This window comes from Onychomys torridus, chromosome 15 (assembly GCF_903995425.1).
Source record: "Onychomys torridus chromosome 15, mOncTor1.1, whole genome shotgun sequence".
Taxonomy (NCBI): domain Eukaryota; kingdom Metazoa; phylum Chordata; class Mammalia; order Rodentia; family Cricetidae; genus Onychomys; species Onychomys torridus.
Window position 1 is genome coordinate 77,675,453 of NC_050457.1, and position 71,419 is coordinate 77,746,871.

General features: G+C 45.4%; 2 protein-coding genes across 4 annotated transcripts in view; one reads left to right on the forward strand and one right to left on the reverse strand.

The window, feature by feature from the left end:
• The first annotated feature begins 432 nt into the window (after positions 1-432).
• Slc9a3 (solute carrier family 9 member A3) lies at positions 433-42,849 on the forward strand. Its single transcript, XM_036206698.1, has 16 exons — positions 433-721; positions 28,353-28,655; positions 30,704-30,864; positions 32,540-32,618; positions 33,174-33,351; positions 34,323-34,543; positions 34,906-35,108; positions 35,629-35,718; positions 35,799-35,869; positions 37,149-37,278; positions 39,318-39,433; positions 39,986-40,115; positions 40,319-40,495; positions 40,711-40,783; positions 41,480-41,587; positions 41,980-42,849. The coding sequence occupies exons 1-16, from the start codon at positions 526-528 to the stop codon at positions 42,231-42,233; spliced, it is 2,490 nt and encodes an 829-aa protein (XP_036062591.1). The 5' UTR covers positions 433-525; the 3' UTR covers positions 42,234-42,849.
• Positions 42,850-48,793: 5,944 nt separating this feature from the next.
• The window catches only part of Exoc3 (exocyst complex component 3), a 33,728-nt gene continuing 11,102 nt past the window's right edge, over positions 48,794-71,419 (reverse strand). For all 3 annotated transcript variants that reach the window (XM_036207096.1, XM_036207095.1, XM_036207094.1), the window contains 11 exons: positions 68,448-68,667; positions 63,764-64,445; positions 61,828-61,945; positions 60,942-61,067; positions 57,900-58,000; positions 56,180-56,290; positions 55,947-56,097; positions 54,206-54,328; positions 51,907-52,068; positions 51,150-51,277; positions 48,794-49,952 (listed from right to left, as the gene is read on the reverse strand). In XM_036207096.1, coding sequence (XP_036062989.1) covers positions 49,781-49,952; positions 51,150-51,277; positions 51,907-52,068; positions 54,206-54,328; positions 55,947-56,097; positions 56,180-56,290; positions 57,900-58,000; positions 60,942-61,067; positions 61,828-61,945; positions 63,764-64,445; positions 68,448-68,667 — 2,094 coding nt within the window. In that variant the 3' untranslated portion in view covers positions 48,794-49,780. The remainder of the gene's footprint in view (positions 49,953-51,149; positions 51,278-51,906; positions 52,069-54,205; positions 54,329-55,946; positions 56,098-56,179; positions 56,291-57,899; positions 58,001-60,941; positions 61,068-61,827; positions 61,946-63,763; positions 64,446-68,447; positions 68,668-71,419) is intronic.

Below are 71,419 nucleotides of genomic sequence, written 5' to 3' on the forward strand. Positions count from 1 at the left end.
ATAACAGGATGCAGCGAACAGCGAAACTAGCAAAACCATCGGGCTGTTGAGGGAGCCAATGTAGGAGAAGCAGGTCCCATTCATCAGGCAGAGTGGGCAGGGATCTGACTGGCCTCGCGCTGAGCCCTGCCGGGAGAAAAGCAGCTGTGAGTGGGCTGGGTGCCGCTCGACCTTGGGGACGAGCGACCTGGAGGACATCGAAATCCACAGGTCCTGGTTGCTAGCTCAGGAGTCCGCAGCACCCGGAGAGCCCAGACTTCCAGGCAGGGGCTCAACCAACTCGGTGGGTGTGAGCAGGGCTGGCGGGAGTGCCTCTAACGCTGCACTGTTTGCGTTCACGTGTGCGCAGCGGGGGCGGGAAAGCCCCGCCCTGCCGCGGGAGGGGGCAGCGGGATTAAAGGCCACCCAGCCGGGCCGGGGGACCCGACTGTTGCCAGCTCCGGGATCGCGCAGAGGGCTGCGACAGGGAACGCAGCAGGAACTCACTAGGGTATGCGTGTTGGCTCCCAGAGCTGAGCAGCCGCGATGTGGCACTGGGCTCTGGGACCAGGCTGGAAGCCGCTGCTGGTGCTGGCACTGACCAGCCTGCCAGGGGCGAGGGCTATTGAGGAAGAACCGAGCACAGATGGGACCTTCCAGGTGATTACCTTCAAATGGCACCACGTCCAGGATCCATACATCATTGCGCTTTGGATTCTCGTGGCAAGCTTGGCAAAAATCGGTAAGTGGCCCGGGGTTTTATGGATCATGGTATCTCATGACTGAGTCTTAGACATGCCCTTAGAGTCTGTACCACCTGCCTTTGCCCTCGAATTTATCCCTTTCTGGGGAAGGGGCACATCCAGAGAGAGCTGGTGCTGGTGTTGGTTGGAGAAGCACACCAGCTAACTGGAGGAATCACACTCCGGTTCTACAGGGTAAGCGTTGACCCCACAGTCGCAGGCTCGCAGGCTCATGGCCCTGTTCTGCCCCAATCCTTCTCTAGATGCTGCCCTATTGGGTACCTTGGGGCTTGGTATTGCACTGAGAGAACTTAGTTGTAAGCGGCACTGGCATGAAGTCTCAGTCCAGAGTAGTAAAAATAACTAAATAACTAGCCTTTGATTAAATCCAGGGAAACTCATGACCCTCAGTCTGAAGAGGAGGATGGTTCTCCTCTTTCAACTGGCTCAGTGAATCTGGGAAGTGGGACTGAAGGAGTTCCTGGAAAGGTGAGAGGAAGGTCAGACCTCTTAAAAATTTTAAGAAGATCAAATCTTCATTATCTTTCTGGAGGTGGTGAGGATATGGTCCCTGTGGAGTTCACTAGACCCCTTTGTGAGGAGAGCAAGAATAGATGTAGAGATCCCTAGCCTGCCAGTTTCCATTGGGGATCTGGAATAGAAGAGGCCTCCAGTGACCTGGGATGGAGCGTGCCTCTTTAGCAGGGCCGAGGGAGGGGTGAGCTATGGAGAGAATATTTAGAGAGCTCAGACTCAGAGCGCCTAGTTAATGAAGGCTGCTTCTCCTCCTCCTCCTCCTCCTCTTCCTCCTCCTCCTCCTCCTCCTCCTCCTCCTCCTCTTCTTCTTCTTTCCTCCTCCTTCTTCTTTCCTCCTCCTCCTCCTTCTTCTTTCCTCCTCTTCCTCCTCCTCCTCCTCCTCCTTCTTCTTCTTTCCTCCTCCTCCTCCTTGTCCTCTTTGATGCCTCCTTCCCTCATCTGTTTAGCCTGTGGGTCTGGTACTTCTCCTTACAAATGCTGTCTGATTGAGTTTTTCAGTAAGGTCTGCGCTGTCTGTTGCTGTGACTAGACAGTACTGACTTCTTTATACTGAGTGTTCAGGAAGGTCCAGAGAGGTTCCAAGGAGGCCCTTTCATCAAGCTCACTTGCTTCTCCATGGGCTGCAGCACCCCAATATGTTGAGTTGGTGTGTGCCTTCTGTGTTATCTAGGAATTACTTACTCTCTGTACCCCTGGAGTACAGATTTGAAGCTTAGTGTCTCAGTCAGCAGCAGCCAGGTTTATCTGCCATGCTTTGTATTGGATCAGCACACTGACTAACTAAGGGGTAGCTTGATCCCTAAGGGCTATAGCTCTGAGGGTCTCTAGGGGACTTGAACTTGCCCCCAGAAAAACTGGCCACCAGTGTTAGTCAAGAGGATCACCAGTGGACAGGCAGCTCTGCAGAAGGATATCTCTATTTTAAGTAGTCTAGTGGGCCCAGGTGTTCCCTGCCATTCAATTTTACCCCACTCCTGACTTATAGAACATACGGAGATGATCCTTCCCAGGTCCCCAAGGCCTCCTGGTGGCTGAGTGTGGCTCTTGCTGATCCTTCCAAGCACCCCCACCAGCCCCTGCTTTGTCTTCCAACATCCTTCCCTGCTTAAACCTGCAGGTGTTGGCCCTTGCTGGCCAACCCCTGCACTATACTGCAAGTCACCAGCATATTCAGTTAAGAACCTGGCACTGGGTCTTTTACCAAAGAGGTTCCTCAAATATAGCTGCATTCCAGGGAGCAGACATCTCCTCACCTTTCAGACTCCACCAGTCCACAAGACCCTCTCCTCTAAGGTCCAAAGCCTCTGTCCCCAAGTTCCATCTCTTTCAATCCCAACAATAGGCAGTTGCATCAAATCTTCACCAGTACTAGTTCTTGGGGCAGATTTACTCTAATCAGACCCCACCAGGCTACCCATCGTCCACCCTGGAGGTCCACTACAGAAGCAAGAAGGGGGAGAAGCTGAGAGAAACAGTCTGCAGGTTCAGCTCTACCCTGCCTGGCTTTAAGAACCAACTTCTTGGTAGCAGGGACTTCCATACCTAGCTCTTGCCTTACAACTCTTCCCTCAGCTGTGAACTCTGGATTTATTCAGATCCCTGCTGACTTTGACCTGTTCTTCAGAAGCCTCCCAGATTCCCTCTCTGTATAACCAGCCTCAGATGCCCCATCACAGACCCACACACACACAGCTCTGTCCCTAACATAGGCCCATAGCTGATACATGTATGAATTTGGGTAGTATAGCTAACTCCCCCACAGCTCCCAGACAAGGACATGGCTGTCACTGGTCAAATACTATGTACTTTAAAAATGTTCAGGACTGTCCACACTACTTCATCTTCAAGTTGTACAGGAACTACCTTCCTGGAGAGAATGGGAAGGTCTTATACTGATGGGATTTATGTTTTCTTCTGATTGTTTGTAACTCCCAGCCCAACCTTGTGGTTAGGAGGTCATAATTCTTCCAGCTGGTCTTGACCCAGCTGGGGGGTAAGATATGGACCGTAGAACACAGGTAGTGTGATTATTGCAGTAGGGGACTGAGGAAGGCCAAGGGCAGGGATGTCAAGGCCAAGGTGCCTGACTACAGCACAGGGGTGGTATACTGGGAAGGTCTGATTGTGGTGGAAGGCCAGAGTCCATCCTCAGTGGGTGAGGTGCTCCCTTCTCTGTCCACACACTCCCATTTGGGAGTCCCTAACCTATGGCCACAGTGTTGGGATTCAAGGCTGGGTAGATGCTATGCTACAAGGGTCCATGTCAGGACACAGGCAGCACTAGGTGTCAGACTCTACCTAGGGCGGGTTTAGGCAGCTTCAGGAGCATATAGTAGGAGGCTGTCCTGCAGGAAGAGAGAAAAGAGAGAAGTGGAGCAGTTAGGGACTAAAAGGAGTGTAGCAAAAGCAGGGGCAGGAGTCTGAAGGGATGCTAGGGGAGTTGGTGGAGAGATTGAAAGGAGACCGGAGGGAAAGGCTAGTGGGAGCTTGTGGAAAGGCTGAAGAGAGACTGAAAAGAAACAGAATAGGCCAAGACAGTGCTAGGGGAAGACAACCAACTTACCTGCAGGCTTTAGAGGACTTTGGTCCTTGCCGAGCTGTGTAGTGGGTGGGTCTCAGTCATGACTGGCCTCTCAGACCACTGCTTTGGTTGCAAGACAGAATGTAAGACCAAAGAGGTGGTGGGGAGAGCAATCAGAGCTTCTTCTGGGCTTCAGAGAGGTAAGGAGTTTGCCCAGACTCACTGAGAGGAGAGGCTACAGCAGGGTTGTCATCACACAGCTCTTGGGTCCTTGCTACTGTGCTGGGAGCAGTGCTGCCTCTGTCTAAAGCCAGAGAGGGAACTTCGGGTTAATGAAGAAAACTGAGAAAAGTATGGGAGGAAGTCATTGTATGGGAGCAAAAAGGACATCCCTTAGGTCCTCCAGAGGTGCTCAGTGAAGGAGATCCAGGCAGCAGGAGTGACCAACCCAGCTGAGTCCCATTAGTAAGGAATCGGGAGCCTCTCAGACCAGACCAGAATGGTGTGAGGGCTATGTCAGTGAGGCAGAGGCAGTGGGGGGATACAGTCTAGGGGCAGTCCTATGCAGAGTCATAGAGCAGAACTCATGTGGCTTAGGGGATTCTCTGGAATCTGCTGGAAGTCACTGGCAGTATAAAGTCTTATTTTGGGAACTGTCCTTCGATAGTTGCTTGAGCTGTGATAACATGCAGCGTTTGAAGCTGAAGCTTCCTGAGGAAAGAGGAAATGTAAGGACGTGCTGTAGCACTGCAGGGGTGTGCCCTGACTAGTCCTGCCTATGTGTATAGGTGACTATGCCACACTGCTCCTCCTGCTGCTACCTAGAGAGAACCATTAGGCCTTCTAGGACTCTTGTCCTGGAAACCCTCACTGTGGGGCACAAGCACCCTTCTAGCCCTCAACAAACTGCTCACTCTAACAAGCCAGGCTGCTACAATGCACCTCTGGGCCCAGATAATCTAACCATTCAGGTGGCTTCATGTCATGTCATGGCTGTGGGATTCTTCTCTATCCCTATGGTCTGTCATCTGTTGAGACTTTGCTTTAGGTGTCTTTGGGAACAAGGGTCTTAGCTTGGGGTACTTTAAAGTTAGGGTTCCCATGAATATGCATGTCCTGAGTCTTCCATGGGGTCCTCAATGTGTTTGGAATGAGTCTGCCAAGGTTAGGATCAGCTCAGCTGTCCTTTCTCCACCAAGCCCCAGGACTTGGAGCTTCCATTAGAAAAAGGCTTTTTGTTTGTTTGTTTTTTGTTTTTTGTTTTTTTCAGAGCTGAGGACCGAACAACCCAGGGCCTTGCGCTTGCTAGGCAAACGTTCTACCACTGACCTAAATCCCCAACCCCGAGAAAGGCTTTTTATCTTCTGTGTTGTAGGTTATAGAGGTCCCTGGGATCACTGTGCCATGGCTGGTAGGGTTCAGGGCAACATGTTTTAGGGTGCCACATCTCAAAGTTGAGGTAAGTGTGGCTTCTATGACCACTGTGGGCAGCTGGCAGTTCCTATCCATTCTCCTGGGTACCTCCTTACCATGAGGAGCTAAGAAGGCCCAGCTGCCTGCCTGAGCTGCCCCTTACCCTGCTGTCCCTCATGCCCCTAACCTCTTCCCCTGTCCTCTCCTCTCCCTTCTCCTTCTGCTCCTCAGGCCCCTAGCCAGGGATATAGATGGGCAAGTACTGGTGAGCTGAGAACATTACACAGCTCTTCTTAGCCTGGAAGTGGAATGCCATCATTGAGGGACAGGAGGGAATAAGGGGAAGGCTGCCAGTCAGTGTTTCATGGCTCTGAGCTGGGTGCAAGCTGAATTTCAGTTAAGTCTTTCTTCAGCTCCAGCTGGAGTACAGACTACCTCTCCCATTCCTAGCCTTATCTTTCCATGCCCGACTTCCTACTACCCCACCTCTTCCCAGCTTAGAAATCTGTAGGCTACTCCAGCTCTAGAGGAGGGTATTCCTCAAGAAGGTATTCCCTAACTCCAAGCTCTATTGACTCAAGCAAGTGTGCAGTTTTCTTCTTATTGAGTCTCTGGTGACTAATCTGTCTGTACCTAGCAAGGCTTCTGTAGGTCTGGGAGTGAATGCATGTGAGATTGAGCATAAACAACTGGTTGGGTACATGGATATGTTTATGCATAGATAAGTAAATGACATGCTGATGAACCTGGCTTCCTACCTTAAGCTCCCAGCACCCCTTTGGTTCTGAGTCCAAGGAAGAGATTCCTAAGTCATCAGTGAAATTCTTCCCCAAACTTCCACCCAATTTCCTGTGTATGGCATCCTTGATGACATGTTTTCAGGAATGGCAGGCAAGGGGCCATAAGTTTAGAGTAGTATGGGTGTCACATCTGAGTGTCAATCTAGCGTCTGGACAGGTGAGGTCTGTTAAGCGTGTGTACATTGGCTTTTGCTTCTAGATGGTTATTCCTCTTGTCCACATCTATCACTGGGTGTCATTTCTCTAAGAAGGATCTCCTATCTGTAGAAGAGCCCTCAGACTGCTGGCTACAGGGGACAGAGTTCAGACTGAGGGGCTGGAGAGCTGCTAGAAATTCAGAGGGAGTAGCTCATCTTGAACACAGTAAGAAGAGCTTCAGAGTAAAGGGATTGGACATGGGCTCAAGCCCTAGAGACCCAAGAAGTAGGGGCAGATGGTGTAAACTCTGAGAATATTAGGACCAGGATCATTGGGGCTGCATTGTTGATTGGAGGAGGTGTGGTCAGGCACAGATGGAGGCAGCTCATTGTTGGGTAAAGGGTGTGGACTTTGCCTGGGGCCCCCTGAAGAACACCTAGCCCCTGGGAAGGAGGCGTTTAGGAGCACTTGCCAGGCTCACTTCCCAGCCATATATCCTGGGAATCATGCAGCTCTGGGAGCTATCTCTAGATGAGGGCAAAACCAGCATCATTTCCAGGTCAGATTTTCAGGTTCTCCCTGAAGAGGGAAGTCTCCAATAAGGTGGAATGGCCTAGTCCTCTCTCCCCTCCTGGGCAAGTTGGGAAACCTGCAGGATTTACCACCTGCTGAGTTGATGTGCCAAAGTCCAGTTAGTTTTGTATTCTCTTCTGGGAAAGAGTTTCTTGCAAGGCAAAATGGGAACATTAAAAAGCCTGTTTTGGGGGACTTTTTGAAGAAAAGGAGGAATGGAAAAATCACTAGTTGCTGAAGGCTTTGTTCTTAGATTTGGCCCAGGCTTGTTCAGGGGACCCATAGCAGCTCTCCTGCTGTTTTAGGGCTGATTTGTGTCCTTCAACCTGAACCCATAGAAGTGAGACCAGCTTAGGCCTTTCTCCTAGCCCTCTCTGGGCCTCCTAAGACTACAACTTTTGGGTAGCTGCCCAAGAGACAGTGAGGCAGGAGAGTGAACACAAGTGAGGACCCTGGAGTTTTGGGGGGGGGGCAACTGCCAGGTGGAAGCAATGTGGCTTATTTCAGTCACATAAGAAAGACTGGGAGAACTGGGGAGGGAGGGTATAAGCTAGCCAGTGAGATGTGGATCCAGGAATCCATAGGCCTCTTAGGAAGTGTGCCTGTGTGTGAAAACAGCACAGACCCATTACTGATTATTCTGAGCATGTGAGTGCACACACAGCCACCTGTGTGTATGTAAGTGTGGGTGATTTTGTGTGTGCATATTCATACTGCTCACATTCTTGCCCCCACACTAGACTCTTGAAGGAGTGTACAAGCATACTTTGTCCAGGTAGTGCCATCTCTGGGCCCCATTTTATCACCTCATCTAAGATACCAGTGGTTCCCCATCCCTGTCAGTCCATGGAGGTGACTCCAACCTCTAGAATTAGAAATCCTGAGAGGAATATGAGACTTGGAGTAAAGTTCCAGGACTTCAGGGAGGGACAAATGGAGATAGATGGTATATTCTCCAAGGAGACACTGCATTCAGGGCTCCTGGAAACACAGGTGTCAGTGAAGTGCCTCCCACACCTGAACTTGGACACTGCTGGTTCCTACCTATATGTCACGGCATCTGAAAAGCACTCACGGCAGTCTGGTTAAACTGTCTGTACAGGGACAAGCTCTTCTCTCCTCGATGCTTTAGGCTCTTCACAGGACCACGAGCCAGCATCTACATCTCTCTATGGAGAAGTGGTAAGAAATGGACTCAACAGATGAGGTTCTTACAAGGTACCTGGTGTCTGAGAGGGTTTTAGAACATAATGGCCATCAATAAACAAAAATGCTGAGATAGACACACAGTAGATAGAAACGCCATTCCCAAGCTGGGCATCGTATGTATGTATGCTAAGGAATGTTTGTAGAGGCCAGAGAACAACTTGTAGGAGTCAGTCCTTTCCTTCGCTATGTGGGTCCTGGAGATTGAACTCAGGCCATTAGGCTTGACAGCAAGCACCTTTACCTGCTCACTAGCCCGGGTTTTAAAAAGACTGACCACCTGAGTTCCATTCCTGGGACCCAGATGGTAGAAGGCAAGAATTGACTTTTAGAAGTTATTTTTAGACCTCTACATGCATGTCCTAGTACACACATGTCCTAGTTTCTCTCTCTCTCTCTCTCTCTCTCTCTCTCTCTCTCTCTCTCTCTCTCTCTCTCTCTCTCTCTCTCTCTCTCTCTCACACACACACACACACACACACACACACACACACACACACATACACACACACTGAACAAATAGATGTAGTAAAAAGTATTTTTACTTTTAGGAGTTGGTTTTTTTTCCTTCTATTGTATGAGTCTCCAGAATAGAACTCAGGTTCTCAGGCTTTATTTGCTGAGCCATCTTGCCAACCCAACTTTCTGGGGTTTTTTTTTGTTTGTTTTTGTTTTGTTTTGTTTTGTTTTGTTTTGTTTTTGAGACAGGATTTCTCTGTGTAGTTTTGGTGCCTGTCCTGGATCTCGCTCTGTAGACCAGGCTGGCCTTGAACTCAAAGAGATCTGCCTGGCTCTGTCTTCCGAGTGCTGGGATTAAAGGCATCGGCCACTGCCATCTGGTTCCAACTTTCAGTTTTTAATTCTGGTTTTTTTGAGATTTAAAGGTGAATGTGGGTATTCACAAAGAACAGATAAGCTTTGAGGCAGTCTCTTCCTCCCACACAATGTGCCATTGCTGGGTGCTAGGGTCATTCACTGTCCTGAGTGCTCACTGTGAGCACAGACTAGCCCCAGGTGTTCTACCAGAGGAAGGGTCTGAGAACAAATAGGCCTTTTGCCAGCAATTCGGCCTATGAGAAACACAAAGCTGTGTTTGGGTATTTATAACCCAAACCCACAGCATAGAATCTTGATCCCAACTATGGAAGGTTAATTTTTTTTTTTTTTTAGTTTAAATTGTGTTTGTTTGTGTGTGTGTGTGTGTGTGTGTGTGTGTGTGTGTGTGTGTGTGTGTGTGTGTGTGTGTGTATGTGTGTGTGTGTGTGTGTGTGTGTGTATTTATATGGTTCTTTGTGTTCAGGACCTGAGTGCATGTGCACATGCCACAGTGCATGTGTGGAGATGGAAGCACAACTTTCAGGAGTCACTTCCCTTCTATTGTGTGTTCTAGGGATGAAATTCAAGTCATCAGGCTTAGGTGTGCAAGTGCTTTTACCCATGGAGCCATTTCACAGACTCTAATTGTGAGGTATTTAAGAATTCACAATCTTACTTTGAAGCATTCAGCCCTTAATGGGATGCCTTTTGTTGTTGTTGTTGTTGTTTTGTTTTTGTTTTTGTTTTTTTTTTTTTTTGTTTTGTTTTGGTTTGGTTTGGTTTTTTTTGTTTTGTTTTTTTTGAGCTGAGTATTGAACCCAGGGCCTTGTACTTGCTTGGCGAGTGCTCTACCACTGACCTAAATCTCCAACCCTGGATGCCTTTATCATACCCTTCCCTTCAAGTTTCAAGGATTTATGCAGAAGAGGATGCAGAGGTTGTGGGTGACTCCAAGGAAAGAGCATTTTCCAGACACAACAGGGCTGATGCACATATGAACTTACTGAGACTGTGACAGAATGCACAGACCTGCACAAGTTCAAGCCAGATAAAATCTCAGCATGGAGAATGGGAAGTGAGCACCAAATCCTAACCTAACCAAGAAGCTATTTGCAATTGATAGCTGATGGGAGAGGGAAAATCAGTTGTCTTCAGTAGAGTTATCCTGGTTATATCAACTCCACTCCAGAGCAGGCCTCATGTCAGGAATAACTGGCTAATGAAATTGGACACCATATTTTTGTTGTTGTTTGGTTGCCTTCTTTTTAGAGAAAGAATATGAAGTTGGGTGGTAGGGAGGCTCTTAGTGGAGTTGGGGGAGGATAAAAATATGATCAAAATATATTGTATGAAAAAATTTTAAAATGAATTCACACTCTCCTGGGAACAAGGATGGGTACAAGCTGGTACCATCACCATCATCACAGGGAAGGTAAAGGGATCATCTACTTAGGAAACCTGGTCTGGGGTTATTGTCTCACCCACTAGAGTTGCTAGGGTGGCCCTTGTGCCCAGCTCTCTTAGAATGCACACACATGGACATTGTGGAAATGCATTTGTGGCTGCTGTAGGAGTGGCATCTGGTAAAATGCTATGGATGAGAAGGTATGAGCCATGGAATGAGATGGCTTGCAATGGAGGAAAATATGTATATTGTGGAGGGTACACTGCAGTCACAGTGACAACCATGGCATCAGTGGTGTCTGGGGGTAGGGTGAGAGACTCCATGGTCAGGCCTTACTGGGCTAGCTGTAGGATCAGACAGCATGCCTGCCCTGTGTATATGGCAGCTGACCTTGGGCCTCACTCTTCACCTAATCTCTCTGTCCCTGCCCTGCTCTGTATCCTCAGAGAGGCGGCTGTGTTCCCAGGGGAGCCTGGGCTCTGTCACAGAGTGGAGGCAGTGAAGGACATCTAGTTGTAGGTGGCCATGGGATTTCCACATCCAGGCATGCTGCTGTGCTGAGGCCGTCTTCAACACCAGAAAGGTTCTCTTTTTCTGAAAGAATAAAGACAACGAAGTGAGAGGGACTAGGGGATGGCACAAATATAGACGGTACCCTGGATTTGTGTTTATTAGAGCCATCAGCAGCTGGCTTCTTAGGCCACTGCTTCCCTCTGCCTCTATCATTTCCTGTCCATACATGTCCATACACACCAGGGCACCCAATATACATATGCCTTCTTTTGGCCTCAGAAGTCTGAGGAGGACCATATTGCATGATCCCCAACTCACCTGTTGCCTTGGAATCTAGCCTCATAGCCTTTGCATCCTGGTGGACTGTACTCTATGTAGTTTTTGCTCTTCCCATTTGATTGCAGGGGAAACCTCCTGGGCACCAACACTTGCCCCCTGTTATGTTCCAGTGAAAAGTAGGATTTTCATTTGCCTAATCTTACCAAAGTCTGAAACTATTAGTATGGTGGGATCATAATAAATGGCTGGGATGACATAAAATTACAGCCTTTGTTTACACAAAGTAATGTGGAAGATCTTTTTCCTTTTTTTATAGAATTAAAAAAAAAATTCTTTGACAATCTCACACATGTCTACAGTGTATCTTGATTATATTCAACCCAAACCTTCCCTCCCATTTTCCTTAACTCCTCTAATACCTCCCTTCCCACCTTTATTTCCTTTCCTTATTTAATTTTTTTATAACTCACCCCGTCCAGATAGTGCTGCCTGCAATCACATGGATACATCCGCCAGAGCCTGGCCAATCTACCAGTGTCCATGCCTTTGAAGAAACATGACTCCAGCCCCAACAAGCAACCATCAGTTGCCAGGTGGTCCTCGGTTAGTAGGTAGGGCATCCATAGCCAGGAAGCAGAGAGCGAGATGGATGCTGGTGCTCAGCCCACTTTCTCCAGCCCTTGGAATAGTGCTGCCCACATTTGGGGCGGGTCTTTCCACCTTGGTTAAACCTCTCTAGAAAGACCCTCATAGACAAACCCAGAGATATGCCTCCTAGGAGATTCTAAATTCCATTAAGTTGACAATCAAGATTAACTATCACACCACATGTTTGAGAAAACATGCCCTATTTGTCCTTCTGTGTCTTGATTATTTTATTTAATATGAGGATCTCCATCTATTTTCCTCCAAATGATTTACATTTTTTAATGGTTGAATGAAACTTCATTTGTTTTTATACCACATTTTCGTGACTGACAAATGTACATTCCCACTAATAGTGTTAGGGTTTCTTTTCCACAACATCCTCTGAAGTATTTGTTGCTTGTTTTCTTGACTACCATTCTGAAAAGAGAAAGATGGAACTTTAGTGTAGTTTTAATTGTGTTTATGGCATAGTTAAGGATGTTGAACATTTTTTAATGTGTTAATATTTATTGGCCACTTGTACTTCTTTTAAGAAGTTCTTTTGCTGTTTATATTTTATATATTCTAGATATTAATTTTTGGCAGGTGAATAGCCACAGATTTTCTCCCAAGTTTTTAATTAATTTAATTGGGGTGGGGAGCTAAGGGACTGAACTCAGGGTTTTATGCATTCTCAGCAAGTGCTTTTTCAAGGACTGACATCCCTAGCTTCCCAAAGTTTTACATTTTAATGAAGTCCAACTTATCCATTTTTTCTTTTGTGTGCCATGCTTTGGGTGTTTTATTGAAAGATTCTTCATTAGCCTGAGATATTCTAGACTTTTCCCTCATGTTATTTTCTTTCTAGAAATTACAAAATTTTGTGTTTTACTTTCATGTCTTTAGTCCATTTTGAGTTAGTTTTGTTGGTTTTTTTAAAAGGCAGGCTGTAGGATCTGTGTTTAGATTCATATTTTCACATCTACATGTCCAATTATTTCAGTCCTATTTGTTGGAAAATCATCTGTTTCTGTTGAATCTCCCTAAGTGGTATTTGCAGGTGTCTCTCTGCTCTTATCTTTGGCAGTGATCCGTCTGCTCTCCCAGCACTGGGCAGTTCCGAAAGCCCAACTGCATCAGGTCTGGCCACTGTGGCATCAGTTTTACTTGTTTTCCTTCAGCACTGAACATTTGTTCCCAGGCTTCTGCCTCTCCAGATGAACTGCAGACCAGGATGTCTGACTCCACAAAGTAACCTGCTGCAGTGAAGTGGTGAAGAACCAACATTTTGACAAAATTCAGACTTCTAATCCACAAACACGGAACACCCTAATTTATTGTTATCTGATTTATTCCATCAAAGTTTATGGCTTTTTAAATGTGTATCTTCTCATTTCAGAGGAGAGTGATTTATGCTTCAGTTTGTGCTAAGATATATAGCAGAGTGTTTTAAATTTCAAATAGTTCTTTTGCTGGTGTGTAGAAAAGTAGTGGACTTTGTGTATGAGTGTTGCATTCTGTTACCTTGCTGCAGTCACTCATTAGTTCCAGAAATCCTCTGTTGATTTTTTTGGACTTTCTACATAGGCAAACATATCATCTGTGACACTCTTGATATCAGCAAACAAGGCCTATAGGGACTTGGGTGTGGCCTGTGGCTTTGCTGTGTGTTAGGTAATTACATGTATTGTGTCCAAAATATCACATGTGAATAAGTAAATGAATGATCTTCCCTCCTGGGAGGGAATTTTAATGTGAGCCCATGAGATAAGAAGATGGTGCTGCCGAGTGGTGATGGCGCACGCCTTTAATCCCAGCACTCGTGAGGCAGAGGCAGGCGGATCTCTGTGAGTTCGAGGCCAGCCTGGTCTCCAAAGTGAGTTCCAGGAAAGGCACAAAGCTACACAGAGAAACCCTGTCTTGAAAAACAAAAAGAAGAAGAAGAAGAAGAAGAAGAAGAAGAAGAAGAAGAAGAAGAAGAAGAAGAAGAAGAAGAAGGTGCTTACAGAGATGGGGGAAGAAAATCTGGCCAAGAAATACAGAAGATCTGGGGTAGCAGGTGATGGGGTCACAGATGCACAACACAGATACATGACAGTGGGAGCCATAGGGAATCCTGGAGTACTATAGTTACCAGAGAAAGAGGCATGATCTACAGATGAAACCTCTTGATATACCCTACCACCATTGGACCTTTCTGTACTTTCCTCTACACATTTGTTTCTCTTGCCTTGTGTCTTTCTGGGTCCCATCAAGCTGCTGATACTTTAACCCATGGCTTCCTGCTTGGGTCTTCATTGTACTGCATGTACCCTCAGGGTAGGAGAGGGCCCAGAGTCTCTGAGTAAACACACTACATCCTGCAAACTCTCATCAGCTAGCAGAGGGCTGCTAGTACAGCAGCTGTATCATCTTTTGGCAATCAGCACAGAGACTCAATCAATTCTAGAATTTGTTTGGAAAGAGGCAGCCTCTGCACTCCTTCCTTGTCCCTGCTTCCCAAGATGACTAAGTAAGCTCAGAGACAGAGTGCCATGTTCAACTGTCCTCCTATCCAGGTTGATCTTGGAATGCTCTCCAGCTGCCCAACTCATACTATGATCTCGGGTCTTCTGTCTTCCATTACATTCCAGGGGTGTAGTTACTCTAACTGCAAAATTCTCCACAGTAATTGCTTCTCCATTGTCCATGTAGTTTTCTGTTTTGCAAGTTATTAGGCCCTCTTTTTGTTATTGATGTAATTATATTTTTTTGTGTGTGTGTACACCTATGTGTGCAAGTACATGTGCTCATGCCATATGCCATAGCATGTGTGTGATGGCCAGAGGACAACTTTCAGGAATTAGTTCTCTCCTTCTACCATGTGGGTTCCAAGTATTAAACTCAGGTCACGTGGCTTAGTTGCAAGTACTTTTACCTGCTGATCCATCTCACCAGCACTGTTGGCATCATTTTCTATGTGCTGGTCAGGGAATTTCTGCTCAAGCCATATGTTGCTGTGCTCTGCTTGAGCTCCGAGGCTCTCATTTTCTTCTTGAGAGATTCAGAGTCTCCTTGTCCAGCCTTTCCTGGTCCCCTGGCACTGTCCCGGTTGACTTGGGCCATCTTTGCATCTTATGCTTTTGTACCAAGGTCCCTCTCTTTAATGTATTTTCTTCTGCAGCGTTCCCTGAGCCTTCTGGTCAGAGCCACAGGTCCATGGCTAGGAAGCAACCTGGTGATTATTGAGATGTTATAACTCGGCCACTCTGGGGTCAAAGAGGTGCAGTCTGCAAGTGCTTTTCTGTGTGGAGTTGGAGATACTGCTTGGCTTCTTTCATGGTTGATTTCTGACCTTGAAAGCCTTCCTCGGCATTGTTTGTACAGGGATTCCTCTCCATGATGTAGTATCCATTCTGTTTATAATAGTATCTTGGGGGCAGGTCTACTTGCTTTATGGAGTCATGTATTTTCTGCCATTTAGTCTAGAATTGTGGCTCTTCAACATATGTATTCTCTTTCTTCTATTTTTTCTGATAGGATTTCTTAATTTCATCTTTCAGGTCCTCTGCTGATTTTTTTTTTTAATTACTGTTCTTGTGTTGTTTACTTTAAGAGGTCTCTCTCCTTCCCCATTTCTCTTTCTCCTCTTTTTCTTTCTTTGATGATCCCTCTGCCTGCCTCCCCATAAGATTACAGGCATGCACCACCACACCCACCCTAAGAGGTCTTGAATCTCTGCATGTGCCTCCTTTCAGTGTCACACTCTTCCTCAGTATGCTACTGTCCATCATTCCCCCACTCAAGCCCTTTATGTTTGAGCATCTCTTGCCATTCTCCAAGAATTTCAGAGTCTGTCCTTGGGCAGGGCCAGGTACTGGGGTACAAAACCTCACTGGAACCTGAAACGGGTATGTTGGTGTGGTATCTGTGTGGAGAGCTCCCTATTTCATTTAGGCCCATGCAAAAACCTTGGAAATAAAGACAATAAATAAGCCCTCTGCCCTTTCATTTTCTTTGGGTTCAAAAATAAAGTAGTGCATTGACTCTTTGGGGGTCCAGTTTTCATCCTCACAACATCCACAAAAGATGAGATTGTCATCTTACACCAGGAAACCAAGTCCAAAGATAAAGCTACCTATTAGGTAGTGGACAGGCAAGTCCTGGGAACAGAGAGCCCTTAGGTGTGCAGGGACCGTGCCCTTCTGGCTCCACAGATAGGGGCTGTTTGTACCTTGCAGGGTCACCTTGCCCCAGGGAGGCAGGTGTTGGTGGGGGCCCTCAGGAGGCCCCTATAGGCTCTGAACCATTTGTCTCACAGGAGCAACTAGCTGAAGGGTGGGCTGCTGGCATGAAGTCTGCCACTAACCCATCAACATTTTCACATACCAATGCCCAGTGTCTCAAACCCTGCCCTCAGTGAGGGCCTATGCTTCTGGGCCACTCTATGGCTTTTTTCTTTTTTTTTAAATCTTCAGAGTTCCAATTTATCATCTGCCTGTGCCATATGAACAGCAAAGCTCAGTAGTCCTGATGAGTTCCTGCTTTGTATCCAGGAAGTGAATGGTGACAAAGTCTGGACTTTGGAGACAAGTTGTGAGCTCCCAGGTGGCAGTGACCATGACCATGTGAATGGGCACAGGCCCAATGAACAGCAGCCTTGGGACATTGCCACACAGTTTATCTGTACAAAAGAAGTTTTCAGAGAAAATGCTTTGCTGGAATTTTTCACATGAAGGTATGAAGGTCAGCAAGGTTCATACCTTCTCCCCCACAGGGATTATGCTTGTAAACTCTTTGTAGCTCTTAGAACATCCACCTCTGTCTCCTGCCCTTCAAGAATATTTGCTTTAGTAAATTTTATGTCGATTTGACCTTGGGGTTACTCTTCTGTCAGGCCCATGTTCCTCTCACAGTGGCTTTCTATGATATGACAGACTCTGTTCTTGAAAAGGAGGTGGCCCTGGCTTGCCTGGCCCCTGGCACTTTTTATGATTTAGGGAAGTCCTGGGTGGTGCCAGGCCACCTGTGTTGGCTTAGTTGTGAACTCTGCTCCTCCAGTCCTCATGTATGTTAGCTGCAGCCATCATAGCTGGGTTCAGTTACCCTGCCTCAATGCCACTGTGGACAGTTACCCTCTTGTACCAACTGAGTCTTGATGTGCCTTGCCCACTGCTTTCCCCTAATCTCCAGCCTGACAGTGGGTTCCCTTCCAAACTTGAAGGGCCTGGACTCAACCTCACACTGTCCCCTGTGTAAAAGAACCTAAGACTACATTCTCTATCCAAAATCCCTACTAGGTACCTGGTGAGTCAGTTCTGCCCTTAGGGAGCTGATGGCCAGATAACTCATAGTTTATGAGGTCCTGGTAGAAAACAGATGGGATAGGTTTGGAGGTCTATGTGAAAAGAAGACTAGGGACCTAAGGGCTCTTCTCTGGGCTTAAGGGACATGGGAAAAAGTCACTCTAGCCATGTCTCATTGCTGGCTAGGAGCTGGTTGTATCTTCCACTTGCCTTTCAGTCTCTTCATTTAAAACATGCAACCTGGTCAGCACTAAAGATTGAAGTTCAGGTCCTTGAGGTCCCCAAGGGATCTGCTTCAGAAAGCCAGGGCTTGTTCACAGTTCCCACCCGAGAGGCTTCCTTCAGTGCCATCTCAGCCCATCATGATAAATAACAAGGATCTTCTGGAGGACTATAGGCTCAGGGAGGACCAGATATGATAGGAATGAGGGCAGATCCTACAGTTGTGGAGGCTACACAGAACCTCTAATTACAGGGACCTCCTTGATGGGTGCCTAGCACATTGAAGCAACATTAGGAAGGCACAGCCCCACTTCTCTACCATAGATAACTTAGTGAGCCAAAGCCCACTCCATCCTACATTCCATATGTCCAGCTCCTTAGGTCCTCTCAGGTAGCCATTTGCTCAAGTGTTTGAGGAGAAACCAAGATAGTGGAGGTACCTCCTGAGTGCTGCCTCTGCCCTCAGATGACACCGGTGTGCTTGTCAGTATCCCAGCCATCCCCAAGTTCTCCTGAAATGCCCACTGTTTACAGGAAGTATAAAAATATTTCTGCAACATCATGGAGATGTGGGTGCCCCTTGTGTGGAGGGAGCCCTGTGTCTGAGGTCCAGCCACTACAGGATGTGCTGGCAATGACCTTTCCTACAAGTAGCATGAGGGACTTTGTCCTGCTCATCTGCAGCTTCGACACAGCACTATGTGGTTGTTAATAAACCAAAGGAAAAGCAGAATTGCTGAGTGTTTGTGATCAGTTAGAACACCATTCATGGCATCTGCTTCAAAAGCATGATGTTCTAAAAGTGTAGTGCAGTGGAAAGTGAAATGAGGAGGGGTCCTGAAGACATCTGATACATCAGAGTCGGGCTCCAGGCCTCTGTCAAAACTACCAGCCCCTGAAGACAGATGATCTCTGAGACAAGAGAGGTCACAGTGTTGGTAGACTTCCAACAGACCTATGTTCTTTTCCTGTCCTTTGATTGGATAAAAACAAAAAGAAACAGTTATTTGTACTTACTATTTTCTCAGTTTGGGTTTTTAACTATTTGAATTTAATGGTCCTATAGAGTGTCATTTTTAAAAATTTACACTGTTTGAAGTTGGAAGAATTTCTCAACTCGATAAGCATGTCTCCTCCCAAGCTGGGGCCATTTTCTACTACTATTTTTTTCAAAATTCTCTCATTGCTTGCTTTCCCCCTCATTCTAGAGCCCTACTACACACATGCATTAGACCTTTTGATACTGCCCTGCAGACCATGGCCTCTTCCTAATTAACAAAAACACGTGTTATCTCCTTCTACTTCACATTGTGTCACTTCTACTGGCCTGACTGCAAACTGCAAACTCTAGCACCATTTCCATGCCGTGAAGTCAGCCTACATTTCTTTTTCAGATAGTGCATTCTTCAATTCCAGAATTTCCATTTGAATTTTTCGATAACATATTCTAGGGGTCATGAAACCATGGAACATGGGCCAGTCACCTATTTATTTAAATAAAATTTTATTAGAACAAAACTTCACAGCCTTGCCCTTTTGTTTGCATATAATACAGCAGTGTTCTGCAGAGCTAATCAATTGTGTATCCCATGGATCTTATGACATTACTATTTCTCTGTCAAAGAAAAATTGCTAATCTATATCCCACCCCAATTCTCAGACTGGTTATTTTTTCAAATAATTACATTTTCTTCAAATATTTTTAACTGTTTTTAAAGCTGTTTTAAAGTCCTCATTTGATAGTTCCAGTGTCTGCATCACTGTGAGGTCCTCATCAGTTGTTTTATGGCTGGTCCTGTTTTTCTACTTCTTCATATATCTAATAATTTTTAATTGTGTCCAAGACACTGTGACTTATACCCTACAGAGACTGTGTGCTACTATGTCCCTCTGGAGATAACTTCTTTTACAGGTGATGGTCTGTTGTTTGAATCTTAGATGGTCTTGCAATTAAAAACCCAGAGCCAGATATCAGGGGGAAAGCTGAAGGTCAGAGAATCAGAACAGCCAGCCATTAGTTCTTACCTCTATGAAATCCTCAGCCTAAAGAGAGTGAGTTCCTATTTCCTCATGCCTTCTATACCTTTCTCTGCCCTGCCGTATTACTTCCTGGGATTCAAGGCGTGTGTGCATCCTAAGCAAAGGCATGAGATCTCAAGTGCTGGGATTAAAGGTGTGTGCCACCACTACCTGACCTCTATGTCTAATCTAGTGGCTGGCTTGTTCCTGTGATCCCCAGGCAAGTTTATTAGGGTACATAATATGTCACCACAATGGTCTTGCCAGGCAACTGACCTTTGTGTGGACTGAAACTCCAAATACTGTCTGTTCCTATTCTGACTGATATTTATTCTGCTCTTTTAGCTCTAGTTGACAGCACGGGACCCACCATACTCCTGTGTGATTCACAGAGATTACAGGAACTGACTGGTGTTGGGATTTCTCAGAGACTATGAGGTTCTTGTATTGGGCTCTTTCCTTACTGAGCTTTGCTGCTCTCTTTTTATTTGCGGCTTGGACCTTTGTCTCCTAGCTTTCTAGCCAGTGGCCAAAAGGTTTCTGGTAGGCTCATCTGGTTGCTCAGCTGTGGCTGGGACCTGTGCTTAGGAAGATCCAGGATGGCGTGGAAGCCTCCAGGCTGTTCCTTTCTTAGGTTTGACTGTCCCTCCAGTTTGGCATGTTGTTTAAATGTTTCTCTCAAAGTTTGTAACTGTTACTTGTGGATGAATTGGAACAATAGAAGCTGCTCCAGTACCCAATCATTAGATGTGATATTAAAACCCTTCTCTCAAATTTTAAGTTACAGCCAATTTTGAGATCATAAAGTAAGCTGTGAGGCTGAGGATTTTGTAGAGGTAAGCTAGTGGCTGGCTGTTCTGCTTCTCTGATCTTTCAGTTTTCACCCCAATATCTGGCTCTGGGTTTTTTACTATAAGACCTTTTAAGATTTGTGTTACAGTAAGCCTGGAAACTCACCATCTGTTGTAAGTGGTTGATTATAGGAGTAGCATGCCCTCAAAATAGGCTGAGGGTATGGTGGCTCTGGGAAGACACTTTGGAGAGTACAGGCAGAGCTGATATTTGGCTGGCTTCTGACTATACTACAGGCCCAAGCTGTCCCCATTCTGTACACTTAATAAGCAGTTACCTGTCGCTGTTAAGGCACACATTTGTAGTCAGTACTGTTAGAAACAACTGCCATGTGGTAGAAACCTGCCATGTTGGTAGGTAGTACCCTGGGGCAACAGGATGAGCACAGGATGAGGCACTAGCCATGGGTCTCTTACTGGTACTTTCACCTGACACTGAACTCCAGACTCTCATGAACTACTTTAACTTATATTCTGTTCAAGTCAACACCTTACTCCAATCTTGTATAGTAACCCTCAGAAGCCACCAAAGGCAAGCAGTCCCTGAGTTTTCAGCTTGGAGCAGAATTTTGAAATTTTGAGTTAGTTCAGGTCATAGTGGTTCTTTTTTCTTTCTTTCTTTTTTTTTGTGGAGCTGAGGATCGAACCCAGGGCCTTGCACTTGCTAGGCAAGCGCTCTACCACTGAGCTAAATTCCCAGCCCCCACAGTGGTTCTTTAAGGAGTTGTACTTCCGCCTATCTGAGCAATTTTACATAAACATATTAGTTTGAGTAGAGTAAAATAGAGCTGTATGGTAATGAGGATATAAAATGAGCCAAAATAATAACTTTCGTAGTTGATAGCCAATAAGGAGACTCCACAAACGCATGGCAGCTCTGGAGCCATCTCTCAGTACAGACCTGTGGGGCTGCAGGAGAACCTTGCTTCTGTTGCTTGCCATGGCTTAGAGTAGAAGGAGACACTGCTTTCCTGGAAAGCCACCAACATTTTATCAATTTAGAAACGAGCAGTGTTTTCCTAGGTTTTGTAAATGAACAGTGTGAAAATACCTTGCCATTTGTAAGCAGCATGGTAGACTTTAGAATGTTGTTCTCCAAACTTATCAGGCCTGAGAAAGGCCTGGATCATAGAGGGGTTCCCTGCCTACAACAGGAGAAACCAGGTCCACCCTGGCCAGGGTCAACTTCCAGGGACTTGCCTAGTGGGATGCAGGCAGGAGGAGGAATTGGCTAGATTCCAGGTGAACTATAAATGTCTTTACCTCCTGCCCTGGAGCTCTACCTGACATACTTACTGAAATTCCTGCAAGGTGCCCAGTGGGCACAGCCGAGAACAGAAGTAATATTGAGGTCAGAAAAACAGGGTCTTCTGTGTGTAGGCAAGGCAGCTGGTCTCGACTTGCTGGCTTTACAGTAGACTCTGGCCCTTTTCCAGTGGTTCACTTGAGGATCTTGTGTCTAGTGTATGAGTGTGCTTATGCCATCTATGTGTTTGTCTCTATTTATCCACGTGAGCACAGGAAACTGCACATGCATGTGTAAGCTCACGTCTGACCCTGACCTGCTCTGCTGCATAAGGAGGGCCCGTGTCAGGCGCTTTGCCTTCTTTCCTCCAGGCAGGTTTTCACTGCTCGGTCCAGTTGCTCTGTTAGGCGGAGTTTAATTCTCTAAGGCTTGTACCTGTTAAAGTAAAACCAAGGGATTTACTGTGCTGCTGCATTTGCAAGGACTCAGCTAAATCTGCCTGTCACCTTGAAAGATCCTTGAGAGGGGCTGACTCTGGGCCTGACCAAGGCCTGTCCCCAGCTGCATTGCTAAAGTGTGAGGGGGTCAGGTTCAGCTGGTGTCTCCCTGAGAAGTGTCTGCTCTTCCTGGTGCCTTGTCCCAAAGAATCTGTCTATGAATGCCTAGACCTTTCACTTCAGAGAGTTTGTAATTATAACTAAAGCATTTGCTGTCTGTTGTCACCATCAGATGGCTGTACCATTTTGTGCTTAATTAACTGTGACTCTGAGCCTTGGCAATAAGTTACTCGTGGGCTTGGATGTCCCTCTATTACACCTGCCCAGTGGAATATCCTCAGCTGACACTGGGGATCAGGGCCCAACTCTATCCTCTCTGGTTTCCTTGTTCCTAGAATATTTTATTTGTTCTCTAAGGAGACCCTCTCCTGTTGCCTGTTGTTATTGGCTCTTGTTTCTATGAAGCTTGCTTTAGTTCTGGCTTTGGCAGTTACACAACTGAGCCCAACCCATTCTGATAGATTCTGGACCATTGTCAGTCCCTGGGACAGCAAATGCAGCAGGGTATTTGCTCTTTCTGTCTCAGGGTCTCAGGCATCCTTTGCTGCTGTTCTGGTCAGCTTTCTATCACTATAACAAAAGCCTGAGATGATCTACTTAACAGGATAAATGACTTATTTAGGTTTGTGACTCGGGAGGTTCCAGGCCCCGGCTGGCCTATTGCTCTTGAACCGTGGCAACACATCTTGACAGAATCATGTTATGCAATCAAGCAAAACCTCTAAACTCGTGGCTAGGGGCATAAAGAAACAAAAGAGACAGGTAGAGAAATGGCTTAGGGGTTAACAGTACTTACTGCTCTTGTAGAGGACTCAAATTCCATTCCCAGTACCCATATCAGGTAGCTTGCAAACTCCTGTAATTTCAATTCTAGGGCATTTGGTGCCCTCTGGTCTCTATGTGGCACACATAAAAACACATGCAGTTACACATATACACATAAATGAAAATAAAACAAATCTTTAAAAAGAAAGGAAAAAATAAAGGAGAGTAAGCTGTCACTCCCTCAAGGCTAGATTTCCCATGATCTAGGCTTCTTCCTATCTCTACCTTCTATAAGCTCTATAACAGCACCATCCTGGGAGCCAAACTTTTATCTCATAGCCTTTGGGTATGTTTGGGATGTAAAGCCCAGCACTACTCTTGTAGCCTATAGGCCACACTTTCCTTAACAACCTAGTGGACTTGAACATTTCATTATGGAAGGCCACACTACATGCCTCATGTCAGCCACCCAGCTCCTGTCCTGTGCAGGTAGATGGGCTCTGTGTGTGTGTGTGTGTGTGTGTGTGTGTGTGTGTTTAGGCAACATAAGGACCAGTCATACATAGATGAAGACCATTGTGAAGAGCCACTGAAATCTCCTCCTTAGGCTCTACCAGGTCCTCCTCCTGCCTTGCTTCCTCAAAAGCCACAATGCAGGGGCAGCAGCACCTACTTCTCAGATTGTAAGGGTGCACCAAATGGTAGATACATCTGTGATGTGGGCAGAGGGTACAGGAAGGAAGAAAGGCCTGGTGTATAGTGTACATTTCACCAGCAACCTGCAACCTACATTGTCATCCCTAAGGCAACAGACCACAGCAGAAATGTTTCCAGCGCCTTGGAAGAAGCTGGTCCAGACCCACTATAACTCATACTTGAGTCATACAGGCCCTCCCTGTATGTGAATGACATCAGACCTGTGTGGCCAACTACAGATCTTCACCCTTACAGCACCAGGAAGCAGGTACTACTCACTGTAGGATTGCTCTGCAGTAGCTGGCTTACTAATTTCTAAAATGCTCATTATGTCTGTAATTGTTGAGCTACCAGCAAATTGCTACTTAAAGCCAATTGAACCTCTGGCTTAAGTAGCTAATTACAATGTAGATTGCTGCTTAGGAGGTAGTCATAGGGACACACAAGAGCCAGCACAGACTAGGCTGCTCTAGGCTGTGACAAGTGGGCCCTATGTGCCCCAATCCAGGTATTCCACCACTGAATGAGGATGATCCCAGCCTAGAGCAGATGATTAATTGCCAGCCCAGGGCCACTGAGGCCCAGAGTCAGAGCTCTGAGATTTTGCCCTATGGTCATGGCAAAACTGGCTACAGAAGAATAAGGAGTAGAGGAGGCATCCAGTCCAGAAGAACACACAGGCCCCAGAAAAGGTGGCTGGGGTCAGTAGAAAAGCTGTTCAAGTCAGGCAGGAACACAATGCACAGAGTTTGCTCAGGGGCAACTAGTGACACCAGGAACCAGGAAAGTTTCCAGACCCAGGGAAGATGAACAACACCCCAGAGTCACCAGATCCAGTGTCAGAGTGTAGATTCCAGAACCTAGAATCCATTGCTAGACAAGATAACCTGGGTGTGATTTCAGAGCCTGGAGAATGGTGCGTGAGCCCACCAAAACCAGGGCTGAGAAATGAATGAGAACAGCAGGAATCAGCTCACAGAGCTGCATGGTGAATGGCGACAGACTTTCAGTGAAAAGGAAATGATCAGAGGGAAGCAGGGAAGGAAACCTGGGACCGTCAAGGTGTGGATGCCTGCTGCTCCGTTTCAAACCACTACAGGAACTGCCAGGACCTCCACTCCACCAGATCATGGAGAACTACCAAAGGTCATGGAGCAAGACACCTGCTCTGGAGTTCAGGAAGCTCCCTGGAAACAGGAGAAATAAAAACCACAGGCTGAAAGTGGGGGCATTCATGTTAAGATCTGTCCTCAGGTCATTCTTAAGGATGAAATGAGTCTTTTACAGAAAACTTGTGGCACTGAAAATAAAATAAGCAGAACAGGCCGGCCTGCACCCTTCCTGAAGCACCAGGAGCAATGTCCACTTGAGTTCCAGGAACAGATTACCCAGAATACGTCAAGGCAAACCCTGTAGGGATAGGACCAGGACACATCAGGTCTACACGGGCATGCTTAAAAGGATGGTTGTGGGCAGTCAAGGAAGGGATCAGGATTTTACAGTTCAGTTTATGAAAAGAATTAGTACCCCAATGAAGAAGCTATCAAATTCTGTAAATAACAGCTTACAGACAAGAACAGGAAGTATCTTAAACATGAAAAGATAGCCAGCACCCACAAATGGTAAAAGAAAGCAGGGTTCAGTTCCCAATGAGATGTTGGACTATGAAGTAGGCAGGGGGCAGCAGCACTCTTGAAGGAGACACTAAGAACCTAAGAACATATAGTCCATCACTCTTCTGGCTTCTTTCATGTGTGGAAATGTATATTAAAAGTTGGTCCTTCTATCACAGATATGGCAAAGGACAGAGATACATCCCATCTACACCACACATAGATGGATGTTCAGAGAAATGAAGAGGTTATCATTTTCCTGGGATTTTTCAGGGCCTACTTCCAAAGAAGAGCAGGTGATCTGAACCCAGCCTGTCTTCCATCTACCTATACTCCAGTTGTTGAGATCTTACAGTGACCAGCAACCACACAGAAGGGATTAGCTGATAATGTCTAAAGGGCAGACTTGCCTTGTTGTTCTAGAGATAAGAATGGTTCTGGTACCTTCCCTAGTCTCAGCTGTCAAAGGGAACTCCACAGAGGTGAGATAATTATGGTCTATATTATGGAGAGAGGGTGTAGGAAAAGACCAAAGTCCTGAGCAGAAGGCAAACCTCACAGCTTGGGTGTGGTGAGAGCTCAGAGGTTTTCTGGTCCCTTTTCATGGCCCCTCATCAAAGAGTCTCACACTTTAGTGACTCAAAGGGCACAGGCCACCAGCTTTCTCAGTAGGGCATGGCAGAAACATGACCCCCCAACTGGAGCCAGTCCAGGGTGTGAAGAAAGGCAGGACATGCATATGGACTCTGTGGCTTCTACACAGCTTCTGGTACACATAGGTCTTGTGGGATTGGAGGACAGAGATAAGGTAAGGCATGGCTTCCACCCTTGAAAAAGAAGTTGAGTCACAACCAGAACACATGGGGAGCTATGGTAATGGAGCAGCTGCTGCCAATCTTTGAGGAAATCAGAGGCTCCAGACATTTCTGAATACAGCCTTTGGACCCAGAGCTCAGCTTTTATAGTTAGTAGGAAGACTTGACTCAGGGAGGTAGAATGCCAAGGCATAGGTTCTTAGAATTCCTCTGGCATCACAGTCTCACCCCATGGTCCGCAGGAACTCCTCAACACAACTCCTTTAGGTGGAAAAATGCAGAGCCCTAGGATGGTTCAGGACCTGCTGTGTCTGGGGGTCCCAAGCTGGCTGTCAAATCTTGCTGGAGTTCTTGGGCTGCCCTTGCCCATAGCCATAGATAGGGTCCAGAGTGAGGATGCAAGCTTTCTGTGTGCAGATGGTGATGCCACACATATTTGTCCCCAGCTCCCTGTGGGCAGCACATATTTAGGATCTTCTCATCCACATCATGGCCTCACCTTGGAGTAGAGACAGCACCAGACCTTCCAGATATTTTCCTGCTTCTGGCCCTGGTACCTCCAAAGACTGGATAACCCTGGGCAGGACCCCAAGGAATCAAGAAATGTCCCATGGCAACCCCCCTTCAGCAGCTTCCCTCATTCTGAGCTGGTACCTTCTCTTATATACTTGTCTCAGGCATCCAGCATGGTCTGGAAATTATATCATGTTTTTGGGCTTGCCAAGCCTTTAGTTATAGGATAGGCCCCATAGTTAACTCCACCTTGTATTAGGGAGTTTTCTTCTCCTCACAGGGGAGAAGAAAAACTTGATTCAAATTGGTAAGATGTGCACCTGGGATGCGGAAAGCATCTGTAGAGCACAGGCAGACAGTCTTTCAAACCCCCAAAGCACAACCCATCTGTCTGTGCCAGCTAAAACCTGACCCTCCCTGGAACTCAGTCTGGACTGGTGACTGCAGGTGGGAACCAATGATGTGACACAATCTCTGTTATGTTGGTGATTTCTGGTGATAGGCTAGAAGGTTGATATTGAGGTGCCAACCTGATCTGACACTTGCTTCTCTCCAGGCTTGGAAAGGGCTTAGGCATCATTTGTATGTATTTCAGGACTATCAAGGTTAAGGACGGTAGCAACCTCCACCCCATGGGTGGAGGGGCCCACCTAATCCCTCAATCTCTGCAATTATCTGTGGAGAAACCAGCCAGGGAGCCCTGTCTAGGCTATCCAGTTTAGAAGGGTGGGTCCAAAAACATCCTGCAGGTCCCACCATCATCAGACCAATCAGGAAATGATTTTTCTGAGATCAGACCCTGGTTGATTACCATACTTCCTGGCCTGAGAGGGATTTTGGATGTTTTAGGTGGGGGGGGGGAGTGGGAGTGGGAGGATGGGGGAAGCACACACTTTTTTTTTTTTTTTTTTTTTTTTTTTTTTTTTTTAGATTTCAGAGATATCATCAACATAACAGCTTTGGTGAATGAATTTGATTGTACAAAACATTTCTTAAGCCAAAGGAGGCAGCCTTGACTGTCAGCATTCCAACTGTGTTAAAATCAGGCTTAGCATAGGAATTATAATCACCTTTCCTTTGAGTCCAATCAGACACAAGATTCACAGAAATTGCTGTGCTTCTTTACAGGGCAGAGCACCTGTTGAACTCTAGCAGGGTTGATGATGGCTGAAGAGACTGAGGGTCTGAAGGGCTTGAGGTGGGTGGCCACAGGTTTCCGCAAGCTTGAATATCAGGAAGTCAACTCATTTCTGCCTGGGGTTCTGGAGACCCTTGCTGTGGGAGCTGCTACTCCTAAATGGCTGTGACCCCCAAGGAGTAATGGAGGACATGAGGAGCATGGGTCTCCTAAAAGTGACTGCAAAGGAACAGATTTAACCTTAGGAACAGCCAGGTCAAATTGGAGGGGGCTCCTACCGGGGGGCAAGGGATGTCCATCTGCCCAACTTAGGTCACTTCCTCTCAATTGCTATGTAGCCTCCACCTGTGGAGTCTGTCATAGGGTGGGAGGTTCTGTCATCCAGTACACAAACTTTTTCACCCTTGTGTGAACATGGAAATTCTAAAAGGTAGAGAGAGACCTGGCTTGGTGTGCCTGAATTCTATCCAGCTCTTGGCCTTGGCTCTGTCTATGTGTGCCAGCTGTGGGTGGGAGCAACTCATCTCCAGAAGGACCTGCTCATCATCAATATTGCTCTGGCCTTGGCTCTGTCTATGTGTGCCAGCTGTGGGTGGCTGGGGAGACAGAAAGCTTTACATTATCCCAGGTACCAAGGAAGAGGTCCATCTAGTGCGTGGTTCTCAGCTTTCCTAATGCTACAACCCTTTACAGTCCTCATGTTATGGCTGGTGACCCCCAACCATAACATTATAGTTGTTGCTACTTCATAACTATAATTTTACTACTTTATGAATTCAATGTAAATATCTGTGTTTTCTAATGGTTTGGGGGGTTGTGACCCACAGATTGAGAACCACGGATAGCAACTCTTACAGGAAGGGTCTTCAAAACCCTGGGTGGAAACTAGTTGGCTTCCTGATAATCAAGCTTGCAAGAAACCAGTGACCACACTGATCTCATGGATACCTTGCTGGGGTGTGTGTATGTGTGTCCTCTCCGACCCCTCCCATTCCTCTGGGAGACTTTGTCTCCAGATCTTCTCTTTGCCATTGTGGTCCCTTATTAGCTCTGATCTTCCTGACATTCTTTCCTTCCCACAGTCTTTCACCTATCCCACAAGGTCACCAGTATCGTCCCTGAGAGTGCTCTGCTCATCGTTCTGGGCCTGGTGCTAGGCGGCATCGTCTGGGCAGCTGACCATATTGCCTCCTTCACACTCACACCTACGCTCTTCTTCTTCTACCTGCTGCCCCCTATTGTGTTGGATGCTGGATACTTCATGCCCAATCGACTCTTCTTTGGTAACCTGGGCACCATTCTGCTATATGCTGTCATTGGCACTATATGGAATGCAGCCACCACAGGATTGTCCCTCTATGGTGTCTTCCTCAGTGGCATAATGGGTAAGTCTATATATTGCCCTCTGGGTGAGCTTAAGTTACTCTGCTGAGCCAACATGAGGATGGAAATCACAGATGTAGAAGGGTTGGGTCTAAGGATGATGGGCAGTGTTTCTGGGGACTACTTATGTAAATAGCCTGGTATTTGTAAGAAGGTTCAGTTTATAATTAGCTTCCTTGGGACATCTGCAAGCTAAAGTTTTTGTGTCATGTTCAGAACAGATTTGTGATCACACAGCCCAGCAGAGTGGGTAGGTAGGCAGCTGCTCTTACTCCTGTCATAGTTGGCAGAGTGGTGTAAACCAGCAGAGATGAAAGTGGACTGTTCTAGACTCATGAGTGAATTACAGAGTCGAACACCCCAAAGTCTTGAGTGATTTAGTGCTGTTTCTGCTCAAATTTGCTAGTGATTGCTTCACTTAGCCTTGGTTACCTCCTGGGAACCCCCCACCCTCTGTGCTGAATCTTTGTCCAGCTGGAAGGTAGCAGGTGATACCTGAACAGAAGTGAGTAGGTGTCACAGGAGGACTCAGAGTCAGGACTTTCCCTTTGGCACATTCACTGGGTGAATGAGACACTTGAAGTCCTAGAGACCAATGAGAAACAGGGAGCAGTAAACCTAGGAACTATCAATTTCTTGAGATCTTATCATTTTAGGGAGCTCCCTTGAGTCTCTGCTGTCCAGCATCACTAGATACCCCAAGGGTTAGGACCTGTCTGGCTTCTAGAACTAGGCATCTTGCTGTAGCGTGGGCACTGCTAGTCACATTGGTAATGTCATAAGGTGATGGGACACATCTAAGATGGCTGGCTGCCTCTGGTCCTGGAGGATATTGTGGGATACAGAATGGGGACTTCTGGAATCTAATACCCACAACCCTTCCAGGGTCATGCTGGCCCTCTTTTGACAGTCTTGTCACCCACAAGATCCCAGCATGTGATGTTTTTTGGGGTGCATGGAGAAGCCTCTAGCAGACTGACTTATGGTATAAGCACAGGCCTTTAAATAGGTGACTGAACCTTGGCAAATGTGCTTACACTAGTCACCAAAATCTAGAGCGTTTTAATCTTCAGGGACATCCAGGCCCACCTTCCTACTATCTCATAGCCATGAAGAACTGTTATACCACAGTGTCTTTTAATAACCAGTATTGTACATCACTGCCTACAGACACTCCCATGATAGACACAGGATGTTGACCTGTGTTCCACCTTTGGGACCTAGCTGGTCAAGGCTGACCAGAAAGATCATACTTATCCCATGAGCTTCCTTTCCTCTGTGACTTTGGCTGATGGTATAATACCCAGGTTTGCCTAGACAGTGGGCAGTCTCACTCACCCTTACTGGGAGAGTCAGGTTGGGCCAGCTATCTTGTAGATCATTAGTTCCAGGCACATGGTAATGTGGGCACACAGTCCAGGAAGAGAGGCCAGTCCTGATTCAGTGGATTGTATATCTGTGGGATCCAGCTTATGTTTGGAATGTACTCTGGTTCAGTCAAGATTCTAGAACAAGAGGCCAGGCCTGCAAAGGTATTTCAAGGCTGGCCCAGAAGCTAGTTTGCTCTGAAAAGCTGGTCAGGGCATATATAGTGTGGCAGTCAAGTGTGTGGTCCATTTCTAAATGGAAACTCCAGAAGGCTCTGGTCCTAGCTGAAGGAAGCAGAGTTTAGTAATCATAGACATATGGGGCTCAAGTCACTACAGACATCACTCTGTCCTGTATCCTCTACTCTTTTCTGGGGCATACTGGATACCTGGGGCACTTACTTCCCAAGGTTCATTCCTTGGCCCCAAGGCATGGCAAGTTCTGCTCAAGCTCAAAAAAGAAAGTGAATACTACATGGGGAACTGTGCAGCTTTACACATTGAGGTGTCCGGCTGTGAGCAGCAGTCTCTGAGATTCTCTCTGCCACTGGGTGTTCCTGGGAAGAGTTGTGCCAAACCTTTATTCCTGATGTCTCTGATCTCCGAGGGTCCTGGTAGATGTGGGATTTGGACAGAGGGAGCCAGGTGGCTAGCCCTTGTCCCATGGTCCACATCTCTTGCAGGTGAGCTGAAGATTGGACTACTGGATTTCCTGCTTTTTGGTAGTCTCATTGCCGCTGTGGACCCAGTGGCTGTGTTGGCTGTGTTCGAGGAAGTCCATGTCAATGAAGTTCTTTTCATCATTGTTTTTGGAGAGTCACTGCTGAATGATGCAGTGACTGTGGTGAGTGATGGCGGGGTCCCTGGGGTAGCTTCAGAACATTTCACTTGCTTGGAGGTTCTAGAATACCCTGACAAGTGGGCATTACCAATATGCCTCAGATAGATAAGCTAGTAAGAGCGTCACTATCTATACATGGTCTGCCATGTTTGCAACCTAGGATGTCCAACCCTTGCATGGTGTGTCCTTCATCTGTCCCTTCTCACTGGTACAGCAGCACTGGGGTATGAGAGGGGGTGGGCTCTGACCTTATTCTGGCTCCCTAACTCAGCTCCATCCAATTTCTCTTTTACAGTCTTAAGCCCACCCATGCCTTTGGAGGTAATGCTGCCCTGTTGAAATCCCCATATCTACCTCCCCCAGAGTGGAGATCTATAACGTTGGACCCACACTTGCTACTACACACTATTTCCTAAGAAACAGATGAATAAACAAACAACAAAATCTTATAGGAACTCCATTAATCTGTTGGGCCCACCATAAAAAAATACTAGAGAAGCCTGGGGCTTAAATAGTGAGAATTTATTGTCTCCATGCTGAAGGCTGGAGGCTGAGAACCAAGCATGGCAGCTGGCTCTGGGAGCCTCCTTGGCCTACAGATGCTGTCTTCTCTGTGTTCTTACATGGTCATCTTGTGTGTGTGTGTGTGTGTGTGTGTGTGTGTCCTGCATTCTTCTTATACACCAATATCTACTCTATTAACCTCATTTAACCTTAGCTATCTCTTTGAAGACTTCTTATCAAACAGCTGCATTCTGAGGTCTTGTGGTCAGGACTCAAGGAGGAAACACATTCAGCTCCCCCAGTGAGTCAAGATTCCCCTGATGGCATCTGGGGCTTCTCAGACCCATGCAGTGGAGTCTCCACTTAAAAAAGCATAAGGTCTCCACAAAGATGAGGTTGTGTTTATGCTGGCAACGAGAAGTATGTTCATGAAACATGACCACTGCTGCTGCGTTGGTGCAGCCCTACCTGTCCCCAGATGGACTACAGGTCTGTGGGAGGGGATGAGGGATTAACTGGTAAGAATGGGCCCAAGCACTTAGCTGACACCCAAGGAAGTGTGTTTGGTTTCTTCTGCCCTCTGAAATTGCCTGTAGTTCCTAAGAAATTCCCCATGTCTTATGCTCCCCTGGAGTGTAGGAGAACTTCAGGGTGCACTGTATCACATTTCTGTGTGTGCAGGAGGCTCCAATGGCCTATTTGAGACCTAGTCTGAAACTCAGAAAATAGCTTTCAGCCTTCCTGAGCCACAGTGGCCTCAGTGCCTCCTGTGGACCAAGGGTTACTTCTGCCCTCACGGTTCATGCCTTGCCTACCTTCATCCTCATAAATGAGCACAGCCCCCACAGAGGGCTTGCTGAGACTCAGTGCCCATCATGGCTGTGCCTAAACAGTCTCCACAGCTGCCTCAATGTTCCTTGAACACATCTGCAAGAGCACAGAACAAGAGTCAGAGATTGGGCCTGTTTCCTTGGATCTGGCCTGTCTGCACATCCCACTTGCTGGATCCTCTGATCCTTTCTTGTTGTCACTTTGTGCTGGCTTTACAAGTGTTTTTAGCTATTTCAGTTGTCAACTCTGGGGCCCAAATCCAGAAAAGAGGGGGCACTGGATAGGGAGGGATCAGTGCGGATGCAGGGCTGACCAGATGTGTTCCTGTCTTCTGTACCCTTAGGTCTTGTACAATGTTTTTGAGTCTTTTGTGACGCTGGGTGGTGACAAGGTGACTGGCGTGGATTGTGTGAAAGGCATAGGTATGTATTGGGAGGGTTCCTGCCTGGCCTGTCTCAAATCTAGTGGCCAAAGAGTACAGAGGCTTGTTTCCTCTCCAGAATAGAATCCCTAAGGCTTCTGCTATCCTGGGGTTTCTGGCCTATGTTCTGGTTACTTACCAGGCTGGGTTCCTGTCCCAGAACACCACATAAACACTACTGGAAGACGGTCCTGGGAGTTAGGGTTAGAAGGGCTATGGACAGTCAATTCAGGTCTCCCTAGGCAAGGACAGATGGACAGTGTATAAGGACACAGGGTTCAGACCTTGTTACTGACCCAAGTCTCTAGAGATGTCAAGGCAATCCCCCTACCATGGTATCCTGTCTCTTGTATACCATGCCTCTGCCCTCTGCCTCCTGCACTAAACTTGGAGAGCAGATACTCTCCCCATAGAGAGCAAAGTTGTCTTCTTTCCTAAACTTTCAGCATTGCTGTGAGCAGTTACCAGGAGCCCTCCATGAGGAATGACCAGCCAACCTGGTAAGCCTCACTCAGGTCACCAGCCACAAAGGACCATTCATTCCTTTCTCTCACAGTGTCCTTCTTCGTGGTGAGCCTAGGGGGGACTCTGGTGGGTGTTATCTTCGCCTTCCTGCTGTCCTTGGTGACTCGCTTCACCAAGCATGTGCGTATCATCGAGCCTGGCTTCGTCTTTGTAATTTCCTACCTGTCCTATCTGACCTCCGAGATGCTGTCCTTGTCAGCCATCCTGGCGTAAGTCCCCCTCAAGGAATAACCTTCTGCTGTTGGCTGGGCTGGGTATGTGGCTTTCTAGTTGGTGGTGTGCCAGAGATCCCCTGCACTCAAACACTGGCAGAAGGTGCCACTGTGAGCAAAGGGTATATTGGGTTCCTTGCCATCATCCTGGTGAAGGGGTGGTGGGAGTGAGCCTGGTCCCTGCCTACTATCTCTTCCTTGGAACATGAATTTCAAGATCATTGTGTAGCTTCCACTTCCATGGCTTTTATAGTTGGGTAAAAGTCATTGGCAGGGGCAAAGAAGTCAATTTAATTTTTGTTTTTTGTTCTTTTGAGACAGGGTTTCTTTGTACAGCTTTGGCTGTCCTGGAACTAGCTCTGTAGTTTAAGACTGGCCTTAAATTCACAGAGATCTACCTCTGCCTCCTGAGTGCTAGGATTAAAAGCATGTGCCACCACGCATGGTTCTAATTTTTTTTTTAAATAACAAGTTGATAAGTCCTCAGAATTGTCCTTGGCTAGACAGGTGCCTACTGAGAGGATGGGGTAGGTGTGGACTGTGGCTTGTGATTCAAGAATGATCTGTCCAGAAACTCCATCGGAGCCTCTGCTGGCATGCAGCCTCACACTCAGGCAGAAGCCTCCTGACCCCAAAGTTGGCCCCAAGCTTCTCCAAAGGCTAATATGACCTGGTTACCAATCAGTTACCAACAGGCCCGAAAGGCTTGAAGGCTGTTGAGAAACTCCACATCTAGTCTTAGAGCATGAGAGCAGCTAGGCAGACCCAGCTCAGGGCATTGATCTCAGGAAGAACAGGATTCACACAACACAGGACTGTCCGTTAGAGATTACATCTGCTGGGATGCAAAGGCCTATAATGCTACCAAAGGAAGTAGAGATGGCAGGATCTGGGCCTGGAAACATCTAGTCTGAGGCATCAGCCTGCCTGAATAAAGGCAGGAAAACCTCACACTGCCCCTCCTCCAGCATCACCTTTTGCGGCATCTGCTGTCAGAAGTACGTGAAAGCCAATATCTCAGAGCAGTCGGCCACCACTGTGCGCTACACCATGAAGATGCTGGCCAGTGGAGCAGAGACCATTATCTTCATGTTCCTGGGCATCTCAGCTGTGGACCCCCTCATTTGGACATGGAACACGGCTTTTGTGTTGCTGACGCTGCTCTTCATTTCTGTATACCGAGCCATTGGTGAGGGTTAGGGGCACTCATGGTAGTGTCTAGGCTCCCTTAGTTTAGATAACAGATTTGAGGGCCCCAGGGCAGTCCAGTAACAAGTCCAACCACTGTAAAGACCAGGATTTCTTAGGGTGCAGCATGGGGACCAGTGAGGTTCCAAGGGACAGGATCAAGGAATGGGAGATAGGAGCTCTGGTGAGAGCAGCTCTGTTGCTTCGTCCTACAGAGAGCCTGGCCAGTAGTGCCCCTGGAGATAGACCCATCGCCCAGGCCTTCACAGTCAGCCAAGGGACAGAGAATCAGAAGGCTTTAGGGAACCCTGAGGTGTGGCCCTGGGGAAAGCAGCCATGGAGCTGACTGACCTCTCGCTACAGGTGTTGTTCTGCAGACCTGGATCCTGAATCGTTACCGCATGGTGCAGCTAGAGACCATTGACCAGGTGGTCATGTCCTATGGTGGCCTGCGTGGGGCTGTAGCCTATGCCTTGGTGGTACTTCTGGATGAGAAAAAAGTCAAGGAGAAAAATCTGTTTGTTAGCACCACTCTCATTGTGGTCTTCTTCACAGTCATCTTTCAGGTGTGGCTCAGTTTGCCCAGGGCATTGCTACAGGGTGCCCAAGCCTTGATCCTAAGCAACTGGCCCTACCTCAACCCTGCAGGTTGATTGTTTCCAGATTCCATACTTTAATTGGTTTTTGTAATTTTAGTAATTAGGAGCATTTTGTAGGTTTTCATGTGGCCCCACAGGGGACATAGCATAATTTGTCCTAAAAGTGTTATTTTCTGGCCAGGACTTATGAGAACAGACCCAGTTACTTCCTGACTGCTGATTGGTCAGGCCCTAACAGGCACCTACTACACCTTTGCATATGGCTGGGCAAAGTGACAGCTGGAGGTTCTGGTGTCCATATGGACACCCACAGAACAGGGGCTTTGGGGCACCTGTTTGTAGGGCAGAGCCAATGGATTCACACAGGTCCCTGTACTGTCTACAATGGGAGACGAGATCTAATGTCTGTCTGGTTTGGGCTGAGAGGGCCCTGGGGACGGGTATGGGGATCCTGCCTGGCACCAGAATCAGTGAGGCTGTCTTTCAGGGCCTGACCATCAAGCCCCTGGTGCAGTGGCTGAAGGTGAAGAGGAGTGAGCAGCGTGAGCCAAAGCTCAATGAGAAGCTCCATGGCCGGGTAAGGAGAGGGTGGAAGAGCACAGCCTGGGCAGGCTGGGGTGAGGATGGATGGCCAACTGGGTTTCTTTCCTCTGAAAGGCTTTCGACCACATCCTCTCAGCCATTGAGGACATCTCAGGACAAATTGGACACAATTATCTCAGAGATAAGTAAGTAGCCTAAGCTGTAACATTCCATCTTTTACCAGTGACTCCTCAAACATAGAATGCTGAGACCCACGCGTGCAGACAGGGCCACTAGAAACACTGGAAGCCACAATTCAAGAGCCACAAGACATCATTTCTGGAGGATCTCTCCATTAAAAAGAGCCAGAGACAGACTGGGTTGTAGGCTGGTCCTGAAGTGTTTAAGTTGGGGAGAAGAATGAACAGAGAACAACATATGGACACCTTCTCAGGTCCCCATTCCCAGGTTAAGGCTTAAGTGTGCACTAGACTAGTGGGTGTGAGCAGGTGAAAACAAAGTTAATACTATCTGAGAGGACAGAGCAGCCACCAATTCAGGGACTTGAATCTTATTCCCGATGATCTTCCCAGGCATAGAGATACTCTTTTACTGACCAATTAATGCTAAACTTAAATAATGTAGGTATTAAAAATCAGGAAAATAAATCACCTCCCTATCTCATTCACAGAGGAAAGGTGTGTTTATTGATACTTAAAATTACCTTGGTTATGAAATAGAAATCACTCATTTATATTTTACTACAACATAAAGTGGTCCTTAAAACTATATGACTAAGCTGGGAGGTGGTGGTGCACGGCTGTAATCCCAGCACTCGGGAGGCAGAGGCAGGTGGATCTCTGAGTTCGAGGCCAGCCTGGTCTACAAAGCGAGTTCCAGGACAGCCTCCAAAGCTACAGAGAAGCCCTGTCTTGAAAAAACAAACAAACAAACAAAAAACCAAACCAAACCAAAACAAAACAAAACCAAACAAAACAAAACAAAAAAACCCACACAACTATATGACTAAAAGCATTTAATTGACACTTGTTAATACCTGTTTTGAGATAATTACCTAGAGTCCATGTGAGGCTGCAGAGTTAAGTTGAGTAATGCACCCTAGATAGCGATGTGCCAGGAACTATGGTTGCTGTTGTCTTAATCTTGGTCCAGTCCTCATAGCACCTGGAGGGTCAGGTGGCCACTTGGAACCCTGATCATTGTGTTACTTGAAAATGGCATTTAGTCCCACTGCCAGCTACTGTCAAATGGGAGAAAGCAAAGAGTGAGACCTGAGGTGACATGACAACCTTTCACTTTAAAACTCACTTTCAAATTGTTACAATAAATAAAACCCAGGAGAAAAAGAATGGTCCTATGTTGGGCCTCGCTCTGGCAGATATTTGCCTGTTCTGACCTTGTTCTTGTCCCTGTGGGGCAAGCAGCCCCAGACTCCCAGTTCTGATGCAATCTTTTGTCCTCCAGGTGGTCCAATTTTGATAGGAAGTTCCTCAGCAAAGTCCTCATGAGAAGATCGGCTCAAAAATCTCGAGATCGGATTCTGAACGTTTTCCATGAGCTGAATTTGAAGGATGCTATTAGCTATGTGGCTGAGGTACTAAAATATCACATTTGTCCCTTTGCTAAAGTTGAGAGCTAATGTAAGACGTACATGTGGTCTAGGGCATGGGCGGAGGGCAGTGGTGAGTGACCCTTGTGCTCTGTGCTTGGATGGCTCACTGCAAAAGCTGATGTGAGGCTTGGAGTTGTACTCTGGGAACAGGGCATGTCAGAGTGCCCTTCACTCAGGAATCAGAGGCACAGGCACAGTGACTAGATACTGTGGTTTTGATGGAACTGAGCATGGTGACCAGGCTCTAGAGGAGTGTGAATGCCTGGATTTTCCCTAAAAAGAATGGAAAAGGTTGGGAAATAGAGAGTAATGAGCCCAGGTCCTCTACCCATTCACACATGTATGCTGTTCTCAGCAACAAGTTGGTTGACACTTCCTACTGGCTGACAACCTTAAGAAGCAGCCTTACATGTGCATACACATGGCTGATATATACATACCCAAATCTATAGGAATGCTCACATAAAACATATATGAACACACACATACCCAGGTACATGTGCACTCATACATACATACATGTGTACTTATGAACACATGTGTATACATAGATATAACAGACAAACATTATGCATTCATATTAACTCCTCCAATAACATACATATGACTATCTTGTGGCTAGTGCATTCATGACCCACCCACCCCTGTATGGGCCCCATGGCATCCTTCATCGATAAACATAGGTCCAACAAGGCACCATATGACGCCATGGCCATTGCCAACCAAGTAATATTGTGGTGTTCAATTCAAGATGCCTCCAGTCTCAGTCAGAACTTACAAAGAATTCCAACCTTTTATGACCCTGGGTGACCTTGGCACCATGACATGGATGGAGGATAAGAATGAAAGGGTGGGCTGAGGTCTCTGGCAGCATTCACTTGTCACTTTCAGTCTCCAAGAGGCTCTTTAGCTCTGACTCCACACTAGTCAGGGCCCTGAGCCTCACTCCTGTTCCCCACTGCACCAGCCAGAATGTCTTGAGCTTTGTGCCATCATTTCCATCACTGTTGAGAGAGATGGCTCCAAATCCTACGAGGGTGGTTTGTCTATATCAGTCCTGTGATCCTTGTCTCCATACCTTGATCATTTGTCCAGGAACCCCATCACCATTTCAGCTCTAAGTCTCTGCGCCAAGGGTCACCTGAATTCTTTCCTGATATCCCCTTGGGGTGGGGGAGTGCCTGGCATCATCAATGACATGGGAGAGATGACTGTCCATACCTGACTACTATGAGTAGCAAAAAAGAATACAAAGAACAGTGGGTTTGGAAGAAAAAGCCCCAAAAGCTCCAGCCCATACCAGTGATAAATCAGATACCCTGGGGTAGGCAGTTCAAGCCAAGTCCCAAGTGTTTCCTGTCACCAGAATATCCACACAATCCCACCCTCTTCAAAGGGCTCCCAAGGGAGCACCTCACAAACTGTAAACTGCAATGATGTCTTGACATGGTTAAGGGTGGAACACACCTGACAGGCCAACACCCTTCTAACCCTGGCACAAGCTGTCCCCTAGGGACTCTACCTGAGGCCATAGTGTACTGTTGTATGAGACCCTCAGAAGCAGCTCACTCTGTGGATTCAGCTTCTCTATCCTCCAGTAATTCTGCTTCCTATCCATCTCTGTTCTGTGTGGTTTTGACTTACATCCAAATTAAGGCCTGTGGTTTGGTGGCTCTGGTGGGAAAAAAAAACTATCTCTCCCCAACCTTCAAGTGTGGGTGGTACACCCTAGACTTGTCCTTTAAGAGATTCTGTTTCTACCTACCATTTTGTCTGCTCAACTCTAAGGCTCTGCTCCTCGGAAGTGATGCTCTGATGACCTCTACATGAACCTAATCCTGGCTCCTACTCTGCATCTTGGCCCTTGCTGAGCTGTGAGGTGTCCCTTGACAGTGGACAGGGTCCATCTCTGTCTCCCAGAGCCCACAGGCCCTTGAGTGACAGGATCTTTTGACTTCTATGTGGCAGGTGCTGCCCAAGGATCATACCTGAGTACTAATGAGTCTATGTCCTCCTTGTAGGGAGAGCGCCGTGGATCCCTGGCCTTCATTCGATCCCCAAGTACGGACAATATGGTCAATGTGGACTTCAGCACACCCCGCCCATCTACTGTGGAGGCATCTGTCTCCTATCTCTTGTATGTGACCAGTTTATAAACTTCTCTGGGAAAGGGTACTCCTTGAAAGTATCTCTCTCATGACTCTTAAGCCTACTAGCTCCTTCTGCAGGTCCTAAGGCAACTGAGTCAGGAGAGTGTGAATGGACCAGGGTAGTAGACAGGTACAGAAAGATGCCTGCATCCTCATCTGTGGGAGCAAACCTTTATTCAGCAGTCAGCAGGACTGTGTTTGTGGTGCACTTATATTAGAGAGGAGAAGGGCAAGAAGGGATATCAGCAGATGACTGATCTGGTCCAGCATTTCATGCCCTTTGCCCCTGGGCAGCTGATGGCCAGTTCTTATGATGGTGGCTGTTCTAACTCTCTAGTGCTCAGGAGAGACTGTGGGCCTCAGCACTCATAGTTGGGCTGTGGAAGGGAACTGGTGGTGATGGGGTTCAACCTAACAGAAGTCTAGAAGGCATTCTGGGAGACCATCTGAGCAGTGTGGGAAAGGACTACCAGGTATCTAGGCAATGGCAGGAGACCTCTGTGTAGCTATTCCCCTGGGTTTGATGTTGGTCCATGCAGGAGGGAGAATGTCAGTACTGTGTGCCTGGATATGCAGTCCTTGGAACAGAGGCGGAGAAGCATCCGTGACACTGAGGACATGGTCACCCACCACACACTGCAACAGTACTTGTATAAGCCTCGGCAGGAGGTGAGTACCAGGGGATGAACCACAGCCCTCCTATCCCACAGGGTAAGCCTTTGTCATTCATGTGCTGTGGCTGGTGGAACCCAGTACCACACCTAGAGCAATGTCTGCCTCCTTCTCAGACAAGGGGTCTACAGGGCTGAGCTGGAGACTTTGTGACCCACCTGGGCCATATAGGCCCAACTGACTGCCAGTTGCTCCCACAGTACAAGCATCTCTATAGTCGGCATGAGCTAACACCCAATGAGGATGAAAAGCAGGACAAGGAAATCTTTCACAGGACCATGAAGAAGCGTCTGGAGTCCTTTAAGTCAGCGAAACTAGGCATCAACCAGAACAAGAAGGGAGCCAAGCTGTACAAGAGGGAGCGTGCACAGAAGCGGGTGAGGGATGGTGGGGGCAGTGGGGGCAGTGGTTGTTGGGTGGGTTTCTGGATACTGGGAAGGGTCAGGGAACTCTCTGTGGTCCTGCTGGCCCTGCAAACTGCCAGGTGAACAGCAGAGTAGAAATCCTTGGGAATCTAGGACAGAAGACAAAGTCCCAGCAAGTTAGGGGTCTGGTTGTTGGTACATCTGTAAGAGCTCATACTTGTCCACAGAGGAACAGCAGCATTCCTAATGGGAAGCTGCCTATGGAGAACCTGGCACACAACTTCATCATCAAGGAGAAAGGTAAGACCTGCTTCTCTGCATGTACTTCATTCAGGAGGGACTCCAGCCTCTACCAGTGGCTGTACCCAGGGATTCTGACCCTGGGCCTCCATGCATCCCTTGTGGGGGTGCAACTAGGCCAGACACTCTTAGTGCTCTTCTCTGACCCTCCTGTACCATAGAGAAACACTCCCTCTATGAGATGGAGAGATAGCTTAATGGTTAAGAGTGGTTACTGTTCTTCCAGAGCACCCAAGTTCAGTGCCTAGCACCCACATAAGGCAGCTTAAGCCATCTGTGGCTCCAGCTCCAGGGAATCTAATAACCTCTTTTGGCTTCCATGGTCACTCAACACACACACACACACACACACACACACACACACACACACACACAAACACGTGCACGCACACATGTAATCTTCTTTAAAAGTGGCCTTTCTCCATCCTTTTCATTATAGACCTTGAGGTCCTAGCCCCTCCTCTCTAATAGACCTTCCCAAAGACCATGTATGGTTGGGGTCACAAAAGGAAGTGCCATAGAAGTGGCTCAGGCCTTTGTACAGCTGACCCCAGCCACTTGGACACTGGGCTGGCCAGGTGCTGTGAAAAACCACCTGTGTGTGTGGCAGTGGGGAATGTGGGGGGGGGGGGTACCACCATCCATAAAAAACTTGAGTTATCCTTACCCAAAGTATTTTTTCCCTCTGCTATTCAGATTTGGAACTTTCAGAGCCTGAGGAGGCCACCAACTATGAAGAGACCAGTGGGGGCATCGAGTTTCTGGCCAATGTCACCAAGGATGTAACTTCTGACTCTGGAGCAGGTAAGATAGGAGAGGCCAGTGGGAGAGATGTCCCTGATGCCCCAAGTGAGTCACTGAAGGAGAAACCATAGGCCTGGGAGGCTTACTATAGGTCTAGGAGGTGTCACCTCCTCACCTAGATGTCTGCCCAGAGCAGATGGCAAGTTATCTGGAAGAATAGGCCAGCTCTGAGAGGAGAGATGTTGCCCAACTTGTCTAGACTGTATGGGTCTCAAATGTAGAGAAAGGTATGGGATGAGGGTTAAGTGTCTAAGTCTGACCATCCAGGTTACCCTGAAGGTGGTAGCCACAAGAAGAATTGACATAGTCACCCAGTACAGAGCCTATCCACCCAGCCTCCTTCTGCCCCTGGGGGTAGTTCTTAAAGGTTGACCACCTGCCCTTTCTCTTAGGAATTGATAATCCTGTGTTCTCCCCTGATGAGGACCTGGACCCAAGCATCCTATCCAGGGTGCCACCTTGGCTGTCTCCTGGGGAGACTGTGGTGCCCTCCCAGAGGGCCCGTGTCCAGATTCCCAACTCTCCCAGCAACTTCCGCCGTCTGACACCATTCCGCCTCAGCAACAAATCAGTGGATTCCTTCCTGCTGGCCGATGGCCCTGAGGAACAGCTCCAACCCACTTCCCCTGAGTCCACACACATGTAACTGGCTTCTTCCTCTAATGCTGCTTTCTTCCCAGCTATTGCCTTTAGGCCTCTCTCCTGGACCTGCACTTCTTCAGACTTTTCAGCAGCTTTCTTCACTCTGTAGACCCTGTCTTAGCCATCTGTCCAGCTGTGTATTTCTTAGGAGACTGATGGAGGATTCCCATTTGAGTTTGCTTCTCTAGCTAATGTGTAGTAGCCAGATACATTTGAAACCTGCTGTGGTGGTGTATGCCTGTAACCCCAGCATTTACAAGGGATAGGTAGGAGGACTAAGGGTTTGAGGCCAACCTTGGCAACACAGAAGTATCCTGTGGTCAGGTCTCATGCTCATTTTAGATGAAAATGAAATTTTTTTTTTCTGTCTGGTAGACATTTGTAGAAGCTTTTTATTAGTCTAGTGGGAAATGCAATGAAACACATGCCTTCACAACTGGAGATTCTGGCCCGCACTGCTGGTCAGGCCTAATAGCACTTTACATGGGTATACACATAAACAGTGGCTCTTTCCTAAGAAAACCCAGTTTTGAAAGGATGTAGCAGGGTCAGGAAACTTGCACGGCCCCAGTGCTCTTCCACCTGCTCCTTGTTTCTGTCTCTGAGCACTATCCCCCACCCCCCTTTTGAGACAGAGTTTCCCTGTGTAGCCTTGGCTGTCCTGTAACTAGCTTTGTAGACCAGGCAGGTCTGGAACTCAGAAATCTGCCTGCCTCTGCCTCCTGAGTGCTGGGATTAAAGGCCTGGCTTTTTTCCTCATTCTTAAACCCGACTGTTTTGAAGCAGAGCCTTGTGTGCCTAGAAGCTTGTGACAGGTTTCTGGGGTAGAGCTGTAGTACCCAGGGGGTGGGTATGGCACTGATGCCCCTGTAGAGGGGGTTGCTATCAAGGGCAGGGTTTGAAAGTGTCAGAAAATCGGGAATGATCCAGATCGCTGGCTGCATGGGGCACAGGTGCACAGCTGCCTAGGCAGGTTCATTGCAACTCGTGTACAGCAGAAAATGCCCCTTATGGTGTGGAAGGTCAGGAATCCCTCTTTGCACTTGATCGGACACCTAGTTTTGGGCATGCCACCAGGGAACAGCAAAATCAGGAGGAAGGGAATCCTGGGCTGAGTACAGGTTTCTGTAGGTCAGTGTTCCTCTGGACTGGGAGCTACTCACACCCTGTCTTCCCGCAGGTGACACAGGCTCTGACACACCGCTTACCGGAAGCTTGTCCCCACGTTGGCCATCCGCTGCGGCCCAGCAGCTCGTGCTCCCCTCACGGCTCGCTAGCCCACGTGCCCCGAGCCCCGCCCCGCCTGAGCGCATCCCGCCTGCCAATTTTGCCTCTGGTGAACCCGGGACCGGGCCGGAACCCCGGGCCCTGCCCAGCGCGCATGCTCGGTCTGCGGCTGCGCGCCGAGTACACAGCCGGCGCTCCTTCCAGAGGCCTCGCCCACGCCGCCGGCCTGCTCTGCTTAAGCTCGCTTCTCTTCCGGGCTCGACAGAACTGCCGCCACACGCTCTGGAGCAAGAAGAGACGCCGTTGTGATCGGTGCTTGGTCGGCGGCCAGCTCTGAGGGTCTTCTTGGCGGCCCCTCCCCAACCAGCTAAGGTTTCTTAGGGTTCGCTGCTCTCTGGGAGTCTTATGCCCTAGGAAGAACTTTTCATCCACCCGGCGTCCCCAAGATACCACACTGCCTCCGCCGTTTTCTTGCCCTGTTTGAGAGCTATGCTCCCTAACTCCTCTACACACACACACACACACACACACACACACACACACACACACACACGCACGCACGCGCGCACTTGTTAGTGTTTGCAATTCTTACTCAGAGAGGAGGAAGACCCCTGAGAGGCCTGTGGCGGATCTCTTATCACTGCTGGTACAAAGGTCTAAAAATTAAGACTTGTGGACTTTGCACTGCCCAGATCCTAAATGGGCAGCAGGTTCTTGTGCATCCCCAGAGATACATGCTCCTGAGGTCCCCCTATCTGACTCCTTCCAAGTTAGTTCTCCAGACTGTCCCACCACCTTGTGGCTTGTAGGATCAACTGCAGAAATATTTGTTCCAATTTTGGCTCTCCTGTAGCTCAAGACTTTCTCTGTTCAGCCCCTCCCAGCCTGGGCCTTGCCCGCACAAACAAGGTTTCTCGCCTGAGCTGTCCCTAAATTGGGAACACTGCAGATGGCCAGGCTGGGTGAGCTAGAGGACTACAGGGTGTCCACAGGAAACCTTGGTCAGAACTATAGCTAGTTCTCTGGCTTCATCTACTGATGGCAGGGGAGAGCTGGGGGCACAGAAGGGCTCTAAATCACCCAGAAGGGGGCATACAGGAGCCCACTGTCTGGGCATTTCCCCCCTGCCTCCAGGACTACAGGGCCTCAGTCTTAGAGCACTAGCACTGTCCCTCTGGAGCGGTACGAGGGCGGGCCTCATCCCTCATTACCTTTCCTCAGAAGTACAATCTTGAAGAGTCACCTGAGTTTTGCTTCCAGCTCATTTGGCTTGCACCACAGGATCTCACTTGAGGGAGCCTGAGGTGAGGCTAAAGGTGGACTTAGGGACCTCCTGGAGACTTCTGAAATGAACTACTCAGCTTTCTGCTCAGGAAACTAAATACTGTGTCTCAGGAACAAGGCTGACAGTTCCATTCACAGGAGTCACAGGACGGTTCGTCAATTTGAATTAATGCTGCAGTTGAATCATGGCTAGGAAGAGTAGACAATTTTTGTTCACAAATTGAGAAGTGAATGAAAACAAAGCAAGTTTGCTCAACATAACTGCATTCTGCTTCAGAGTGTCGTTCCCCAACTGAACCTGTCAGTGCACTGTTGACTGGCTAGCTCAGACTTAGCCATTAGATGTCCAGCATCTGATTTCCACAGCCCTTCTCCCTTGCATCAATTTCACTACTTCTGAAATGAAGTCCTGCCACTGTACAGCGAATGCTGTGGCCAATAATTCCACCAGACTGCTCTGGAGCTGCCACTAGAGAATCTCCTAGGTAGGCTGTGCCTGGCTACTGTACCAGGGGTGTTCTGAGAGGCACCTGCCAGCTCCTGCTTTGAAGACAAGATTCTCATGCCTGTCTGTGCCAGGACACTGCCTTAACACACCACCTGATATGTTGGACCCGGGGTCTAATTCCTACTGCAGAATTAGAAGCTAAGTCTGACTAGACTGTACCTCAGCGGCTGTCACCTTCAACAGATACCCAGTTACCAAAGCTAGCAGCCAGGTGATGACTCTTTTGACACTCTGTCCCTGTGTTTGATCCGTGCACAGGCCATGTCCTTTGAGTTTGTGATCCACACCTGGGCATAGCCACATGGAATCAGTTTTGACAAGAAAGCCTCATTCACAAAAACATTTCCTGTGCTTAGATGACACAGTGGCTCCATTTCATAGTTGAGGACCCCCCTGTTCTTGTCATTGTTGTACAATAGAATGTAAATCCTATGAATGTATTTCCTTAGGAAAAGTGTTGTAAAAGTTTTTTTTTATTAGGAGAGAATATCTATTTATTTAATACTGAACTTTCACCTACTTTGTGGTAGTACAAAGTATACAAATTTAGGAAATTTGTATTTCCACATCTGTATTTTCTTGAAAATAATTTTATTACAGTGTTCAATATACTATGTATTACTGATCTTTTTGTGAAAGGAAATTTAAAGAATTTCATCAAAACTAGAAATATATTTTGAGTGGTTAAAAATGTGTATTAATATTGTGAACATAATCATCGTCTAACTTTGTTTAATTCTGATCACAGAATACTGTGCCTTAAGATGCTCCTCCTGTGCACTGGGCATCATCTGTACAGGGAATCCATCAGCAAAACTGCAGTGACTGCTTGTCTAAGTCTATTAAAAACATTTCAAGGCATTCTGGGTGCAAACTTTGTTTATAAGTGAAAAGTCATATGCAGGATAATTTAGGAACAGTGTTATGCATTAAAATTAAGATCAATAGATGGTGTTTCTGAGGCCACCCTATTAGGGATGGGAAGCTGTTGAACACATCTATGGAAAGCCCCCAATTTAGCATCTTACTGATGTAAAATAGATCAGAGACTTCTGATATTTTGAATTCCTGGTAGTAGGTTTCTCTGCCGACAGAATAAGCCAGATCAAGCTGAATTAAAAGTCCAGGTGTAATGAGCAGAGCACTCCCTGGTGACTCTCAAGGCCCCTAGAAGTGAGGTGGGGGAGGGAGGAGGAGAAATCCCATGGCAGGTCTACCGACTGGAGTTTAAATACCCTGTAAGTGTGGTTTTGAGCAGCTCTGGGGAAGGAGCCACTGGTTGGTGGGCTTTCTGAGGGGCAGGGTTTGGAGAGGAAGGAGGGGGACTGAGGTGGAGCTTCCAACAGAACAACTTCCTGTGGCTGAATGGGCAGTGGGTGGTGGAAACAGCACCCACCATGCCTAAGGCGGTGGCTGAGGTGATAGAGACATCAAAGTGGGTGAGTGGGAAGGAATGGTGAGAAAGGGCACCAAGCCTGGTGGCCAAGGAGGGTCTCTGTGGGTTGAGACAAGACAGTACAAAGCAGAGATGTGTGGTGGAGCCTGTTAAACATTAGGTCTAGAGGTCCTGCAACACAATTTTATTTTAATTTAAAAATATTATTTAAAAAATTGAGTATCAAAGCAGTATCCCAATATTGGCTATCTACAAGAGGAGCCTCAACTATTAAGTTTACAGTTATCTAAAGTGGATACAATGGGTAAACTAGCAAAGAACACAGACTGGGCAACTCATAGAGTCTGTTTCATGCCATAGAGGCAGAAATCTGAAGTCCAGGGGTTGGGAAAGGGCTTGTCTTGGTTTTAAGGGCTGCTGGCCTCTCCACTTAAGTACTTACACTATTCTCATGTGACTTTATAATACCTTGATATACATACTTCAATGATTCTACTTTCAACCCAAGTCTGACTCAAGGTTCTAAGGTTAAGACCTCATTTTTTTTTCTTCTTAGGGGTCACAATTCATTCCATTGAAGTAAGAAAGGAAGTGGGCCAAGGTGGCTCTGCTTGTTCAGCTTTTTCTGCACTCTATATTAAAGGCCTGCTGAGGTGGCCTGGTTCTGGCAACTTGCACCCAACTATCCAGGATGCCCATCCTTTCTTTCTTTAGAGGAACCTCACCCACCAATCTGAACTGTGCATCAACAGATATGAGGAAAGGAGGATGAAATAGCATCTGGTAGCTCTTTCTCTACCTCACTTGTTACCCAGCATGACCTGGGACATCTACTCATTCTGGAACCCACTAAATAAAATAAATGTGGTGGTTTGAATAAGAATGGCCTCCATATGCTCATATAGTTGAATACTTAGTCATCAGGGAATGAAACTATTTGAAAGAATTAGGGGGTGTGGCCTTGTTGGAGGAGGTGTGTCATGGGGTGGGAGTGGGCTATGAAGTTCCAAAAACACATGTCAAGCTCAGAGTCTTTCTTTCTCTCTGCCTACAGACCAGGATATAGCTCTCAGTAACTCAGAGCACTTGACTGCATACTACTATGCTCCACACCATGATAACTGGATATAATGGGTAAACTAGCAAAGAACACAGACTGGGCAACTCATAAAGTCTGAAACTGTAAGCAAGTCCCCATTTTAGTGCTTTAGTTGCCTTAGATCATGGTGTCTCTTCACAGCAAAGGAATCAGTGACTAAGACAGTCAACAATCAAGAGACTTTGCTAATTTGGAAGACATCCTTTCATGGGGCAACAGCTCATTTCATGGAGGATGAAACCAATACCTGGTGAGTGTTCTCGAAACACTTCCCTGTTAGCATATGACAGCCTTACATCCCTGTTCAGGAAGCAGACACCATAAACTTTGGTATATGTAGCCACAACCCACTCACTGGAATAGCCTATCCAATCCTGTACATGGGTGTCCTCTAAAAAGGTTCTCGGTCCCCGCCTTCCCCTGGTATCACAATGGACACTGTCTATCCACTGGTACATAGCCTGGTACCACCCCTTGACTTCTAACAACCCCTATCCTGTCTCCATGATCCTTCTACCCACTGTTCAGGAACATGGTTTCCTCTGTCCTCTGTTGACCTCCAGGGCCAGACAGACAAATGGGCTTATCCACATGGGCATTTAATGGTCATCTTAATGTCTCCCCTAGACAGCAGCATCAGCCTGCAGTGAGAAATCTGTCACTACAAGGGTCACTGCTGTTGGTCAATACTTCTCAGTGCACATTTAATGAGCATTGCCCAGTTGTCATTCACATTGAGCAGACTGTTGAGCAGGCCCTGGATCCACACAATACCAGACAGACCCTCAGAAAATCCATGTTTCTTCTCAGTTCCAGAGGAATTTTTACTTATTTCCACTTAGAAAAAGGGTTATTGGGGTTGGGGATTTAGCTCAGTGGTCGAGTGCTTGGGTTCAGTCCTCAGCTCCAGAAAATAAAAATTTAAAAAAAAGAAAGAAAGAAAAAGAAAAAAGGGTTATTTGTGAATTTTTCATACCTTGTAAGAATTAAATAAAAAAAGAATATTAACACTAATATTAAAGAGCAGAAAGAAAATACAGCATTAGTCCATACATTCAAGGGTAGCCATGTAGTACAAGGCCTTCCACCACTGTTTAATTTAGGTAGTCTCTGGAGTTTTGGAACAAGGAGGAAAGAACAACCATCTTTGTACACAGAGAGCTGTGAACAAGGGAACCCAGGCATTACCTTTCCCTCAGGTAACAAGTAAGCAGACCACCCTCTGCAGACCATGTCCACAAGACATGGGGCCCACTATTTATTCTGAATACAATCCTATTAATTAGCTTAAAGTTAATGTGCAAATAATGCCACCACTGGCTGCCTAAATTAGGGAGAGGATTGTAGTGACCCGGGATCACTAAGCATGCTATATAGATCTTAATACATATTTTTAATACTCATTTTCATATATACCTTGACCAAAATTTTTTACTTATGATAATTCTCATCCTCCTGGTATAACTGACCCAGATTGCACTCAACCCATATGAGGTTGTGCTTACCTGGGTAGGGATCACTGGTTCAGCAGGTAAGGTTTTTGTTTTGTTTTACCCCACCAGAAGGACTGAGCAGCGGGACTAGGGACCGAGATCTAGGGACAACCAGAAAGGCAGTAAGGCCAGGGTAGATCTTGATCCCAGAGACTGCTCAGGACTACTCACAAGTCAGCTGAGACATGATGACCTGTAGCTTCTAGACATGGCAGCATCACAACCAGTCAGAACAACCTACAACTAGGAATGAGAAGCTCTCTGGCTTTCCTTTCCTTTAATTAAGTGGCAGAGGTTCAAAGTGTGTTGACTAAGCAGACCTTAGCAGGGAAGAGCAAATGACGTCCATCATACATCTTTTCACAATGACAAGTCACCAAAAAGGTTTCATAGTAGAGAACAGTATGATGCCACAGAAGACAGGCACATGACACTGATGTTATACTGAGCACCCAGAGAAGGACTTTCATTTTAATACATTTGCTCCTTAGGGTGGCAACAGGAAGACGCACAGCGAAGACACATGAGGCAGTGGAGGACAGGGCTACTTAAGGAGTTTTGCCACATTCAGACTTGGCACAACGATCTCCTTGAAGATGGGCACATAGTTTGGGCTTGCTTGCATGGGGCCCTGTTCCAGTGTCTCCATGATAGTCTGTTTCATGTCCCGGCTGGCATCACCTCGCACTGCCAACAGTGCACCAATGTGGTCATCTCTGTGGGAGAGAAATCAGCATGAGTCTCCATCTTCTCTCAGCTCCCTCAATCTCCACAGGTGTCACTCCCAGGGTGGGAAACTGACAGCCACAAAAGGCCCCTCTTCTTTCACAGAAGAGAGATATCCAAAATTTCATCTTACTTTCTCTCTGCAAAATGCAAAGACTTTTAAAATTCTGCTCTTCTAACTATTGGTGTCAAGAATGCCTAACCAGGGAAGGGTGACTTTGGAGGGTTTAGGACTCTTGCTCTTCTAATAGTGGCAATGAGACAACTTAGCCATGCTCACCCTTAAAGGAAATGGCAGGTTCCTGGAATGGAGACCACAAAGGCATGGCCTGAAGCCAGCACAGCATGTAGAGGAACATGGAGTAGATACCTCTTCCCTCAGCCTGATACTGAGTAAACATATATTTGAGAAAGTCTGGGCCACACACAACATGTCACCTTCTTTCTTTAGATCATAGGGGTTAAGATCACCTTTCAGACCACTCCAGTGATTACAACCTTCCCCGTTCCACTCATCAAAGATGCAATCCTTCCTGTGGTGGTTGGAAAGAAAATGGGCCCCATGGGGAGGTATGGCCTTGTTGGAGTAGGTGTGGCCTCATTGGAGGAAATGTGTCACTGTGGGGGTGAGCTTTGAGGTCTCCTATGCTCAAGCTACACCACTCAGTGACATAGTTGCTTCTGCTGCCTATGGATCAAGATGCAGAACTCTTAGCTCCTTCTCCAGCACCATGTCTGCCTGCATGCCACATGTTCCGCCATGATAATGGACTACACCACTGAAACTGTAAGCTAGCCCCAATTAAGTATTTTCCTTTTAATAAGCGTTGCCGTCGTCCTGGTGTCTCTTCACAGCAATACAACCCTAACTAAGTCACTTGCCAACACTACCTACCTTATACCATTAGGCTTGCCTTCTGACCTTCACTCATTCAGGCACAAAAGCTTGGCTACAAGGCAGGTGTACAAACCTCAGCCAGATTCTGCTAACATCAGGCAGGGCTGGTGGAAGGCTGCACAGATGACTCCTTGTTGCACCCTCACCACCATAGCCCTGATAACCTTTCTCTTCATATCTAGTTGGCATGCATGTACTGTCTAACTCCTGATGCTCACAGCTTATCTTCCCAAGGGCAGTAGGAATAGCCTGTTGTGCTACTTGCTGATGGAAGATGCTCAGCCTTTACCTGATGTCTGGATATTTGCTGACCAGAGTCGAGACTTCTAGATAAAGCAGAGAAGGGTCTGTGAGCTTAATAACCTCTGCCACTGCAACAATTGTATCACAGTGTCCATCCGCATCTTCACCAAATCCCTGGAAAACAGCAACAGTGTGAGAGACAGCCCTAAACACAATCTTCTGCAGTAGTCTCAACTTGATCTTGACATGTCCAAACTCCTTTTCAGGCTGGGCACCTTGCTCTTCTATGTAAACACCCCAAGATTCATTCTGACCAAGGATCAGGGGCCAATCTCACGAGATGATTTGGTCAGTCACTACTTGGTCTCTAGCCAGGAAAAAGGCCCGGTGGAATAGTATCTAGTCATGGCCACTCGAGCCAAGGAGTTATGTTATTAGCTAGGTTATTGAGTTAGGAGTTAGGCAACCAGAATCTTAGAGAACAGGTGAGGAGAGATGGACAGGAAGAGATGAATTACTCTATGAAGTACACATGAGCTGCCACCAGAAAACTCTTGAGAGTTTGCCTTAGAGTGTCAGCCTCTGTGGAAGTTTATTTATTAATTGTGAAGCTGGGCAGGCTCTGAACAAGACTCTCCTCTTGACAGACACAACTAACTGGCCACTGGTTCTTGATGTTGCTGAATCCCATAAACTGGCCTAAATAGTCCAGGCACGGAAACCAAAAGCAAGCTATTGGACAACACAACTCTGTAACCTGACATCCACCATCCTGGAGCTTAGCCCATGGCTTCAACACTCACAGATGCCAGCTTCCGGAACAGGAAGCGGAGCTGTTCAGCCTCTCTGACCATCTTCTCAGCACCCTCCTTGCGCTCTTCAGCACTTCGAAAGGAGATACGCTTCTGCATGACAGCCCGAAGGTATTCTACCACCACACGCCTATGTGCCTCAGCTGTCATCCTCTGTAGAGAAACGTGTAGTCAGCTGCAGATTCCATGGTGCTAAGACACACATATGTTCTCATCAAACCTAAGAAGACCTGCAAACAGGCTGGTCCTGTTCAACAACTTAGTTGGATTTTTTTTTCTTTTCTTCCTGTTAAGACATGGTTTAGCTATATAGTCCAGGCTAGCCTCAAACTCACAAAAATCCTCCTGTCTCAGCCTCCAGAGTACCACACCTGGCCATATTTTTGGTGGGATTTTAAAGTAAGTATATTAAGCCAATTAAGCATACCTGAATTTCATCATAAAGTTTTGGATTCTCCAGGCTGCACATGGTGACAGGAGTTATGATAGGCCAACTGTCAGCACAGCCTGTGCGCAGGTGTTGTGGGATATGTGTGCACTGTGTGAAGATATACTGCTGTGGTTGGTCTAATAAAGAGCCGAAAGGCCAATAGCTAGGCAGGAAGAGGCTAGGTGGGACTTGCAGGGACAGAGAGGACTCTGGGAAGAAGAGAGGCAGAGAAGCAAGCCAGACACAGAATGAGTCACACAGAATGAGACAGAGGTAAAAGCCACATGGTAGAATGTAGATTAATAAAAAATATAGGTTAATTTAAGTTATAAGAGCTAGTTAGGAACAAGCCTAAGCGATAGGCTGGGCTTTCATAATTAATAAGTTTCTGTGTCATTATTTGGGAGCTGACTGGCAGGACAGAAAAAGACTCTTACACACAGGAGCAAGAAAGGACTCACACATGGCCTGTGCAGTCTTGATGCTTACATTCCCTCTAAAAATTAGACAGATTTAAGTCCCTGGGAGAACTTGCCTCTAGTATCATTATTCTAGGGACATCATATCATGGACAAAGTGACCCTTGTTAATAGACACCAGGCTAGTACTTGCTTGATGTGTGCCCTAGCCTCAGGGCCAACTCCTTTGGAGGCTCCAACTCTGCCTGTCCCTGAGACTCTCAACCCAATACAGAGTACAGCTGGAATTGGGGAACTGCCAGAGCCCAACAAACTTTGGCCTCATGGATTGACAGGCTGGCTTAGCAGGAGGAGCTTAGCTCCTATGGAGCCTAAACAATGGTACCTCATCTATAGGCAGCCTCAGATTAGTAGAAAAACCAAACAACATGTCTAGAACCAACATGGGTAGAAGTACAGGAAAGCTGGCTTGTTGAAGAGATCAGATTCCCTATATGGAGGTGATAGAGCCTTACTGAAGGAGATACTTAAGTAAGTCAGATCCCTTAACTGTACAACCACTGATGTGATGGTTGGTGGCTGTAGCTTTTGTACTGGAGTCTGCTCTCCATGAATGGGGTGGGCTATTGTCCCTGATTCAAAATGGAGACTCACACATAACCATTATGTGTGACCCACAGGCTTGCTATCACACTGGGGAAGAGCTGCACAAGTATCTAGGTAAAACAAAGTAACATATATCATCAACTAAATCAAACTGTAAGCTAGAGTTTTCCTCTGTCCCAGCCTGCCGGTGGTTAGGACAAATTTCTCTCACCTGCCAGTCCCACAGCCGCTCGGACCCAAGTAAACACATAGAGGCTTATATTATTTACAAACTGTATGGCCATTTGCTTCTCATGGTGGCAGCTGGCAGTGTCTCCTGACTCAGCTCTCCTGTTCCCAGAATTCTCTCTCTTTGTCCCACCTATATTTCTTGTCTGGCTACTGGCCAACAGCACTTTATTTATTAACCAATCAGAACAACACATTCATAGCATACAGAGTGATCGATATCCACAGCACTGTAAGGAGGCTGATACTGGAGCTAAGACATGCTTGGGAAGTGCATATAATTTCCCCAGATAATAGCCTTTTTCCTTAACACCCATCATCTACACACAAAATAAAAATCAGAGATCACAAATATACCAGCAGGTAAAGATGACTGGCAAAGACAACAAGCTCTAACATTGGTAGAAACGAACCAACATTAGACCAGGACTGTCAGACACCACTATGTTCCTCAAAAGAACATTCCAGTCTTCACCCAAGCCCATCACCACACCTTCTTTAGATCACATGAACATTGGCATGTTATCATAAATAGAGAGCTATTTTGACACTGAATTATAAAGTAGATGAGAGGCAGGCTCCAGTGTGCTACAACCCATTTGTTTACCTTTTTATATGGCTTTTTAATTTTGGCAAAGTCATTGAAATAGTCTTCTACAGTGACACAGATGATGTCCACAGCATTTGACCCCAACAGCCACTTTTTTGTCATCAGCTCGTTCAGATGTTGCTGAAAGGCACAAAGTCATCATATAAATCTTCACCTGGTACAATGCCTGGGATCACCCCTACCTGAGAGTGGGCACTCCCTGGTGTTACAGAAATTTTCTGATATACTCAGGCAAAAAAAAAAAAAAAAAAAAAAAAAAAATCTACTTTTACAATATCTGCAAATTTGTACTTTAAATTTATGAGATCTGCATTATATATACAAGCTTTGTAAAAAGCATCACAAACAACAGGTTAGATATGTAAATATTGGCTTTTACTTTTAATAGCAATATATTATATGGATATGTCATAATTTATCTACCCAATTCTCTGATATACATTTGTATATTTTTCACATTTTGTGATTACAAATAATGTTGTAGTGAATTTGTATTTTGCAGGTGAAATTCCTGAGTCAAAAAGTATGCAAATTAGCCAGGCAGTGGTGGTGCATGCCTTTAATCCCAGCACTTGAGAGGCAGAGGCAGGTGGATCTTTGTAAGTTCGAGGCAAACCTAAGCTACAGAGTGAATTCCAGGAAAGGCACAAAGCTACACAGAGAAACCCTGTCTCAAAAAACAAACAACAACAACAAAAAGGTATGCAAATTAAAACTTTGATAAGTATATCCAAACTGCCCTTGAAAAACTGCAGTCAGCTCTACTGAGCATTGTGTATTTTCAATCCCTGGCACCAAGCTAAGCAACTTACTCAATCTCACACTGTCTCAATCTATGGGTCTTTGGTGACAACAAATGGATGTCTGGTTTGTGTTTAGACGGTGGTAAATTCTTTCTCTGTGCAGAGGTAATTTGTGCCCTTTGTCTATTTTTGTATTATGCCTTTTTTTTTTTTTAAATAATCCCAAAAGATAAACATCTCTTCTTTTCTCGACTGGTGTGTTCATACCCTACAAAAAGGCCAGAGGAAGATGTTGAGTGTCCTGTTCTATCACTCTCCACCTTATTTCCTTGAGACATGGTATACACTGAACTTGGAGCTCACCATTTTGGCTGTACTGGCTGACCAGCAAGTCGCCGTTGCCCTCCTTTCTCTCCTCCTCATAGCTCTGGTTACAGATGTTCATGGCTATACTCACAGGTGCTGAGGATCTGAACTCAGTGAGGCACGATTGAAAAAACAAAACAGGTTCCTTTGCAGCAAGACCCACAAATGGCTATAGTTTTATTTTTATATTTGCTGATTCCTGCCAAGGCATTTAGATATGCTGGTATGGGTTCCAAAGTGGTCCTATTTATGTATGGTATATGATGCTTTTGATGTATGAAAACTGTTTTGTTAATGATTTTTGGGTGTGTTGTATCTTGGAACCCTATTCCAAAGTGAGGCCAATTTACGTGACCTGTGGGTTTTATAGGTTTCCACATACTTGACTTATCATGTAACTTGCTACTCAGTTTGGTGTCTAATATTTCCTAGGAGTCTTTATCCAAATTTGCCTAGGAAAGGTCCTACATCATACAAGGCAGTCAGTGGCCCTCTGTAGCTTAGTACAGGTGCAAGGGAACATCTCAGCTCAGGTATAGCTTCTACATGAGGCAAGATACAGTGTAGCCCAAAGAAGAGCATGAGAGCACCCCATGCTCCAGCCCCAGGAGTGGAGGAGCCAAGCCCACCTCTAGATCCAGGAAGACTTCTTCTAGCAGACTGCTGCAGCCTTCCTTAGCAATAGCATCTAGAATCCCATCCATGCTTGGCTGACTCAGACATGGGCCCTCCTCTGCTTCAGTTTTTAGGTACTTCCTTTTGAGACTGACGATGGATTCTCTGCAAGGAAACATCAAGGGCTCAGGAAAGTAGCTACATGCTTACATGCTCTCTGTCCCACTTTGTGCCACACAGCACTTACTTGAAGGTCTGGCAGTTGTTGATGATGGCAATCATGTACTGCACGTAACAGTGTGGGTGTTGCCGGTTTCTCAGGTGTTCTTCTTTGTAAAGCTGGGCTTCATCTTTGTATCTGAAATCACATTGGGGAACCCCAAGCTGTCTCCAGTGACAGGTAGACATCATGTGTGTCAGGGAACTCCTATCACCACTTTTGGACCAGAGGGATCTTTAAACATCAACATACTTTTAGATGGTCCATATTAATGGTAGAGTAGAGAGTCAATCATGTTAAATGAATTTTAAAAATAATTTTGTAGCAGGCTTTGAAATAGGGTTTAGTATTCTAACATTCTTCTGAAACCTGTAACTAACTAGGAAAGTACCACCTTTCTTTACCTCATGAACAATTCACTCCACAAGTGACATAACAGGCCTACAGGATGACTCAGTAGGTAAAGGTCCCTGTCACAAAAGCCTGTCCACCTGGTAGATCCCTGGAACTCACATAAAGGCAGATGGGCCAAGGCAGTTGTCCTCGGACTTCCACATGTACAGAATGGTACAATGCCCCATTCCACTCCTCCACAAAACCCTTAATGGTTGAGAAACACTATCACACATTTGACAAGATTTCCCTTTTCAAAACTCTATAAAGAAATGAAACAAAAAATAATAATAACTGGATTCCTGAAACAGCTGGAAAGCAAATACCTAGGATATCACTCTTTCATTTTTTAAGGAGTCTTGAATACACACTGGAATAAAGGAGTAGCTCAGTAAATGCTCTGTATAAATTTTTGATTTCTTAACCTAAAACTTAATTAAAGGGAAAGATCTACACATTTATTCTGATTTTGTCCATCTGTAGTTCCAGATCTTCTTCATAGAAGATTCCACCTCAAAAATGAAGTGACTAACTTGAAAGTGACCATGATAAGTGACAGCCTTGGAATACCTGGGCAATGACCCCATAAATGTGTTGAGGAGCTTAGCTATGACTCTATGGAGTGCAGAGATCAGGTCTGACCCTGTGAGTAGACCCATAGGTGGGCAGCAGATGGGATTCTAAGGAAGGGACCTAGTTAGCAACTGAACTGTCAGAAGTAGACAGACATATAGCCACTTAAGCTGCAATGCTGAAGTCATGTTGGTAAGTAAAAAGAGATCCAGGTTAGCCTCTGGAGTGGCTCCTAGTGAAGAGGGAGAGGGGCAGCCTCATGCCCCAGAGGCTTGGAGCCCTAGACCACAGTGACACAAGCCTGCCAACCTAGCAGTTGAGACTACGAACTCTAATACAAGATGTCAGATACCCACTGTATGATTGATGCTGTTGTGGTTATAGCAGAGAATTTGGGACATGGATGGCAACATCTGGGAACTGGAGTGGTAGAAGGGAGTCACAAAAAGGGGACAATAGGATAACAGAACAGGGTGGCTTAGAAGAACTTGGGCCAATAGGATGGGAGAACAGATTTCATGGTATTCTGTCTAGGTTTGAAAAACTTTCTGTGAACAATTTACAGGGAAAGGCCCACTGGGACACAGTATGTCACATGTCCCATCTGTTTAAGATGTTTTCATTTTAGCATTCTTTTCTTTTTCTTCTTCTTTTTAATATTTTTGTATTTTTGGACAAAAGGGGGGTAATCTTTTAATAACAGTGTACCAGAATCAACAAACTTTGCTCTTAATTTTAAAACACAAAATTTGTAAGTTAGATCAATGGCAAAAATACATACCTACTTAGGAAAGAATTCATTTGCTGAAGACACAAAACCAATACCTTTGTTTTCAAATCTTCACTTATTTGAGCAGCAACCTGAAGATTCTGTTCAAACATCTAAAAATTGAAAAATTTAAGAATCTGAAATAGTCTTACAAGAGTACAGAAAAATGTTTGCCATTACTAAAATTCTACCTGGGACATTCTTCTCCAAGATCTACCTTGGTGAATCTGCCTTACTCTTCCTGCTCAACATACCCTCCCAACCTGCTGAATCTAGCCTGGATTCCTCATCCAGTGCCCTGGCCTAGTCTAGCCACCCCACCTCACCTCAACTAACCTCTAGAATTCCTGACCCACTGTTCCCTACCTTACCTCTCCACTCAGCCAGATCTACTCCTACACTCCAGGCTTGGACCAAGACACACATCCTGCACACAGCCCAGTCTCCTTTGTTGACCAGCTTTTATTCCTCCCTAGCAATTTCAACCTCCAGGCCTAACCCACCTGCATATTCTCTCTTCCTTCCCTCCCAGCCTGCTTTGTCACCTCAGACACAGAACTAACAAAGAAGTCCATATGTTCAGAACTCCTCACAAAAATACAAACAATGTGAAAGACCAAGCCTTTATCTCTCCTCCAAAATCTACCAAACCTCATAAAAATGTCTGCCACTGAGAATTACCTAGATGAACCTCAAGAAACAGAATTCAAAAGAACACATAAAATTCATCAAAGAATTCAAGGAACTTAAAGAAGACACAAAGAAGCAGCTGAATGAAATTAAGATAATTTAAATCTGAATAATGCCCAGGAAAATACCAGTATAAGGCTGATGGAAATACTGAAGATAACCCAGAACTTGAAAAACAGAATTCAATAAAAATTAAAAAAAATAAAAATAAAAGAAAGAGAAGATCCAAATGAACAGAATCAGAAATGAACAAGGAAACATTACAACAGACACTAAAGATATTCAGAATACTATAAAGGAGTACTTCAAAAATCTGTACCCCATTAGGTTGGAAAACCGAAAAGAAATGGATGAATTTCTAGATTTAGGAAACCACCAAATTAAATAATAACTAATGAGGATATTGAAATGTAATAAAAAATCTTCCAGCTTAAAAAAAAAAAAAGGCCAGGCCCTCTGGATACAGAAGATGGTTGTTTGTCTAGAACTGCTGGGGGGGAGGGGGTACCCAGGCAGCGGGATCGGGATCTGTCCCTGGTCTGTGGGCAGGCTTCTGGAACCTGGTGACTGTGGTGTGACACCTTGCACAGCCTTGGTGCAGTGGGAAGGGGCTTGAACCTGCCTAGGCTCAGTGTGCTGGGCTCTGCTGACTCCCCATGGGAGACCTTGATTTGGGGGATGTAGGGTGGCTTGGGAAAGAGGGCTGGGGGGTGGGAGGAGAGAGGAGGGGGATCTGTGGATAGTATGTGGAGTGAGTAGAAGATTTCTTAATAAAGAAAAATGAAAAAAAAAAGAAACCACATAAATGGACTTAAAGACAAATATCATATGGTCATTTCAAAAGAAACAGAAATAGCCTTTGATAAAATCCAACATGCCTTCACAATTAAAGTCCTAAAGAATGGGGGGTAGAGGGAACATAACAACATAATAAAAGCTACATATAAGAAAACTACAGCCAACATCATCCTAAATACAGAAAAAAAAATTGAAGCAATCCCACTGAAGTTGGGAATGAGATAGGGCTGTCCATTATTGCCACTTGTTTTCAATACTATGCTTGAAGCAGTAGCTGGAGTAATAAGGCAAGAGAAGAAATTAAAAATATAGAAATAGGAAAACGAGTTAAAACATCTCATTTGCAGGTGACATGGTATTATACGTTAGAGATCCAAAAATTCTACCAGAAAATGTCTAGAAAAAATAAATTCATACAGAATCAACCTGAACAAATCAAGAGCTTTTTCTATACACCTACAACAAATATACAAAGAAAGAGAACATGGACACATTCCCATTCACAATAGCCTCCTAAAAATAAAGTATCTAGGAATAAGCCTAACCATGGAAATGAAGACCTCTAGTGTGACAAGAGGGCTGACAAAGAGCTGGGGCCTATGAGGATGGTTATGTCTAGTTATGTGTGAAGACTCTAGCCAGCCTGAACATGGCAAACATGCCTCTGGCAGGCCTTGCCCTTCTCCCCCATTCCCTCCACCATGCTAAAACCTTAGATTATATTCCTAAAACTAGCCACCAAGGTCTATTCCCTTATTGGCCACTTCCTCCTGTTGAGGCTAACTCCCAAGGTCCAGCTATCTAAGTATTGAAGTCCAGCAATCAAAAGCCCCCTAGTGGTTGTCCAAATTAACCTGTCCGATCAAAACTAAACACCTAATCCTAATAGCGGGTTTCCCCTTTTACCTTTATAAACTGCTATTTGCCCAGAGACCACGTCTGTCTCCTCTCTAAGCAGAGGCAGGCCTCTGTCCCCCTGGGACAAATACCCCCTCCCCCCCTTATTCCAATCCCTCTTTCCCTAGTCCTTTATCTCCTGCCCTTGTCTCTTATTCCCTACCCCTTGTATCTCTGGGGCAAATAAATCTCTGGGCCAAGAACTTGGTCTCAGGGTGTCTTGGGCCAATACAGGTCCCTTCAGTGCGAACATGGACCTAATATCCAGTACAGTCTAGTGATAACACAGTATCTTTAAAATGCTATACAACTTTCCTGGGTTTCACCAGATTAAACCCAATTGTGGCATTTTGAAGACAAGACCTCTTAACCAACCTGGAGTGTAAATAAGCACAGAAATGGGAGTACCACGCACAACCAACACATAATTAGTTTCCAGTTCAGACCCAAAAAGATCTTCTGGAAAGTCTCCAGTGATCCTGGGTAACATTACTTGGTGAGTACAATCCTGAGCCTCAGTTTCTTCAGCTCTAGAAAGCAGAGACATTAGGGAAAGGGTGTTCTTGACATCTTTGCTTCATTGTGAAGACTGAGGTATTCTCCACCTATGAAACAGACAGATCCTATTAACCACATGGGAAATGGGAACTTTAAATTCAGGGCCTGTACCTGGAACACAATGGCAGGCAGTGTAGTCTGATAGTAACCATCCTGGTCTGCTTCTGGCTCTGTCTCTTTGCTCCAGTCTTTCTTGTCTGTTTCCAGTGCCTTCCGAAGCCAGGCAATGATGTTGGACTAGGAGTTGAGTATCATGGAAAAGGAAAGAACAGGCTCTGAGTTATATCTAACTTTCCCACACAGCACTTATAGTTGCCTAGACCAGATGCAGCTTTTCACAGCAGCCCTTGCTCCCAAGCATAGCGCCCACTAAAGCAGGCACCTCACATGCAATTCACTGGTGTGCAGTGCTCATCCTGGTCTCTGCATATGTGGACCACCAAAACCCTAACTTAGATAAAGAGGGGAAAGGATCAAGGAGGCTATGGATGAACATTATGCTGGAGGACAATGTTCCATCATCTGATGGTTAGGTCCAGGCCATTAGAGAACAGACTTGGCAGACCAGTCATCTCAGACCACAGCAAAACACAGGTCTCCAGACCCCAGGGACCCTCAGTAGTGGCTCAGATGCCATCTTGTTGCATCTTCCATCTTACTAAGACTGTCTATTGGTTGTGCAACTGATGTCAGACTGGCCCCATGGTCCCAATTGCCACTCCTCATTGGAACACAGTGCTAAGGTGGCTCATGTTACCTTAGACACAAGCCTTGCCAGCCAAGTGGGTGGCACAGGTTGGCTCCTCCAGCAGAAGAGACTCGCATATTTGTGAAATGCATTCAAATGAGCTCCAGAACCAGAGTTAGGTGTCCCTTCTCTAACAGAAAATGGACATGACAAAACCCAGAGAAACAGCTAGTCTATTGAGGAGAGTTAGCTCAGATGTCTCACCACATTTCAGACAGCCAATCACTAAGCACTTTCTGTTCTACTCACCGTGAGTGTTGACATGTATGTGTCAAGCAACTCAGAGACCACATTTGAAGAAAGTAGAGGCTCCAGGGCACTAACGTCCACTTCTGGGGCTAGTTCCACATTCCCCATCATCTCTGCACTGCAGTGAAAACCAGATGTAAAGGACAAACTACAACAGAACACTCTCAAGTAAGTCTACATCCTAGAGATCTGGATGCTAACACTTCTACAACTCCACAAATCAGGAAGAGCAGGGGTCTCATGGAGAGCACAGAGTGAAAGGTCAAGGACTTGGAGGTCACCATGCAGGCTATATACCCACTTATATAATCTCAATATGGCCTCATCATACTGTGCCAGATGCACAGGGAATTGCACTCAAATGCAGGGAAGAGTCCACAAAGGTTTGTCTGTCTTAACTCATTGTGTCTGGACTGGGCAAACAGGAATTGTCAAATTCTAAGTAAGGAGATAATGGACAAGTACTGTTATTTGGAACACTAAGCACTGTCATAAAACTCACTCATCTTTATATGAGGACGAGACCAAGGCAAAGAATAAATGTTACAAAAGGAAAGAAAGTCAACATTCATTTTACTGTGCAGAAGGCAGGGAAACAAATACTAAACTTCAGAGAAAATGGGTTCAGAAAAGTCTAGGACACATGACATAATATGATCTAGGCTATGCAAGGTGAAAGACTACAGAATAGAATGATGGAGACTACTTGGACCTCCCAACAGTGGTTAAAAACTAAGCTCCAGGACTGTACATGTAAAAGTTATAAAACAATGGGGCCAGAGAGACAGCTCAGTAGTTAAGAGCACTTGCTATTCTTTCAGAGGATCTGAATTCATTTCTTAGCACCCATGTCAGGCAATTCACAATCATCTATAAGTCCAGTTCTGCCAAATCCAACACCCCTGGTACCTGCACTCACATGTACATAACCATATGCGTACACATACATAACTCCTTATAATTAAAAGTAATAAAAATAAATCTTTTAAAAAGGGTATCAAATAATGATCATCATCCATGTCTGACAATTTCATTCTGTTCACATTTTTCTATATTGAGGTAAAGAAACACTCTACTCTCAACAGTTAAAACCATATACAAAATAAACCTCACTGTTAAAAGCATACTTTCTTTCTCCATAGTAACAAGATGGGCAAAAACAAAGAAATTTCAGTATATTATTTAATATTGTTTTCTACCCATAAAATCAAGCAAAGTTAAAATTAACAAACATTTTAATTACCTAATCTTAAAGCATCTCACAATAGCTTCCCAGCAACATTTTTTCAAAGTCCACCTTCAACTATTTCATGCATAAAGTGGCTCATGCTCTTTCACATAGAGTAATAGTCTCAAGATGCAATGCAAAAGGAATAACTGATTTTTCTATATAGTATTGCTATTCTGCCTGGGTTGTGCTCAAACCATCTTCCCACTCAAGTCTCTTGAGTTCAGGAACTACAGGTATAGACTACTAAGTTAGTGTACAACTCTTTATATTTGGATGATTAACTGTTGCAGGGTACTAGTAGGGAAAACTAAACTTGGTGATCTCTTCACCAGCCTGGTAACTCTGAACAAGTCACTGAATTTCCTAGGGCCACATGATCCTAATCTATAAAATGTTCCAATACTATACCTGTCTCAGGGAATCACTGTGAAGAAGCGAGAATGCACACAGTGAGCACAGAAAATAATACCATGGCACACAACAGAGTGCTCAAGGCAGACAGCAGAGACCATGTAGAAACAACTGTAACCACACGAGAGGTGGTTCATCCTCAAGGGTAATCCCCAACAGGTAGAACAGAAAGACTTACACAAACCAGAAAAAGGCACCAGTTCAAAACACATGAGACTGTTTGTAAACTGTTGGTTAGTGTGCTTTTAGAAGTTTCTAGATAAAAGAACACATAAGGCATGAAATCAGTTCTACCTGGTATAGGTATTTAGGACCCATGTCAAGAGGCTCACAATCTCATTGGCCTCAAGGTCCTCTGATGCGAGGTCCTGCATCCGAGTGCTCAAGGCCTGGTGGTACATGCTCAGGAGGTTCTTAAAGATCTCATAGTGGGGAGGGAAGCATTGGACCATCAGGTTCTTAGCAATGATGAGATCATCCAGGACATACTTCCTGATGATCTCCAGGTGGCGCACAAGCCACATCTTGTCAGACTCTCTGGTGTCTGCCTGTGTACCTTCGATTCTAGTTGTCACAGTTCTGTCCAAGATGGCAAACATTTTTTCCTTCCAGTTTTTGGGCCTCCCAGGAGGAACAAACCCAGTTTGCTTTTTTCGATCAAGTATCCTCCTATCAATTTTTTCTTCCCTTTCAATGATCCTGACAACGGAAACCAGCAAGGTGGGATCGCGGCGGACAGTGACCAGAGATCTTTGCAGCACCATCCACAACTGCTTAGCCAGCTCATCAGAGAGGCCCTGTGTGTTTCCAAAGTAGCCCTGAATGAGGGTCATGTCCCGTTTATTCCCACTGTCCATGCGGTACTGCTCACACATTAGCCCATCCCGTGAGCACTCCAAGTCCATAAGCTTCCGGTGGGCCTGCAGGAGAGCCCCTTGCTCGATGAGATCTTGGGTCTCCCTCACAATCTCAGGCACTAGAGAAAGGTATAAGTTAACTCAGTTAAAACACATAAAGGTTGTGTGTACACATAGAGATGACAGCAGGTAAAGCAGGAGGCACCTAACATCCATTTCTCTATTTGGTTCTGAGCTCTAGAATCTATGAAAGGCTAGTAACTCCCAGAAGGCCTAGATGGAAATTAAGTAATTATGGTCAAGTCCAGGCTACATGTGTTTTTTTCTAAGCCAGGGAATGTCATCTTTCCCAAGCTAAGGTGGGCTGCAGAAAAAAATCCCATGTTTTAAGTATGGTGATCCATGTTATTATTGAAGGATGCTTCTAACTATTTTATAGCTACTATTTCTGATGTGAATTCCAGGAAATAAAGAGGATGACTACCTTCCTTTATCTCTTTGGAAGTCTATCAAAAGCATGCATCTGTGTGTGTGTGTGTGTGTGTGTGTACATGCATATACATACAGGACATGTCAGAAAAGTCACTATGCATGCTCAGGCATAGGAAAAGGCTCAGAAAAGACATAAAAGGATCCTGTGTAAAACAATCTAAAACCAGAATTCTGGCAGATCCAGAATTTATCCAGGTTTATCATGTTAGAATCAAATGCCTGAAACAGAACACACAGCACACTACCAGCATGCCCCATTCAAAGGTTTAAAAAACAAAACAAAACAAAAAAACAACAACAACAACAAAAAAAACTCAGTACACAGTGCTTCAGAAAAGACCGGATGGCAGGTCTACTAGACATAAAAATTAAAACAACTATTTTATTAAAGTGGGTGCAAGGTGAATTTGAGCAGGCAGGAGATGGAGCCAGAAAATGTTAAGAGAGGATAATGGAAATTATCAGGAACAGACAGAAAAAGGATAAAGGAAGTAGACAGAGCCCAGATGAACTCATGGACCCATAAGGCAGACCATCATATATATTGTAGTAACTTCAAAAGAAGAGAGAAGAGGGGAGAGACCCTTCAGAGAAATAGTGGCTAGAAGCTTCTGAAGTTTGATAGACTAATGTAAATATTTTGGAAGCTTGATGACCTGTAAGAGAAGCAAACCAAGAGACCCACACTAAGATGCAATGCAATCACTCACTGAGGGAATCATGAAAGCAGTAAGGAAGAAACTTATCACATAAAAGGACTCCTAAAATATCATTAGCAGATTTCTCACCAGAAATTTTGGACACCATATGTACTTGGGGATTATATACTGAAAGCACACACACACACAAAAAAAAAAAAAAACAAAAAACAACCAACCAAACAAAAAACAATCTAGCAATGGTTTTTCTTTTTCCTTTTTCTTCCTTCCTTCCTTCCTTCCTTTCTTCCTTCCTTCCTTCCTTCCTTCCTTCCTTTCTTTCTTTCTTTCTTTCTTTCTTTCTTTCTTTCTTTTTTTAAGATAGGGTCTCAATCTATAGCCCATACTGACCTCAAACTTGCAACAATCTTCCTGTCTTAGCCTTCAAGTGCTAGGACTACAGTGGTGAGCCACCAAGCCCAGCTTTTACCAAGAATCTTTTATCTTTATAGCAAAACAATCATTCAAAAGTGAGAGAGAAATTAGAATTCTCAAATAAAAAAAAAAGCTGAAAAACCTTTATAATTAGACCTGTCTGTAGGGCATGCGAGAGAGAATCCTATGAGAGAAATGGAAAGATAGACAATAACTTGTAAAAAGACAATAACTGGGAGTCATGAAGACAGTTCAGCTAGAAATGGTGACACACACCTGTAATGCCAGCACTTAGGAGATAGAGGCAGGAGGATCAAGAATTCAAGTCCTATTTAGCTACACAGCAAGTTCAAGACCAGCCTAAGTGACATGAGACCATCTAAAAATCAATAAATAACCAATACAAATACATAAAATAAAATAAAACCCAAACAAATAAAAAAATGAAGTAGGGAAAATCTCAACAAAAGTAAAAACAAGAGCAAGTATTTAACACTTTTTTGTTTTGTATGATCTGAAAAACAAATACAGTATCAGTTTGGTTTTGGACATATTCAAGGTATAAAGAAGAAACTGAAGAAGGGTGGAATGCAGTTATGTAGAAATAAAGTTTTTTCATGTTGGTGAATTTAAGATCTGAAGATGAAAGAAACTGCATGCATGTTTTTCTTAACTGCACAGGAACAGACTCCAGGTAGACTGCATTTAAGTAACAAATTGAGCCTCAGATTTTTTTTTTAAAGATTTATTTATTTGTTTGTTTGTTTGTTTGTTTGTTTGTTTGTTTATTTATTATGTATACAGTGTTCTGCCTGCACATATCCCTACAGGCTAGAAGAGGGCACCAGATCTCACCACAGATGGTTGTGAGTCACCATGTGGTTGCTGGGAATTGAACTCAGGACCTCTGGAAGAGCAGTCAGTGCTCTTAACCTCTGAGCCATCTCTCCAGCCCCCGAGTCTCAGATTTTTAAACATATAGCTATACAAAGTATCTTCTTCAAATAAAACAGATAAAGTTAGAAATCAGTAACAGAAGGAAAACTGAAAGATTTACAAGTTCTGTTGAATTAAACAATGCTTTTAGTCAATAGAGAAAAGAAGAAACCCTCAGGGAAACTGAAAAGTATGTAGAAAAGAATGAAAATGAAAATATAATAAAACTTAGAGGATGCAGCACAGCTGTGGATACAATGGAAAACGTATTTCTAGAGCAGCTTCCATTAAGAAGAAGGATCTCAAACCAAGAGCTCAACTTTACAACTTAAGGAGCTGAAGAAGATGAGTTAGAAAGATGTTCAGTGGTTAAGAGTACTTGCTATTCTTGCAGAGAATCTGATTCAGTTCCCAGCACCTACACAGAGGCTCACAATCATCTACAACTCCAGTTACTCCATATAATGCCTTTTTCTGACTTCTGTAGGCCCTAAGCATGCATGTGGTACACATACATACAAACAGTCACATACATAAGATAAGCAAATCTTATAAAAAGAATAACTAAACCCTAAGCTAAAAGGAAGGAAATAATAGAGATCAGAATAGATAAACAAAACAGAGAATGCAAAAACAGAAAATAAAAATTAATAGAGACAATTAGTCCTTTGAAAAGACGAAGGAAACTGGTAAACCCTTAGCTCAAATGGTCTAATAAAAGGGATTCTAATTAAGATAAGAAAGTAGGAATATTTTTACTAATTTTTCAGAAATTGATAAAAAAGACTGTAAGAGAGAACAATGAAAAACTGAATACCAAGAAACTGGGCAACCCAGATCAAACAAATTCCTGGGAAACAAAACCCTACCAGACTGAAAAACAAAACAGTAGAAATCTGAACAGATCTCTCTATAAAGAAAAGCCCTAAGGCAGTCATATCACTAGGGAACTGGCCAATGTTTCCCAAGATTTTCTAGAGACTGAAAAGAGTTCATGACTGCAGACAGTTGAAATGGATGAGCTGTGAAGCATGCTGCATTCCCTAACACAGGTAGCAAAGAGATAACTACGGCCAGGCAGTCAGTCCATCCTCTGCCTCTTTCCCAGGATTCTCCCAGCTGTGGCTGTTAGACTGAGATTCCTACTCTGCTCTCTTCTACCCACCTGGCTCCCATCCCACTTGCCCTAGCTTAAGAACTGCTGTTCTCACAGGTCCTCTCTTTCAGGGTCTGTCTCTCATCCTACCCAGTCAGCTACCCCTCTGCTCTTGTACAAACCACTCCTAGACACTCATCCACAGCAAAAAGCACTAGCTCTGCACTGTACCACCACCTGATACAGAATAGTGTGCTCTCTACTGGTCCTTATTTACCTATGCTCAACTGACCCTTTCCAATCATGTTCAGAGAAGTTATCTGAGCAGGCAGAATCTAGCTTACTGTGCACTCGAGAATAGGCCTAAAAAATACATTGCAAAGTAATGTTGGCCTGCCTCTGAATGTCTCACAGAGCTCCCAGTGTGTGAAGGAAAAGCAGGTATGTGTCTGGAAAGGTACCATCATAGGGTTCTAGCAGCCACTCTAATCCTCCCCCAGTCCCCTCTACTATCTGCCACTCACCAGAGAATATATTCTTGAGGTTCTCCACAGCCGCGGCCAGCTGGCTGTGCTGCACCACTGCATCCTTTACGTCTCTAAGGCTCTCGATGGTGTTGATGCTCTGCCTCCAGTCCTTGCTGACATCCGCCAGTGACTGCTGGATATCCTTGACATCGTTCAGGGCACTGTGGAGCTGGCTCAGGCCTGTGCGTACCCCATCTAGCTGTGACTGGATTGCGGCCTAAGGGAGACACCATGCAGGTAAGCAGAGCCAACGACAGCCATAAATGATTTCCCAAGGAATAAATTTTTCCAGGGAAAATCAAGTTCAGAAAGAATCATTTAAGGGGAATAAATATCACCCAATTCCAGAAAGAAAAAAAGAATAATTAAATGGACTCACACAGGCATTTTTTTTTCAATACTGCCTAGGAACAGAACAATGTTACATTTTAAAGGTACTTTACATTTCAATGATACTTAAAAGAATCATGGGAGGAGGGACATTTCATTCAGGAGAGTACAGTAAAGAATAAATTTAAAATGTAATAGATTAGGGGTTGGAGACTTAGTTCAGTGGTAAAGTGCTTGCCTAGCAAGCACAAGGCCCTGGGTTCGGTCCTCAGCTCTGAAAAAAAAAGTAATAGATTAACAAAGGAGAACAAAGATTCTATCATATCCAACTCAGTAAACCAGCAAAACACTATCTGACTAGGGAGAGAGCAAAGACCAAACATTAGTCCAACTGCTCTCAATAACTAAATATAAAATGGCCTTAATTTTCCAATTAAAAGATGCAAACTAGTTGACTGGATTAAGAAAAGAAGATCCAAGAATCTATTATCTCCAAGAATCACACCTTACTGGCAAGGATATTCACAACGAGAATGACAGGATAGAGGTTGATTTACTAAACAAATGAAAGCTGAAAAGGTGATATAGTTTTTCTGAAACAGGATAAAGTAGACTTCAAACAAAAATTAGAACACTATTCTGAGATTTGATAAAGTAATCTTAAAAGCAAAATTAGTCAGAAGATATAAATACAGATGCATATTAACTAAGGGAACAATCCACTAAGAAGGTATAACAACACCAGCCAGAGAAAAGAGGCCCACCTGCCCTCGAGAACCCTCCTACACCCTTGGTTCCGAATCCTAATGACCCACCTCACTTAAACCCCTTCCCACACCACTACCAGCAACCGCTGCTATGCCCCTGCCCCACACAGGCAAATATTAGCTACTCAGGCACAGGCCACACCATTCAGAAGAACAGATAAGCTAACTCAAGCAGTGATTCACTACCAGACCAGAGACCATGTAGGCTGCCAGACCCCAGACAGGTGGGCCCACTCGAAGAACTCCTCCACACTCTCAGTGCCCTGCTTACTACCCCCGATCCCCACTCCCCTCCTCATTACCATGTCCCATCTCCTAACTCAGGCAGAGACTTCCTGCTGGACCAAAGACCAAGCTAGCCACCAGAATTCCAGCCCCCAACTCAGATGGTAATTCCCTGATAGACCAGAGGTCATGCCAGTCACCAAAAATCCATGCCACAAAGACTAAAGACCAAAGAGAAAACAGAAACCAAAGAACAAAACACCTGTTCAACAAAGACAAATGCAGAAATCGGCACATAGATCTATAATCATCCCAGATCCAGATACCTAGACAACAATGTAAGAATATAATCAACAACAGTCAGGGCAATATACTACCACCAGAGTCCAGCCATCCTACTACAGCAATATTCCAACACAGTGGAAGCATAAGAAAACTACCTTAAAACCAATCTTATCAAGATGGTAGAGGAAATGAATATAATCCCAGCACTTGGGAGGCAGAGGCAGGTGGATCTCTGTGAGTCCAAGGCCAGCCTGGGCTACAGAGTGAGTTCCAGGACAGGCTCCAAAGGTACACAGAGAAACTCTGTCTTGAAAAAACAAAAAAACAAAAAGAAAAGAAAAGAAAAAGGAAAAAACAAACAAAAAAACAACAAAAAAGAGGAAATAAATAAATCCCTTAAAGACATCTACAATGAGTTCTGGTACTCTCTTCTGACATGTGGGCATATATGTAGGCAGAACACTGTATACATAATAAATAAATACATCTTTAAAAAAATCCAGGAAAACACAAACAATTGGAAGAAATGATTAAATCAAAACAGGTGAAGGAAATGAATAAAACTGTTCAAGACCTGCAAACAGAAATAGAAGAAATAAAGAAAACACAAACTGAATGAATTCTGGAAATGGAAAGTCTAGATAAGCGAACAGGAACTACAGACACAAGCATCAGCAACAGAATATAAGAGATAGAAGAGAGAATCTCAAGCACTGAAGATATGATAGAAGAGATAGATACATTGATCAAAGAAAATGTTAAATCTAAAAGATTCCTTACACAACATCCAGGAAATCTGGGACACTATGAAAAGACCAAACCTAAGAGTAACAGGAACAGAGGAAGAAGAATCCCAGCTCAGAGGCACAGAAAATATATACAACAAAATCACAGAAGAAAATTTTCCTAACCTAAAGAAGGACATGCCTATAAAGGTACAAGAAGCTTACAGAACACCAAATATTTTGTACCAGAAAAGAAAGTTCCTTTGCCACATGATAAGCAAAACATTAAACATAAAGAACAAAGAAAGAATATTAAAAGCTTCAAGGGAAAAAGGCCAAGTAACATAAAGGTAGACCTATTAGAATTACATCTGACTTCTCAACGGAGACTCTAAAAGCTGGAAGGGCCTGGAGAGATGTCTTGGAGACTCTAAGAGACCACAGATGCCAGCCCAGATTACTATACCCAGTAAAACTTTCAATCACCATAGATGGAGAAGACAAGATATTGCATGACAACGTCAAATTTAAACAGTACCTACCCATAAATTCAGCCCTATAGTAGGTACTAGAAGGAAAACTCCAAATCAAGGAGGTTAACTATACCCATGGAAACATGGGAAACAAGTAATCTCAC

What these genes read in the sequence shown, in the direction of transcription:
- Slc9a3 (XM_036206698.1), top strand. Translation starts at nt 526, where the DNA reads ATGTGGCACTGGGCTCTGGGACCAGGCTGGAAGCCGCTGCTGGTGCTG. An exon ending in GCATCTGTCTCCTATCTCTT is followed by an intron (nt 39,434 to 39,985) that starts GTATGTGACCAG and finishes TGGTCCATGCAG; the next exon opens with GAGGGAGAATGTCAGTACTG. An exon ending in AACTTCTGACTCTGGAGCAG is followed by an intron (nt 41,588 to 41,979) that starts GTAAGATAGGAG and finishes CCTTTCTCTTAG; the next exon opens with GAATTGATAATCCTGTGTTC.